This window comes from Momordica charantia (genome assembly GCF_013281855.1).
Source record: "Momordica charantia cultivar OHB3-1 chromosome 11 unlocalized genomic scaffold, Mcharantia_2.0 BLBB01000011.1, whole genome shotgun sequence".
Taxonomy (NCBI): domain Eukaryota; kingdom Viridiplantae; phylum Streptophyta; class Magnoliopsida; order Cucurbitales; family Cucurbitaceae; genus Momordica; species Momordica charantia.
The window spans coordinates 18,357,305-18,429,393 of NW_028275159.1; the positions used below are offsets into that span (position 1 = coordinate 18,357,305).

The 72,089-nt window shown below is 36.4% G+C and overlaps 3 protein-coding genes, 1 long non-coding RNA gene and 1 other non-coding gene across 6 annotated transcripts in view; 1 reads left to right on the top strand and 4 right to left on the bottom strand.

Annotated features, from left to right (window-relative positions):
• Nucleotides 1-24,030: 24,030 nt before the first annotated feature.
• Nucleotides 24,031-34,833, bottom strand: LOC111019619 (SEC12-like protein 2). Its single transcript, XM_022296013.2, has 10 exons — nucleotides 34,405-34,833; nucleotides 31,009-31,103; nucleotides 30,384-30,534; nucleotides 27,586-27,677; nucleotides 27,358-27,451; nucleotides 26,630-26,705; nucleotides 26,432-26,552; nucleotides 25,290-25,406; nucleotides 25,137-25,204; nucleotides 24,031-24,332 (listed from the first exon to the last, which is right to left on the bottom strand). Exons 1-10 carry the CDS (start codon nucleotides 34,696-34,698, stop codon nucleotides 24,223-24,225), a joined length of 1,218 nt encoding a protein of 405 aa, XP_022151705.1. The 5' UTR covers nucleotides 34,699-34,833; the 3' UTR covers nucleotides 24,031-24,222.
• A 1,163-nt stretch (nucleotides 34,834-35,996) lies between these two features.
• LOC111019640 (uncharacterized) lies at nucleotides 35,997-40,224 on the bottom strand. The gene is made up of 4 exons (XM_022296040.2): nucleotides 39,806-40,224; nucleotides 39,414-39,632; nucleotides 39,203-39,261; nucleotides 35,997-36,749 (listed from the first exon to the last, which is right to left on the bottom strand). The coding sequence occupies exons 1-4, from the start codon at nucleotides 39,906-39,908 to the stop codon at nucleotides 36,630-36,632; spliced, it is 501 nt and encodes a 166-aa protein (XP_022151732.1). The 5' UTR covers nucleotides 39,909-40,224; the 3' UTR covers nucleotides 35,997-36,629.
• Nucleotides 40,225-58,548: 18,324 nt separating this feature from the next.
• Nucleotides 58,549-58,621, bottom strand: TRNAE-CUC (transfer RNA glutamic acid (anticodon CUC)). Its single transcript has one exon. It is a non-coding gene; the product is annotated as a tRNA-Glu (tRNA).
• A 7,416-nt stretch (nucleotides 58,622-66,037) lies between these two features.
• On the top strand, nucleotides 66,038-68,006 carry LOC148208249 (uncharacterized). The gene is made up of 4 exons (XM_088120164.1): nucleotides 66,038-66,560; nucleotides 66,744-66,853; nucleotides 66,937-67,872; nucleotides 67,959-68,006. The coding sequence occupies exons 1-4, from the start codon at nucleotides 66,038-66,040 to the stop codon at nucleotides 68,004-68,006; spliced, it is 1,617 nt and encodes a 538-aa protein (XP_087976290.1).
• A 439-nt stretch (nucleotides 68,007-68,445) lies between these two features.
• The window catches only part of LOC111019620 (uncharacterized), a 15,382-nt gene continuing 11,738 nt past the window's right edge, over nucleotides 68,446-72,089 (bottom strand). For both annotated transcript variants that reach the window (XR_015788771.1, XR_015788770.1), the window contains 2 exons: nucleotides 68,929-69,231; nucleotides 68,446-68,823 (listed from right to left, as the gene is read on the bottom strand). This is a non-coding gene — a long non-coding RNA (uncharacterized LOC111019620). The remainder of the gene's footprint in view (nucleotides 68,824-68,928; nucleotides 69,232-72,089) is intronic.

Here is a 72,089-nt window from a genome sequence, read left to right on the forward strand (position 1 = left end):
AATTGGGCCAATTTATTAAAAAGTTTATATTTTGTTAATTAAACCCTATTCACCCTCCCCTCTAGGGTTGCCATACCGATCCAACATAAAGAACGTAAGAAGAACAGAATAAATGAAGAACAAAAGATAGAACTTGAATTAAAAGCAATACAGTAAGCAAAAGTATGAAAATACAAGGAAATAACAACTAAAACTTGAATCTAAAGCCTAAGAACGAGTTCTACAACGAAGGAGCAAGTATATGAAGCTGAAAACGAGCTTGGAATGGATGATTTGCTGTTGGAGAGATAGCTCTCTTATATAGGCACTTGGAGTTGTTGAACTTCCCACTTTTTTAGGTGGAAATGAGTTGAGATACACCTACCAACTTCAATTTGACTTAGACTCAGAGTTATACTTTGAATCAAACACATGAGAAATATCCTCCTTGCCCCTCATTAATCAAAACGCACGTTTTGGTAAAATTGTTCTCCAAAATTGCGCTAGGTGCAATTCCTGCAAAACAGAAAACTGTTATTTGCTTCCAACTTTGACCACATTTTTCTCATATTTTTCCTTAAGTACTATAGTTTGACTTTTATGCAGAAATGTTCTATGCAGTTTTACTTTAAGAATATGTGATCCTTTTTTGCAAATGATGGGAAAGAGATAAAAAAAAGGTGGTCAAACAAGGCTACCTACACATGTTTCTACAGTAAAAGGTCTTCCCTAACACACCCCCAAACTTAGCCATTTGCTTGTCCTTAAGGAAAAACAACAACAACCAATTGAAAACAATCAACATGCTGGAAATATGAATGAGCAACAATACCAAGATTCTAAGTAAATGAATCATATTTGTCTCAGGAAAGGCTCCATTAGCTAAACGTCCTAACTTTAATCTCAAGCCAACAAACCATAAAACATCCTTTGTTTTGAAAATAAAAATGATTCTAAACTCCTTCTATTCTAAAACACAAAACTTTTCAAAACCAAGGAAAATGCACACTTTTGTTTTGATTCAAAAAGGTTTTACATCAAAAAGACACATGGACCGACTACTAGCCCCTGATGTTTTCAACACACTAACATCGGTTTCAAACCACAACCACTCATAGAAACTTGTTAGGTAGCAACCTAGCATAAAATGATGTCGATAATGGTTTTCACGAATTCACCTTAATATGTAGGCTACTACCCCTCCAAGATGTTAACGTCATCCATTTAAAGAAAATGAATGTCTATAGTGGAGACTTGCGAAAAAGTAAATACATTTTTTTGCTACTCCATGTTTCTTACCACTCTTGTCTTTCTCTCACTTTTATTTTCTCTTCTTTCCCCCACTCTTATTTTCTCTCCAGACTCTTTCTTTTTTAACTTGAATTTTCTTCTTTTGAACTCTTCTTTCATACTCTTTTTTCGAAAAAAAATTGCTTGCATATGACTCTTTTTGCATAAGATTCTTTTATTGCTTGAATTTTCTTTTTGACTCTTGTTCGAAACATAAAAAGCATTTTCTTTCTAAAATAAAAAGACACAAACTGTCTCTCCCCCCCCAAACTTAAGGGAAACAATGTTCTCACTAGGGAAAGAAATTTTGAGAGATGCAAAATTTTTGCACAAAAAGGACAAGAACTTCCAAAGCAATGAAAAAGTTTAGGTTTTAAAATAAAAAGAAGCAAAACACAGTTTTATAACCAAAACAAAAAACGGAAAATGACTTATGGCTTGATCATAAAACTAGAAAATCTAACCTATTCATGCCCTTAATTATCCTCATCGATATGAAACAAAAACAAAGAACAAAGGAAAGCATTTCATTAAAAAGATGAACATGTTGAGAGTTTTGAAAAGATGCATTGAAGAAGTTAAGGACAAGCTAGTAGCTAGAACAAGGAAGCATGCAAGCTTGAACTTTAAACATATGCAAAAACACAACTTATAAACGTTTCTAACAGCACAAAATCCCAACAACTAACCTAAAACAAAAACTAAGCTTAACAACCCATCACGCAATCGAAAAGAACAAAAAGAACATACACAACCTAATATGCAAACTAATATAAACAACCTATACTAAACAACCTAACATACAAAATCATCCAAGTATCAAAGCAAAGAGAGGGAGATACTCCTCTAATCATCATCTGAAGATTCATCACCGATGGAATTGGTAGGAAGACGGAAGAAGATGGTAAGTCGACCGTAATCTCGTCGGGGAAAGAAGGTGCTTCATCACCGTATATCTTTTTGAGGAACTCACATGTGGCATGTTGAGTAGCCAAAAGAAGCTCGTACTTGTGCCTTAGCTCGTCATATTGCTCCTTAGTTACCACTCTTCGGGTCTCTAGATCCGCGACGGTAATGGGAGAGTCTTCCCTCGAACAATCGAATATCCCCGAACTCTCCTTAGGGATGTGACCGGATTCTTAGGCGTCACTACATTCGCATCATCGGCCTCCACTCCCGCCTACAAACATAACTCAGTTATTAGTCCAGGAAAAACAAGGGGACCTACCATTTTCTCCGAGCAACTCCAAATCTCATTTCTTATAAGTTCTCCACAATTGAACTCAAGGCCCTTCGTCAAGATGTACACCATCATCGCCCTGTTGCGCTTAATGAGGAATCGTGAGAAGTTGGGATCAACCGGTTTTTCACCACATATGACCAAACTGTTGCTTGTTCATTAATGTCAAGGGGCTTTAGGGAAAGCTTCCTCGTGGTTGAAATGGTCCATGTCCTGTGTGGTTTACAAATAAGTCTACGCGCCTCCTCCACTTTCTCGTCCGATGGATGGATCAAGAGTTCATTACCTATGGCATTAAACACATCCAAAAAACCATAGTGAGTATTAATAATGGAAGAGGAGAATTTTACCACTTTACCTCGTACTCTCACTACATCTCCTCGGTTCGGGTTGATTGTAACATAAAATTCTTTCACCAAGGCCTTGGATACAAGCGTTTTGGGGCAAACAACGTCTCCCAACCATTCTCTACAAGCCTCCTCCTAACATATTATGGGACGGGCTATTGTGCTTCATCAAAGCCCCTCTTAACTAGGATATCACGTGCTGTGAAGTCGGGCCTCTTTACCTCCAATCTCGCCTGTTTGACTCTTGATGGTGTTTGTTCGGTAGAATTGGGTTCCTCTTCATTGGCTTCCTCAAATGGCTCTTCTGCCCCTCTTTGTACCCTAGCCCTCTTTGCTTTTTTAGATGGACCAACTTCTGCTTCTTTTTGAACAGTTAAACGTGCTACAACGGCTCGTGTCCTCGATCTAAAAATTGCGACAGGTGCAATTTCTGCAACATTTTTCTTCTTTCGTACTTTCTTCACCACTTGGGTCAAGCACACTTCCTCCTCTGAGGTCTCTGCAGTAGCAACGGAGTTGGGGTAAAAAAAATTCAAACTTGATAAAGAAGGGGACTTACCTTTTGAGAAAGAAGACGAAGAGGATTCCTCCGTGGCCTCATTAAGGACATCCGTAGGACCGGATGTTCTTTCTTGCTCTTGTGCAAGGGGCTCCTCATCATCTTGCTGAGATTTGTGCACCGGAGTTCGTACTCTCACTTCATATTGAGAGATACCGTCATTTTTTTTCCTCCTCATACTCATCTCCATGCACTTCTTGGGGTAATTCTCCAATATCTTCATTTTCTCCCTCAACATCCAATCTTTCTTGTGCTGCCCCATTGTTCCATCATCCTCCAATGGATCTTCTCCCTTCGCTTCATTCAAAGCCACCAAAATTTCGGCAACTTTTGACGTTGTCCGTTCCTGCTCTGAATCATAAAAAACTAAGGGCTTTTAAGTCAAGATAGGATCTAGAAAAGATGGAGACAAAATCCCTTGTAGAGTGGTCGGTGGAGTCTCCTCCAAAATTGCGCCAGGCGCAATTTGGCAGTGTATTTCGACCGTCGCCGAATTTGAATGCTTCAAGGGCTCTGTGTCGTGTCCAGAGTCTCCACTAACATGTTCTTGACCTTCAACATTCATAGCAACAGTAGCGGAAATAAGGGGAGCGATAGATAATTCTAAAGATTGGAAACGGGGTTATCTTGAGAAGAATTCAACCCACGACGCATACTCATACTATTTAATTCAAGTTGAATCTCCTTGCTCACTCTCCTTGAGTTTTCCATAAATTCTTGCCATTTTATATTTAGTTCCGCAATCTTGGCACAAACTCTCTCATTCTCTTTATCTCTAATTTCTTTCTTTTTATTCACCATGTCCGCGCTCTCACTAAGCCTAGCTATTCTCTCATCTAAAACATCACCTTTCTCATCCAAGGATTGATTTTTTTGAAGATAGACTTTACCAAATTCCTCTAATTTGTTCTCACTATGGCCTTCTTTATTAACCCTAGCATCATGCGATTCTACATTGATTTTTTTTCAGAATTTGGACCACCTATGGATAGATTCCTTCTAGGGTTCATTCTTAAAGCTTCCTCAAATTTTCTTCTTTGTTCCCTAGGATAAAAAACTAGCTTTTCATGAGAAATCCTAGGAGGTTCAAGAGGAATCATATCCGGTTTAGTTGATGGCGGCAACAACACCTTCTTCTTCCCCTTCTCTTTGTCACAAGGCTTGGAGGAGGAAGAGCCTTCCACGGGTTCTTTAGCTTGCTTCACAATCAACAAAGAAAACCCCTCCAACAAACCCTAAGTGTGCCGAAAAAGAGAGAGAGGTGAGAGTCTTGAAGATTCTTGAGGATTTCTTGAGAGAAAATTTTAAAACAAAGTGACGGATTTAGGGTGGAAATCGCAAATGAGGGAGAATAACGTTTTAGGACTTTTTGTTTTATGTTTTAAAACATATTAAAAACATAATTGGGTTTAATGTTGGGCCTCTTTTTGATTTGAAAAACAACCCAAAGTCCATTTAAACATAACCCAACCCACGAAAGCCTTAATCCATAACTCAAAAATCTATTTTTTCTCTTAAATTACGCGTGGGGCAAACGTGGGTCAGATCTTGATCCTGCTAAATGCAAATGCAAAAAACAAAAATTAGCTTTGAAATCTTCACAAAAAAGCCTTATAGAAATTGTAAAAACTTTGCAAAAAGAAGACAAAAAATATTTTACATAAAAACTCCCTCAACACCGACCGAAGGACTATTTTTCGCTGTGTTTTCATGGATCTTTCAATATTATAGAGGTTTTGCCTCTGTCAATATGCTCACCAAAGTATTTCTTAACTCGATTCCCATTTACCTTAAAAATATTACCTTTCGAATCACTTAAATCCACAGCTCGATGTGGATAAACACGTTCAACTACAAATGGACCCCACCATCTAGACTTAAGCTTACATGGGAACAACCTTAATCTAGAATTGAACAACAAAACTGAGTCTTCAGGTTCCAAATTCTTATCCATTATTTTCTTATCATGCCACTTTTTGGTTTGTTCTTTGTACATCTTAGCATTCTCATAAGAAAACTGACGAAACTCATCCAACTCATGTAACTGTAGCAGCCTTACTTCACATGCAGCAACATAATCAAAATTTAGTTTCTGCGTAGCCCAAAATGCTCTATGTTCTAATTCTAACGGAAGATGACATGCTTTACCAAAAACAATGCGATAAGGGGACATGCGTAATAGAGTTTTATAAGCAGTTCTATACGCCCACAAAGCATCTTCAAGTTTAATAGCCCAGTCCTTCCTATTCACATTCATTGACTTCTCTAAAAATTGACTTTATTGCCCTATTTGATACCTCCGCTAATCCATTAGTTTGAGGGTGATATGCAGTAGCAATCTTATGATGAATGTTATACTTTTTTAATAAATTACTTACCGCTCTATTTAAAAACTACGTGCCCTCATCACTAATCAAGCATCTAGGTGTACCATATCTAGTGAAAATGAATTTTTGCAAGAAGAGAGAAACTACCTTGACATCGTTAGTCGGGGTGGCCAAGGCCTCAACCCATTTTGAAACATAGTCAACAGCCAAGAAAATGTAATTCTTACTGAATGAAGGTGGGAACGGACCTATGAAGTCTATGCCCCAAACATCGAATAACTCTACTTCCAATATTGGGTTTAAGGGCATCTCATGTTTCCTTGTCAAGTTACCTGATCTTTGACAGCAGTCACAACCTTGAGCAAATATGTGAGCATCTCGAAATAGGGATGGCCAAAAGAAACCTCTTTGGAGGACCTTTGCTGCAGTTTTACGTCCAGCAAAATGTCCATCATATGGTGATTTGTGGCACGCCTCCAGAATCTCCTTCTGTTCATGCTCAGCAACACACATGCGAAGAATATTGTCAGGTCCCAATTTAAACAAGAAAGGTTCATCACATCTATAAAACCTAACATCATGAAAGAGCTTCTTTATCTGGTGCTTACTTAAATCATTAGGAATTATGTTGCTGACCAGATAGTTTCGCATAATCAGTATACCAAGGAACTTCAGAAATAGCTAACATATGCTCATCAACAAAATGCTCTTTAATCTCACTACTATCATGCTGTAAAGAAGACTCTAGCCTTGATAAATGATCTTCTACTTGGTTTTCTGTTCCTTTTCTATCTTTTATCTCTAAATCCTCTTGTAGCAATAATATCCATCTAATTAACCTCGGCTTCGCTTCTTTCTTAGCAAACAAGTATTTTAATGCAGAATGATCTGTAAACACTATCACTTTAGTCCCAATCAAATATGAACGAAATTGATCAAATGTGAAAACAACACCCAAAAGTTCTTTCTCAGTCACAGTGTAGTTTAGCTTACTACTATTCAAGGTTTTACTTGCATAATAAAGAGGATGAAGAACTTTACCTTTTCGTTGACCCAACATCGCACCTACAACAAAATCACTTGCATCACACATTAGTTCAAATGGCAAGTTCCAATCTGGTCTAATTATGATATGTACTTAGCTAAGTGCATCTTTAAGTGTCTCAAAAGCTTTCAAACAATGTTTATAAAAAACAAAAGGTCAATCTACTTCCAACAACTGACATAAAGACTTAGAAATTTTAGCAAAATCTTTTATAAAACGACGGTATAACTCGCGTGTCCTAAGCACTTCTAACACCTTTTACAGTAGTGGGAGAGAGTAATTTGGCAATCAAGTCTATCGTGGCCCTATCGACCTCAATTCTTTTTCCTGAAATTCTGTGACCTAAGACTATACCTTCACATACCATGAAATAACACTTCTTCCAATTAAGAACAAGGTTAGTCTCTTCACACCTTTTTAAAACATTCTCTAGATTCTCTAAACAAACTTCAAATTACTCACCAAATACAGAAAAATCATCCATGAATATTTTTATCGTGCTTTCAACCATGTTAGAAAAAAATAGCGGTCATGCATCTCTAGAAGGTGGCGGGAGCGTTATAAAGACCGAACGACATCCTCCAGAATGCAAATGTCCCGTAGGGACACGTGAAAGTGGTCTTTTCTTGGTCCTCCAGAGCTATTGTAATTTGGTTGTAACCAGAATACCCGTCTAGAAAGCAATGGCACTCCTTCCCTTCAAGATGATCAAGCATCTAGTCAATAAAGGGAAGTGGAAAATGGTCTTTTCGAGTTGCCTTGTTTAGGCGACGGTAGTCCATACACACTCTCCAACCAGTCACTGTCTTTATCGGGATCAACTCGTTGTCATCGTTGGTAATCACCATCGTACCACCCTTTTTGGGAACGTATTGAACTGGGCTAACTCAGCTGCTATCTGAAATGAGGTAGATCACCCCGGCGTCTAACCATTTTATTATTTCCTTCTTGAGCATCTCTTTCATTTTGGGGTTGAGCCTCATTTGGCTCTCGATAGAATTGGTGGCTCCTTCTTCTAGGATGATTTTGTGCATGCAAAAAGTTGGGTAATTCCTCTTATGTCCGCTATGGTCCATCCAATAGCCCTCTTGTACTTAGATAAAACCTGCAAAAGTAAAGATTCATGTTCATTAGACAAATACGAAGAAACGATAACCGGCAAAGTATCGTTTAAACCCAAATAAGCATATTTTAAATGAGAGGGTAGGGTTTCTTTTCCAATTCTGAAGGTTCAATGATAGAAGGTTGCAAGGCTTTCAAATACGCTATTGTCGGCTGCAAAAGCTCAAAATGCTCAAATGATGGCAAAATTGCGCCAGGCGCAATTTTTGCTTCTTTTTCTGCGGCCTCTAAATCTGCTTCTAAGTCTTCCACAATCATCTCTTGGAGTTCCTCCATGATTGCCCCTATTGCAGAGCAGTCCTCGACTTCATCCGGGAGACGCATCGCATCAAGGACGTTGAAGGTGACTTGCTCATAATTGATCTTCATAGAGATCTCTCCTTTTCGAACGTTGAATATTGTGTCTCCAGTTGCTAAAAATGGCCTCCCAAGAATGATAAGCACCTCAAAATCTGCTTTACAATCCAAAATGATGAAATCAGCGGGAAAAATAAACTTATCAACCTTAACAAGCACATCTTCTATTTTCCCTTCTGGTTTCTTAATGGACCCTATCAGCTAGTTGCAAAGTGACATTAGTAGAACGAGCTTCTCCTATATTCAATTCTTTAAAGACTGAAAGAGGCATAAGGTTAATGTTTGCTCCTAAGTCACACAATGCTCTTCCTAAGTTCTTACCACTTATTGAGCAAGGGATAGTAAAACTACCTGGGTCCTTACATTTAACAGGCAATGGATTCCCTAAAGCATCATTATTGCACTTTGTTAAGGCTATCGTCTCATGTTCTCCTAACTTCTTACGCCTAGATATAATATCTTTAAAAAACTTAGTATAGTTAGGCATTTGCTCTAAGGCATCTATGAGAGGTATGTTTATATGCAACTGTTTTAGAATCTCAAAGAACTTCTTAAAATGACTATCCTGATTTTTCTTAACTAGTCTTTGGGGAAAATGTGGAGGGATCTTAATATTACCTATCTGCGGAGTAGTACAAGACACTACTTGCTTACCTTTATCCGCCTTCTTACCTTTCTCTTCTGAACTTACGGGTTCTGCTTTCTCTTCTAGTTGTGGAGTGGAGGTGGATGCAGGAACAGGTGTAGCCAAATTGGTTCCTTCATTTGGAAGTGAGGGTCCATCATAACTCAATCCACTTCTCTTGATGACCGTCTTACGCTGCTCCTTACCTTCATGATCTCGCTTCGATTCTCCACGTGTCCTGGCAATGTACCTTGTGGTCTAGATTTTAGGTCATCGTTATCTGCCCCACTTGCATCTCCAAGCTTCTCATCGCAACATCATTCATTGTCATGTATTCCTTCATCATGGCCTCCAAACTTGCATTGCTACCACATTACTGAGTGTTATTTTGAGCTATTTGTTGATTGTGTTATTGTGGCGGCAACGCAAGTTGAGTAGGAAAACCAGGAGGAGTGCGTTTTGCTTGTATTGTTCAGCAGGTACTTGTGCACTGCTACTAGCTACTCCTTGGTTACTCCAAGAAAAGTTTGGATGGTGCCTCCATCCAGGGTTGTAAGTGTTTGAATACAGATTGAAGTTCCGGTGGACACCTTGACCTACATAGAAAATATATACTGGATTAGCTGAACAATTCTCATATAAGTGGTTATCACCACAATAAACACAAGATATATCTGAAATTTGTAAAACAGGTGAAGGTTCAAGAATCGCTGAAGTGGCAAATTTGGTCTCCTTCTCCATTGTCAGTTGTTTCAACATCTAGTTCATAGCCGTCATTTGGGCTTGCATTGAGGCTACTGTGTCTAACTCAAAGACTCCGACTGATACTTTCTTCTTTGGCAATGACCATCCTGTCTCTCTTTGGTCATTAATTTATGTCATCTTATTCAAAATGTCAACAATCTCATCAACCGACTTTTCAAACAATGAGGCATTGGTTCAACATCATTCTCGATGAACTATCCAATCCTCTATAGAATTGTTCAATCTGCACACATGCGGGCAATCCATGGCTCAGGCATCTTCTAAGTAACTCCTTAAAACGCTCTCAAGCTTATTGAACTGCTTCATTCTCCTTTTGTCGAAAAGACACAATGTCTTCCCGAAGGTCTGCGTTCCTAATCAAAGTATGGTACTTTGCCAAAAATTTCCCCGTTAGTTCCGCCCACGTGGTGATAGAATTTGGTTCTAGCTCGTTTAGCCAAGTCCTTGCACCGTCTCTAAGAGAAAAATGAAACATTTTTAGTCTTAGTGCATCTTCAGAGACACCAGGAAGTTGAAATGCGTTAGCTATTTCAATAAAAGATTTGAGATGAGAGTAAGGATCTTCGTTAGTCAATCCTCTGAACTAGCCCATCGTCTGCAACATCTGGAACATGACTGGCTTAAGCTTGAACTATGCGGCTTGGGGTAAAGGATTACTTATCCCTGAATTTATGTTGTGGAACGCATGAGTGACATAGTTTCACATGGCTACATCTCGATCTGCTAGAAGGATCGGATTAGGCACTTCTTCTGCTTGGTTTGCTGCTCCTTCACCTGCCATATCTCCATTCATAGGTGGATATTGTGGAGGTGGAGGATCTTGTGGATTTCTATTAATCTTGATGGTCTCTTCTTCAACTTCTTTCTCTTTTTTATTTTCTCTTTCTTTTCTCAACCTCTGCTCAAGCCTTATCCTTTTAACGGTTCTTTCAATCTCTGGATCAAAGGCCAACCAACTAAACCCTGTGTTCATACACAACTTCCTTAAGGGTTAGATATAACAATTAAGTCCAATGACAGAGATATGCAATAATCACACATGAAACAATTCACTTAAAGAAAAGATATATGATTTGAAAACTTAAGTCCCCGCAATAGTGCCACAAACTTGTTGGAACTTTCTCTACCTTTAAAAAGATTAGAGACTCGTGCAAGTGCACACGGTCACAAGTAATACTTGCAAGTAATCCAAGGTCGAATCCTCAGGGACTTGTTGCTTTTCAAAATCAAGTAATGCCGTGAAATGATTCAAATATGCAATTGTGATTTATGAAGAAAAATGTGATGAAATGTTGTTCTTTGGGGTTTTAACTATCAAGCAATTTAATAAAACTCAATCTCTTTGCTTCTACCTTAGTTCTGATGTAAAACATGGAAAATACACGATGTTGGGAAAATGCACCAGGCGCAATCCTAGCTTTTCTTGGGAAATTGAGTTCTACTTTTTAACTATTGCTTTTAGTTGCTGCAGAGGCTAGGGTAACCTACAATCATATGCCTATGTGTGATTACAATCCTAGGGAATAATTATCAACTCACATGCATTATGGGTCAGAGGGCTTATGTCTAGGATCATATTTTATGTGCTTATGTCTAAGTCACATCCCATATTGGTTTCCTAATATTTTACCTAACTCACCCTTCTCAGGGTTGGGCAAGTTCCCACTGGCCAAATGGAAAAAGGACGTAAAGAGAAGTTTTTAGAAACCAACCCAAAAAAGTACTTGGTGCAATTTTGGGCAAATCCCGAGCGTGTTGAAAATCAAATCATTTTAACTAAGACATTCCACAAACAGGTTGATAACTAAATTAGAATATTTTTAAAAGAAATAAAATGCACGAAAACATAAAGGAAGTATTTTTCATTGAATTAAAATGAATAAACGAGTCGTACAATGAGTTCTAGCTTGACCCCATTCTCTCTCGAGCGTGAGGGGAGTGTGAACTCGCTAAAGAACGTAAGAAGAACAGAATAAATGAAGAACAAAAAATAGAACTTGAATTAAAAACAATACGATAAGCAAACGTATGAAAATACAAGGAAATAATAACTAAAACTTGAATATAAAGCCTAAGAACGAGTTATACAATGAAGGAGAAAGTAAATGAAGCTGAAAATGAGTTTGGAATGGATGATTTGTTGCTGAAGGGATGGCTATCTTATATAGGCTCTTGGAGTTGTTGAACTTCCTACCTTTTTAGGTGGAAATGAGTTGAGATACACCTAACAACTTCAATTTGACTTAGACTCACGGTTATAATTTGGTTCAAACACATGGGAAATATCCTTATTGCTCCTCATTAATCAAAACACATGTTTTGGCAAAATTGTTCTCCAAAATTGCGTCAGGCGCAATTCCTGCAAAATAGAAAACTGTTATTTTCTTCCAACTTTGAAACACATTTACCTCATATTTTTCCTAAAGTATCATAGTTTGACTTTTATGCATAAATATTCTATGCATGTTCTACTTTAAGAATATGTGATCATTTTTCGCAAATAATGATGGGAAAGGGGTAAAAAACGTGGTCAAGACTACCGACACATGTTTCTACAGTAAAAAGTCAACCCTAACAATATTTTACCAGTTGCTCCCCAAGGTTAACACAACATCCACCTCAGAAGTGTACTCGTCGGAGAGGATTGGAATCGAATTCGGAGCTCAGATATTTTTGTCACGAAAGTAGGAGAGGAAGAAGAAATTTTGTTTCTTTGTTTTGAAATGCAAGTAGCTAGGGGGCTTTATACGATCTGACAAACGTTTTAAATACCAAAACATTTAATGAAACAAACATTATAGAGTTTAACTTAATTTAAAAACAATTTAACATTAATTAATTTTAAAATGTTTTAACGTTATAACGCATAAAATTAATTTAAACCTTTTAACAATCTAATTAATTAAATAATAAAACAGTTTAACAAATTTACAAAAAAAAAAAAATAATAACTATTTTTTACATGTTATTGTTATTTTTCCGCAAGCTCGAGTTACTCGAACCCAAACCCACCCGTCTGACTTGACAGACAGCGATAGCGGCGTGTGTGTGGTAGAATGTCTTAGTCTTACCCACAAACATTCTTTACAAACCCACCTAAAGCCTTTCCCATATAAATTTTTTCCTCAAATAGAAAACTATCCATGTCAGACAAAGTTTGCTTTCAAAACCATTTTCCATTTTGCCATTCTCAACAACCCCCCACAAATGACAAATAGTAAAACAATATAAAGTTTTTTTGAGCAAAAGAAAAATAAACTTAAGTGTTAATATCTTTCGATTTGAATTAACGCCTGGTGAAGTAAGGCAACAACCTAAGTAGTGAAATTAAAGTGAGTTAACTCTTGAACTTCAAGTAATTATGGTTGAAACCCCCACAACACATTTTTATCCTTGATTTTGATTACACGAAAGATATCAAGTGCTATTAATTATCATGCACGTAAAAGCTCAGGTCATCATGAAAGCTTTAGAAAGAGACTCTTAACTCTTTCATAGAAAGCGGCCCACTTTCACAATCACGTTACTGATTCATTAAGTTTATTATAGATAAACCACTCAAAATTGAGCTATGAAGACTTTTTCAAATAATCCATCAAGTCCATGCACAGACCAATCAAAGAAACGGATATGGATTCACAGAATCCACAAATGTGAATTATTAGGGTTTTAGCCCCATACAAACTGAGGACTCAAGAATTACCCTCGTTATTTTGGTCAGAGGATCCACTAGGTTCCTCTCGGACCTTACATACTCTAAGGAGATAATTTCATCAAACAACAATTGATTCATAGCTTCATGCCTCAAGCGTATATGCCTTCTTTTGGCATTATATACACTACTTTTTACAATCCCTATGGCAGTCTGTGAATCACAGTGTAGGAACACTGGCACTGATTCATCCTGCAATGACATGTCTCCAAGAAGACTTATCAGCCATTCAGCCTCTTGTCCTGCTATTTAAAGTGCTATGAACTCGGATTCCATGGTGGAACATGCAATGCAGAACTACTTTGCTGATTTTCATGGAATAGCTCTTCCACCTGAAATAAACACATATCCACTAGTGGAGCTTACCTCATCATTATCTGTTACCTAGTTTGCATCACAATATCCTTTTAACACAGCAGAAAACTTATTAAAATGCAAACAGTAATCCATTTTACCTCTAAAATACCTCAATAAACAATGAAGAGCAGCCCAATGTTCTTTACTAAGATTACGTATATGTCTACTCAATCTACTCACAGCATATGCAATATCAGGTCTAGTATAGTTCATAAAAAATATAACATTACCTTTAATCTTTGCATATTTAGATTGAAATACATCATCATCGTTATTATTTTTAAGACTAATGCTAGCATCATAAGGTGATATTACAGGTGCAATATCAAAGCAATCAAATTTCTTTAACATCTTCTCAATATAGTGTGATTGACATAAAGAGAATCCATTATCATTTGTTTTTATATTAACACCAAGTATTACATCAGCCTCTCCTAAATATTTCACCTTAAAACGTGAAGAGAGCAATAACTTGGTATTATTAATGACATCTAAGTTTGTACAAAAATAAGCATGTCATTAACATATAAGCATATAATCACACAATCAGCTCCAAACAATTTTGAGTAATCACATGTATTGGAGCAATTTACTATATAGTCATTGTTTACTAAAGTACAATTAAATTTTTCATACCAATGTTTACGAGCTTGTTTAAGACCATAAATACATTTTTTTAAGCTTGCACACTTTGTTCTCTTGACCAACAACTAGAAAACCCTCAATTGCGCCATATAGATCTCCTCATCTAAATCTCCATTAAGGAAAACCATTTTTTACATTCATTTGGTGTATTAATAGGTCACAAATAACAGCAATAGTATTTAGAAATCGAATTGTAGCTATTTTGGTTATAGAGAGTATGTATCTAAATAATCAATTCCATATTTTTGTGTGTAACTCACATCTACTAATCTAACCTTGTATTATTCTATTGAACCATCTGGTCTAATTTTCTTTTTAAATATCCACTTGCTACTAATAAGTTTATTTCCTATATGTAAATTTACCAAATCTCACGTTTGATTCATAGTTATGGAGTCTAGTTCACTTTTAATAGCTTATTTCTATAAGATATAATCCATAGAGTTGATAGCCTCTTTGTAGTTCACTTTCTAAGCCTCAAGACAGCCATATAAGTATATTATACTCGTTCTACTTTGAGTTGCTTTTGATTTCACCTAAATTCTAACTTTGTACACCAGACACCCCTATCCCAAAAATACCCTTTGCTATAAGCCATCATTGTTTGTTACGAAGATTTTTGTGTGTGTTTTGAACAAAAATTGGATTTGTATATCTTTTAGAGTTAATTTTTATTTTCTCTTGCTTTCTTGCATATTCCTTGTTGTTCATAAGCTTGACTTCAATTTGAATATTGTTGTCATTCTTTTATCGAAAGCAGTAAGCTTAAGGTAATTTTGTTTCTTGTTTTCTTTCTTTGCTTGATATCCGCCGAGAGCATTAAACTCAAGGTATTCGTTTCTTTCTGTAATCAGTTAATATCATTTGGTATCATCTGGTGTCGGTCACCTAACTCTGTTTCTTACTTTACTCAAGAGTCAATTCGTACAACATTGTACATCTTTGATATCTTTTGGTGACATTTAATATTAAAAGGCCTTACCCCACACCTGAGAGAAAGTACAAGTGAGGGAGTAAAGTGAGGAATATATTTTCTTGTTTAATTAACTTTTATTTTGTAGCTATGGACACGAGAAGAAAGTCACAAGATTCCCAAAGAGAAAGAAAAAGGTCTTAAGTAAGCGATGAGAGACATAGATAACCCCAAATTAAAACTTTTGCAAGATTCACTCAAAGTCTAGAGAATATAATTGAATCTTTACAAAGGTTAAATACTCGTATTCAAAGACTTGAGAGACCACAAAGGGTGCCCCAAAGAAGACCGACCACTTCAAGAGAAGCATCCAATGATTCTCATGAGGAAGAGGTACTTTTAGGTGAATATTATCTAATCATAGTGCTTTTGATGTAGGTCATCTAAGAAGAGCACATAATGACCAAGGAATAGGAAGAGTCCAACCAATCCGAGAGAGACCAAGAAGAGATAACTACTTAGGAAGCATCAAGTTGAGATCCCAACCTTCCATGGAAAGTCCACGGCCGAGGAATATGAAATATTGGAGAAGGAGATTGAACTAGTTTTTGCACGCGACGATTATGAGGATGGAAATAAGGTAATTCTCACAATCACTCATTTTAAGGATTATGCACTAACTTGGTGGGATAAAGTGATGTTTCATAGGAGGAGAAACAATAAAGGACCCGTAGAGTTCTTGACTCGAATTCAAGGAGCTTGTAAAGAAGAGGTTCGCGCCACCCCACTACCATAGAGCAAACTCAAGAAAGCTAATTAAATAAGCTTTATCAAGGCACCAAATTAGTAGAGGACTACTACAAAGAGATGAACATGCTAAATTATTCGATTGCAACTAGAAGAAAATGAGGAGTCTACAATGGCTAGATTCTTTGAAGGACTTAACCTCGACCTAGTCGATAAAGTTGACTTGCAATCCTATAAAGACATGGAGGAACTTCTACACCTTGCCGTCAAAATAGAGGAGAAAAACCAAAGGAAGGCTAAGAGGTATGTAAAACCTAACTCTAAACTCATTAGTAGCAAAGTTGAGACCAAACTTCAGAGTCTAAACTGAGTTGTGTTTGAGAAGGGTGAGTCATCCAAGTCCAAGTCCCAACTCGAGATCCCTAAAATTAGGACTAGTGAAATAAAATGTTTTATGTCATGGAGTAGGTCATATAAGTCTAAATCGCTCAAATCAAAGAGCCATGATCCTTAGATAGGGAGACCTAGTCACATATGATAAGGGAGAAACTAGAGATGAGGTTGAGGAAAGAGAAGAAGAAAGTAGTCTAGGAGAAAAGAAATAGAGGAGGATTCCAAGGTTATGAACCTAAATGTGCAATTCAACGAGGAAATCTTAGATGCTCAAGAAGAGAACCTATTCCATACTATGCGCATAGTGAATTCCACCCCTTTGTAGTGTCATAATTGATAGTGGAAGTTGTACTAATGTTGCTAGTAAGGATATAGTGGATAGATTGGGATTATCCACCACAGCACACCCACGACCCTATAATGTGCAATGGTTAAATAATAGTGGTGATGTGAGAGTTCAAACTCAAACAAGTTCCTTTTGCAATAGGTAGGTACAAAGATGAAGTTCTCTTTGAAGGGATCGGATACCGCTGCGGAAATGCCCGAACGCGTATGCTTCGATCTTGTTTTAGAATTGCAACAAAGAAAAGACACATAAGCATGAATAACAAGAAGTTGATACATACTTTTGAAGACACCTCTTCAATGTAGATATCAACGCCACCACAAAGTCTTGCTTGCTATCCTCTGGATATTAAGAACTCAGTTTGTGGGAATCGTCTTATAATTGAAAGGAAAACTAAGAAATCGAGAGAGAGATTTTCTCGTTGGAGTTTCAAAAACTCAACCAATCGACGTTCGGGCGATCGAAAAGAAATGGGAGAACCTCCCTTTTATAGGAAAGGAGAAGTGAGGGGGAAATCACCACTTCCCCACTCACTTCCTCACTTCCCACCATTAAAGGTGGAAAGTGGGGAACCTTGGTTTTCTCCCTTTTTTTTCTTTTCTTTCTTTTATTTTAATTAAAATAGATTTAATTAAAATAATAATTAATTAAATCTAATTTAATTAATTACAAAAAAGAATGATTAATTTAATTAAATTAAGTCTAATTTAATTTAACCAAATTAATATATCATATTAATTTAATTAAATCACTTTTAATTAAATTAATCTTAAATTAATCAATTATATTAGAATCAAATTCTAATATTTATCTCTCTCATAATTTTGAATCGAAATCAAAATTAACTTTATATTATAATGTATCAACATACATTATATTAATTGCATCTCATACAATTAACATTAATTCCCTTTAACTAATTTGAACAATTCAAATTCTTTTCAAGACTAATTGTTCTTAACTATCCTTTACGAGATAGCAAGGGGACCTAATGAACCTACAGATCGGAAGCTCTAACGATACGAGATTAATTGATTAAACTCATTAACTATATTAATCAACATTCGTTAACTGTCGGTCACTCCACTAAAGACCCACAGTTTCACTCTTCTCACTGTAGAATATTTTGCGTCCATGGATTTTGACCATTAACGGGAAGTCAATCCTTCACGAGTGTTTGTAACCACAGTTGGGTCAAATTACCTTTTTACCTCTGTGTTACATCTTGTACCTTAAGCACCGTTGATCCTCTAATGAACAACCCGATTATGGTCCAACCAATAACCGAAAGTCCCTCTCGGGCCAGTGAGAGGGTGGAGCCCCTTGTTCAAGTCCCGGAGTCAACACTTAAAAGAACACTCATCTACCTACCCTAAAGTCGGGAAGGAGTGAATTCCATCTTCTGTAGTTATGTTCCCAACTCCTCATTCGGTCTCGTCCCAAAAATGGTAGGCATATTGAGTTGGCGACTCGAGCCACTCTCACCCATACAAATCAAAGGACGAGCCCTAACAGGCAGGACTCCATAACTCACTCAGGATTGAGATCAAGTTACTTGGTCATCCTATTGAAATATTAATCTATTAGCCAATGGTGTTATAGCTAAAGATTAATTATTTTGTGGTCTGGTCTTATACAAACTCATTGTATAGGATACCTCCACTCGCATGTCTCTACACGAACGACATGGATCAAGTCATTTGTAACTATTACAAAGTGGGTCGTATCCATAGTGTTATCAGGATAAGATACCCAACCTTATCGAACTACTATAAACCATTTAGGTTACTACTAGAACATTATCCACCTGTATATCGAATATATACTATATATATACACTGTATATCAAATATATATGATGTATATTAAATATATATTGTATATCTGAAATATACTGTTCCAGTTACATCACATAACCTAGGATGTTAGTTTATTGGATTTGGGTTAATGCAATTCTATCAATAACAACTTTATTGAATGAATATTTGTTTTATGTTTACAAACCACGAGTTTAGGGCATTAACACCGTTGTGATGTTATACATATGCATTCGAAAATACTTAACTCTTTACTGGTGAAGATCAAATCTTGTTCTTACCACCCTTGAAAAATTGATAACTCATTGTTTTTTTAAAAAAATCTTTGTTTGTGAATTTATCTCTCTCGGATGTAAAACATTCAATTTTGGTGAAGACAAAATTGGTCATTACTGATAAGAAGCCAAGTATTCTCCTTATGCATTCTAGTGAACAGGATCAAGAGAAGAGGCCCCCTAAAATGAGGAAACTCCATTGGACCCATTAGCATATTTTGATGATATTGAAGAACCAAGAAGGTCTAGTAAGATCCAAGATGAAGAGGGAGCTTGAAGACGAGCCACGGAAAATGACCAAGCCTAAAGGAAGCTACCGAAATTCCATGGCCTCCTAACCGTGCCCCAAGACTGGCCATTTACCTCAAAGCACGCCTCACGCATACGTCAACGAGCAGCCTCGCGCATGGCTCCTAGTGCACGCACACATGCGCACGCGCCCTGCCTTACCGTGTGCCCTACCTCTACCGTGCCCCTACCCTACCGCGCACCCATGCCATGCCGCTAGCGTCATCGCCCTCGTGTGCCCCTACTACCCTGTCGCGCGCCTACATACGTGCTCACACCTGCCTGCCTCCTGCCGCACCCCTAGCGCATGCCCTCGCTTACTCAATGCCATGCTCACGCCCGCCTAGTGCCACATACGGCCCGTCAGCCCTTGCCTGTGCGTGCACCATGCCTGCCGCAACCCTTTTGCTTGCCTCCCACCCTTAAACACTTGAAGGAATGTTTTTTATTGGTTTGAAGATTTTACCTTAGATTATTTGTTTTGGATTTAATCTTGTATTTTCTTTAAGAGATTTATTTCCTTGAACTTTTTAGCTTTTTACGCCAGAAATATCTTTTCAAAATTAGGAAGAATCTTTTGCATATTTAATTTTCCCTAGATTTTAGGTTTATTTTAATTGCAAAGTTCTTGTAAAGGTTAAGACCCTCGACCTATAAATAAGTTTTGAGTAATAGAATTTCGAATAGAGAGGTCTCTTTTCACCCTTGCCTTTGTGCAAACTTGGGTATTTGACGGCAAAGGTAATCCTTCTAACTCTTCTCTTTCAAGTTGAACCATCTATACCATTGGATTCAAGTGGCTAGAGGATTTTTAGTCCATACGTTTGGTTTGTCACGTATTAAAAAGTGTGAAATTAACAAAAAAAAAATTACTATTTTTATACTCCAAGTGGTCTCTAAACACCATAATCAAGCAGCAACCATAGCAAATGCAAGGCGAGAGAGATGATGACGGGATCAGAATCACAACAAGAGCGACGGTAGAATCATAGCAGGAGCAGCGGTGGAATCATGGCGAGAGATGATAAAGAGGGTTTTTGTTTGTTACAGTGGGACACATGTGGGGCAAATGGGTATGATTTAAAAACCGTAGAGCAGGTCGTTTGCGAGACAACCTAAACGAGGTGTCATGCAGCGGCTGTAAGAGACAACATATTTGCATATTAAAAAAAGAAAAAAAAAGATATTTGCAGCATGTCGTCTCTTGCTATTTAAAAAAAATAAAAATAAAAATAAAAACTAAGATGTGGCGCCTTCATTTAAGAGATGACCTACAATTGAGTTGGACTACGCATATCTTTCAACAGACAACCTAGTGGTATACCACTTTTTTTAGCATTATTTTATAAATAAGTTTGCTCTTAAGAATATTTTGAACAGACGTTTAAAAATTCATAATCGTCCAATTACAAGGCTGCAGGAACTTGTGGAATTCATTTAATCAAGGTATATTGAAGCCATGTTTGGGAGTAATTTTGGTATGGCTATAATCACTTTTACTCATTGATAACTCTCTAAAAAAGAGTTACTTGTGCAAGAACTTCATAGAAATTAGCTAAGGATAGCCACACTAACACCCATTCTACACTGATTTTGTGCAAATAATGCTTTACATTCATTAACATCTTTACCTTATTAGACAATGCTGAGAGTTATGAAAAATGACATAATTTTGAATGTTTTGTTGCAGCATTGTTGATGCCGTAACATCGGAATAAAAAATGCAGAAAAAAAAAGCTGACAGTGACAGGTTTTTACTCGAAAATTTACTACAATAAAATGCAGTTTCACCATTAAATTGGGTTGGGCCCCATTTTATCCATTTTGGTTGCCCTAAAATTGAGGAGTATAAATGTTTTCATTTCAAGGTTGCCTCCATTCATTCTCATCCTTGAAGAAAAAAAAAAACCTAGAGAGAACAAGACAAGAGAAGAAGGAAGACACTTGCCTACCTGCAAAAGCCGAATAGATCTGATTTTAAGGCTCCCCATTCAAATCAGCATCCTCCATCCTCCAAATCTGGTTGAAATTCCACAACTCCGTATGGGCTCGAAGCTGGTGCTCACGCAGAGCTTCTAGAACAGTCTCTACGTGTTTCAGATACTCCTCTCCCATGTCTTGCTATAACCCGTACCAACGTGTGCTTTTTTTTATTCTCCTATTTTTTACTATAGTCACATCCTCATAAATAGTTCTATGATCTCGGCTAATTTCAGTCTTTCAGTAGTGAAACACGATTTCAGTATTCAATTTATCCCCTTCGTTCTGGAGTTCAGGATTTATTTTATATGGTCTCTTTTCCTTAAGGAACCCGAAGAAAACAACAAAGGGAGTAAAGGGCTGCTGTTTTCCCCCTTTTCTTCTTCTTTTGTACTCTTTAGTACACGGGTTTTGTATTTTCTTTTTCCCTTTTCTTGTATGACATTCCGTAACTAAGTTTATTTGTAAGGGGGAAGATGTCGTGAACTTGTTCTTGAGCTATAAACTTTGCTTTGACTTGACGATGATATATATATACTAAGTTGAAGTTGTTCTTAACGTTTTATTTCCAATGTGCTTGGCCAACATATTGGAATATCTTCTTATTAACTCTTGAAAAATTGTAATAGGAAGTGTTTGGCTTCAACTCGTGCTATATTCTACTTTAGTTAGTGTGGGTACTAAGGAATAAGGCCCACCTAGCAAGGTTATAAATTGAGTATATATGCGGTCAAGTTTGTCTAAAAATATGAATAGCAAAAAATCTCGGAAATCTAGGAAGATTTCGTGTCTATTTGGCCAGTATATTACATCGTCGATGCTGTAGTATTGTTTGCTTATGTCCAGAAAAAGTCACATAAACTCTTCTCTTTACCCTTTTAAACATTAGTATTTAATCTCTTATTTGCGCACTTTCCTTTCATCAGTTTGGTTCTACTTGGTTCTTGTTTTTACTTAGCAAATCATCTGTGCACTATTTTGTTGGAGTTCATTTAGTTTTTTTTGTTCAAAATATATTTTGTTGATTTGTTTATTTTCTTAACTAATTGTCGAAGTATTTAGTTATCAATCTATGTGGAGACGATCTTTTTATCACTTTCTATAACGGTTGTGTACACTTGCACAAAGGATTCTAAACCATAAAAACACTTATTTCAAAATCACTTACATTTCAAAATAGAATGTTTGGCAAGAATTCATAAGTCATTTTGGAAAAATTCATAATCACTCTCGATCAATCACTTTTAAGGTGATTCTCCGATTGATTTTTGACGAAAAAATTAATAGAAAATTTTTTAAATAGTTATTGTTTTAATTTTAAAAATTGTCTTTCTATTCACCTTATTTACACCTTAAATTTCAAGACATTTTTTTCTCCTTTCTAAAATTTTTGCCACTCTCTAACTTTATTTGTCTTTAATTTTGTTTATTCTCATTTTTTCCCCTAAAATTTTTGTCTCTAACTCTCTAAAATTTTTGTTTCTCCCTTACAAATTTTAGTCAAATTCTCTCTTTAAATTTTAAATATTAATCATTCAAAATTATTTTTTCATAAAAAATTTATTTTTAATTACATAAAAATCACTAAATAATATATAAAAATCACTTTCACAAAATCAATAATCATTCCATCTTTTTGGTTAAAATCACTAAAAAAATCTTTCGGACAAAATTAATTCTAATACACTCAGAGGACTATAAAATATTCTTTATCCAGTAAAACTAGTTATGTTAATCAACATAGTTTTTTTTTTTTTTTTTTGAGTACGTTAATCAACATAGTTTGAACATGCATTTTTTCAGTGCATTGAATAGGTGTTACTTAGAGGTGCAAGTGGGAAAGTGGAATTCAGATTTTGGCTGAAACCAAACCCAACATACTGTCCCCAAAAACCAACCAAAGTATCTAAAATGACTACCAAGCTAACCAAAACCGAACCGATAAAACCGACAAAATCTAACCAAATTGAACTGACCAACTATTTTCCTACTTCGGGTTGCACCCATTCGTGTTACCAATCTAGAAGGTTGAAGGAATGCGACCGTTGCAACCGTTGATTCACTCATAATTTGTGGAAATACAATTGATTCGCTCTATTGGAAGAAGCGACACTGATCGTTTTTCTTGTTTTCTGAGCTGTTTTATGCATGGGTTTGAACTTGAGCAGACTAAAGTACCAAAGGAAATAGATAATAGAAACAAGCAAAGCTAACCACATTAGCAACTTGGACAAACTCATTCTGAATTTTATTCCTGTCTTCCATGCTTAATGCTTCATAATCTATTTTCTTGTATTTAGGCATCAAGTATGCTATTCATCGAAGCTAGTGTATAACACAGTCAGCTTTATGTGATTTTTTATTTATTATTATTTTCGAATATTATTACGCATAGAGATGAAGATTCAAACCTCTAAATTATGAGATAAGTTACTAATTATTGACCAACCCTTTAGATATCTCGAGCTAGAACGACAACTATCGTGGAATCTACAATCACACATGAGTATCTCACCTTCCAAAAAAAAATCGATCAAGGACTTTAGAGACAGCAATCAAATTTCGAAAAAAATAGGAATATAGGGCCCTAAAAACCACTTCGAGGACCTTCGTTCAAATCAAGGCAAAAAGCTCATTTACTCCCACTTTTCTGCATATTTGGTCTTTGCCTGTGAGTGCATGCCCCTTGGAGTTTTTGACCCACCTATACCATATAGAAGTGACTTGAGAAATTGATTATAGAATACAATATTTAGAAGGTAGCTACTCACTTTCTGGACAATCTTTATTGCAATCAACCATTTTTTTGACAATATATCCAACATACACATTCATTGAAATTTGAACGTATCATCCCATATTCTCGACTATACTTTAATGTTAGAGGGGAGAGATGAGGAATGGAAATAACTTACCAAGTAGATTCAAGAAGATTTCATTTCTAAACATGAACAAAAATGTGGGGACTTTAACTATATGATAGAATCAGAACACTGCTTATTTGAATTTGAATATAAAAAATACTGAGAATGGGAAAATCAATTCCAAGTCAAATTGTGATCTCTGATAAGTTCTTCGATAGTCCACGTTCGTTTAACCACTAGAAAAACTGGGAAGATCGAGATTAAGAAATTCAGCATTCTTGCTAAAATATGCGACTATAGCAATTAGCAAGACGAATATGATGATCCACAAGCTCATTCCTGCACGCAAATCAATTATGGTTTAGTGATATCCTCTAACATCTACGTAAATTTTTACTACAAAGTAACTAGCCATTGTGCAACATGAATAAATAAATATCGATTTTAAGTTAAAATAAAAGAATAAGGGAAGGATCCACCAAAATCAGAAGCAATTGGATAAACGCTATCCAATATGAAAATAAATGAGAGATTAACCCGCTCTCTTTATTACTTTATCTTGTGTGACCTATGCTTTTACTTTATTAGCCAAAAGCCTAAAACTGCAAAAGTGAATGTCAAAATCAGGGTTCATAGTGTCTTCACTAAATGCAGGGTACCTCAAGGTGCCCGTAGGAGGGGCTAACGACCCCAAATAGAGAAGGCGAGACGGTTCCACAAAGATGCACTAGAGGATCTAGCCATTTTTATTCCTCTTCTCAATCTCTCTTCTTTTTTCCTCTTTTTATTTTTCCTTTTGTCCTTTTCAGTTCAATGAGAGACCCTTAGTGGAAACAAGACATTCTTTTATAATATATTCAAGTAAAATTGTCTCATGTCTAGGCTGCATCAAGAACATCATGGCTTTCACCATTAACCATGACCAGCCAATCAACATAAAATCCTTCAACCAAAAGCCCAGAGTAAAATCATGCTGTTCCTAAACATAAGCCTGCTACTAATGATTGGTGCAGTGGGGTTAGATATCATTCTTTATCTTGTTCCTAAAGGTCAAGTACCATGAGGTGACAATTGACAAATGATGGTAACAAATTGATGATATATGTTTGAATTATCAAACAAGAAAAGCAAGGATACAAGTACCTTTTTTCTCCTCCTCCTCAATTACAGTCACCCTAGCACTCGAGTCCATTGATGCAGAAGCCAAAGCCCTGGATTAAAAAAAATGACATCTTTGATAATCGATATAATAATGGTGGTATCTTATCGTGTTAATTGGATACGTTAGATTGAAACCTTGAATCGTGAGAAAAGCTCAATGCAGTAACAAAACCAAGGTGTGCCTTTTTAACAATCTTTTGAACTCGCATGCTGGTTGAATTTATGATCAGAACATCTCCTTGAGTTGTACCACTATACCAATAATTAAGCAGAAACTCAGTCAAATATATAAAAAAGTTGAGAACTTTAAGACATAATAGTAATGCATATTCAAGAGTAGCCTAGCCACCAAGGTAACAGAAAGAATGTATCACTTTTTTATTGGGGATAGAATAATTACAACTGAAACATTAGCTTTAAAGGAGTATCAGAACCATTTTTTTAGTTTCACCTTAATCTTGTTCAAATAACCTTTTGGACTTCCATATGGGATAAACTGTTAAAGATAATTAACCTAAGAGGAAATAATTGAGTCAGGTTGAGCACTAACCTAAATGAAAGCCTAATAGATAAAAGGAACACAAATAAGCGAGGCTCATGAAACTGGAATTCAGTTCTAAGCTATAAGTATATTATTGTACATAATAACATTACCAAAAAAAAAAAAAAAAAAAAGCATCACTCCTATCTAGCCAAACTTCCCAAAGCATCTTTATGCATAAAGATAAACTTTTAAGGGCTTTAACGAGTTCCTCTAGCTACAACCCAGTTTCAATTGACAAGGATTCTCATCCATAAGACATGAAAATTTAAGAGCTCCAGTGATTTCCTCCCAGGTGACCAAATTCATTTTTCAACTATATATTTGTAAGGGGAATTGGCTGGAAAATAGTCTCGCCATATTTACAAATATAGCACAAATAATAAGATATTTCAAATATGGCAATTTTGTAGGGGGTGCTATCACTTAAAGACGTCTATCATATATGACTATCATTGGTAGAGCAGTAGATATTTGGCTTATTCTCTCGACAATTGAGTTAGGTGAAGTAACCAATGTCACATTGCAACCTATAAATGGCCCAAGTAAATCATGGGCAACACGACATATAAGCCTACAAGGTAAGAATACCTAGGAGAAAGTCGTTATTTCACCTCCCATTTTAATAGTATTTGAAGTTTCTAAACATGGGCATCATAATAGAAAGCACGATTACAATGTCCAAGTATCACAATAGCAGATCACTTTCAAGAGGAAAAAGTCCACTTTTTAGTACCAGGCAAGGAGCTTTCCATTAGCTGAAACATTGAATGCAGTAATATTATCACGAGTTATGAGCTTTGAGGCTACTCTCCTCCATGTGGTTGTATTCCAGGTTATAATGCTTCCACCTCTGCCTATACAATACATCCTCAACAAGATTAGATCAATAGTAGAATTATAGGGCAAACTCAATTCAAAGGAATCTCTTTACCAGTCACTGCAGCGATATATAAAACCATATTACTGTCGTTGGTCAAAGAAAATCTGCATGAGATAAAAACCTCATCCTGCAAACCACACCAAGTAACTAAATCATAATAACGATAAATACGAATTATAAATATTGTCATGGTGGTTGACGGCATGAGATCACATCTGGATGGAATGGTGGTGGTAAAAAAACCAGTGAGCGAAGAGCATAGAAAGCTTAAAGAAGAAATTTCTTCATGTAACTTGGAAGAAAGTGGTGGGGCATGCTTCTCTCTCTCATAGATTATTGGGCTACAGCTAGATACCACGATGATTAAAATTAATAAATAAACAAATTGTGTCACTTCTACCATGCATTGTCACTATGAACTATGAAGAGTCTTGGTCTTGGTCTTGGTCCCAAGAAAAGGTACTCTAAATCAAGCAGGTTTATTTTTACAAAATAAGAGAATGCATCGGAAGCATGAGTACAGAAGTCTCCAAAAGCACCCAGCGCAATCATACAACAATAAATCCCCACAAAGACCAAAATAATCCCACCCCACCCCAAACATATGACCTATAAGAAAGAATCATATACTAAGTCAATGTTAGTGGTCAATGACACACGCATGGGTTGAAATATCTAAGGGCATACCTTAAAGAGCTTCTTCAAATATAGATGCAAGTGCCTATAATACGACATTAAAATCACTATGTCTTCAAATAACAAAACAACTATTTGCTCACATTTTCTTTTGTAAGAGCAGTTAGAACTGTTGATGAAGTCACATCCCACACTCTACAAGGGCCACCTAATGAGACCAGATATTTACCATCAGGACTGCAAAAATATAAAGACACCCATCACCATAACTTCATCAAACAAAAGAAGTTTACATAAAAAAAAAAAACATACAAGTATTGCATATTATCTAACATATGCAGGAGCTATTGAGAAGTTAGAACATTGCAGACCTGAAATCCAAGTCCTTTACAGTAGAATGAGCATTGGGCTCATTGAGAATAATTTCCAAGCTACGCCACTTGAAGACCCTTAAATTACCGTCCTGTACTGCATTAAAATCAGAGAATTATAATGCAAGCTACTTCTAGATAATAATCAAACATCCAATAGCACTTTAATATATGCAAAAAATAATAATAATAATAATAATAATAATAATAAGCAAAACAACAAAATGACAGAACACAGTTGAAGCTTAAAAATTTTTAAAAAATAATAAAAAATAAATGAAAAGAAACTATCACTAATGAAGAAAGTATATAAATAGATGCAAGAAGTCGTCAAAAGACCCAACGGGACTACAAGAACACATTCCAGTTGACATAAATAACATTATGATTGGGTATTACAATGAAGAACTGCAAAAAGAGAGCTCCAGTGGAGCTGAAAAACAGCCCTATCCCAAAAAGTGCCATCAGAAACTTTGATTTCCTGAAAGATTTTCATTTCCATCTGACCCCAACTTCCGTCTTCACTGCATTACTCCATAAAATCTTCCCTGTTTTTAGCAATGTTCCACAAAAATGCTGCTCTAAAGCATCATCATGGATATCCCTTGGAAAGCACCAGTGAATTTTGACACTTTGGAGTAAAATCATGCCACCATTTAGGAGTAGTTTCATAGTAGATGAAGATGGTCAACAGTCTCAGCTACTATTTTGTGTAAGAGCCACCTGTTGGGTGATAGATATTAGGGCTCATCCTCTGTCCGTTGTGATTGGTGTCGGTTCCCTCCACCAGTCTGACAAAGGAAGAATTTAATCTTCTTGGGATTTTGCCACCCCAAATTTCTTTGCATAGCTTAGTAGGGAAGTACGCTACTGCTACCTTTAATTAGATTTTCTTCAGCTGATCTGTGGAGAAAATCCCTGATTTTCCAGCTTCCAACTTCTATCATCTTCGTCATTATTTAGTCGAACTCTTTCAAGGATGCTATTTTGGTGAACCCAATCCTCAATTTCAGCTTCCATGAGATTTCTTTTAAATTTCAATTTCCAGCTCAGACTTGGTTGGTCCCGCACCTCCTAGATTTCTATGCGTGTAGTTGGAATTGGGGGTCTTGCTACAAGGAATTCGGCCATCTTGGTGAAATGGGGTTGGTACTTTGTGACTGAGAAGAACGCCATTTTGAGGACTTTTAAAAGCCAGCAAATATCAGCTTTCCAACCAAGAATGGGTTCCTTCCCCAAATGTTATTTTAATTTTAGTTGTCTATTCTACTTTTTGTTTCTATTAGCTTTCCACATTCAGTGAATCACTATAAATCTTTTAGCTGTCTGTCTATTCTACTTTTGATTTATTTCTATCAAAATAAGGTCAATCCTTCCAATAATACAGAAAGGTCTGGCTTTCGTTTGGGCGGGTGGGTGGGTGGGAGAAGTATAAAATTATTATCAAAGGATCCAAAGAATAAAAAGGGGAGTATAAGTCATTCTTCATAACCAGAAAAAGGTGGAATGAAGATTAAAGGACCTTGGGTAAAGATCCTCTCCTCCCCTGTCAAATCGGGTGTTTGGTACAAGACAGGTTGGAAAAGGAGATAAAACTCGCTTCTGGGAAGATCAGTGGATACTAAATGAACCACTTCTCACCTCCTTTCCTAGGCTCTATAGGGTGGCAAACTCAAAATAGTTAATAATAGTTCAAGTTTGGGGTGAAGGCAGCTGGAATTTGAAGTTCTGTAGACATTTTATGGAGCTGGAGATGTCTGAATGGGCTGCATTATCTTCTCTGCTAAATGAGTATGCTCCGACCAATCGAGAAGACATAAAAGTTTAGACATTGGAGAGCACTAAAACCTTCTCCGTTAAGTCTTTTATTCCTGAGCTTATTACTTAATCATCAGCTGGTACAACACAGGAATGAAAGAATCATATGGCAGATGAAAATTCCTAAAAAATTAAGGTGTTTTCGTGGATATTTCTAAAACAAAGGCTCAAAACAGCTGACAGACTTCAGAAACTAATGCCCTCTTTGAACATAAGCACGAACTGACTGGTGTGTTCTCTCTTTTAGGTAATGAAAGTTTCGTCTCTTATAAAAAATATATATAAAAAAAAAGAAGAAAAAGGAGCTCATTCATTAAAAAAAAAAAAAAAAAGGAGGGGGGTTGGTAGCTCTCTAATTAGTTTATTTGTCAAAAGGAGAATAATGATAGAAAATGTTGGCCAAGAAGGCCAATCTAGAACTAGAACACAAAAAAATAGCCCAAGCTCAAACTCATGGTTAAAAATACAACCACCCTAAAGAATATGAAGATTTCTCCCTAGCTGCAACTCATAAGACATTGCACCACCTAAAATTTTCCACAAAACCTTTGGTTTAGTAAACAAACCAATGGAAAAAAAAAATGTGTATGATAAAATTATCAATAAGTGGGAGCATTATTGAAGGATGAAACTGTAAAAGAAATAATTCCAAACTGTTAAAAAAAATTGCAATCACAAATAAGTTGGTGGCTTTTGTTGGAATAGTTGCAAGAAATAAAATTATCAAAAAAATTGCAATCACTTGGAGAAATGCATAAGCTATTGACATTCTTTTTCTTTTTTCTTTTTTTTTATAAGAAAAAATTCATTGACGAAAAGCTATCGCATGCTAGGTCCAGAATTAGTGAATTTTGTAAGCTCCCTTGGGTTCTTTGGGAGAATCCCTTATCTTCCCCCCTCTCAAACTTTTAGTTGTGTGTAGCTCTGGAAAGTTGTTTCCTTTCCAAAAGAAAAATTAATCAAAATAGGGAAATTATTACCTCACCACCAGTAGCAAGCAAAGAACCTTCATTGTTAAATGCCAAAGCTAACTGCAGTCCAACATCTTCCAATTGGCTAAGCACCTCCTGGGAGAGTTTTAGCCCAAGCTTTTGAACTCCAGCATCCTTTTTGATATCCAATTTTAAAAAGCTGGATAAAAGAGAGCACAATATAAATTACAAATTGACAGTTCTCAAGTTACACCATGATATAATAGATGACTCAATCAAATTAACCGAAGGATATGACTCCACACTGCAGTTAAATACTCTTTGACAATAACTTCTCTTGAGGAAAACTCTGATTATATTTTGGGATGATAGACTGGGAAATTTATTTCAATTCTGAAAGTACTATACTTTGATATTATTGCTTAATTGACAACTTAGCCAATCATATACCCAAATTTATAAAAATAGTGCTTATTGAAGGACCTTGACATGAGAAATATGGATATAAAACAGCCAATCTTATTGTTTGTCATGCATAAAACATACCTAGCTAAAATAGTTATTAGTATATTGAGATTTAGACTGCCCATAGGTTTATCCGAGAAAGAACTAATGATCCACAATCTTTGGTTCATAGCAATTTGCAGTGGAGTTAACAAAGGAAATGGTATACCTGCAACTTTTTGGCAAAGAACAAATAATTCCATCTCCAGCTGGATGAACAGCCATTCTGTAAGGCAAATCGGAACCAGTTCCATATTTTTCAACCTGGAAGAATAGATTACTTTTTTTTTTTATAAGAAACTTAGAGAAGTGTATTAATCACAAAAGGGAGAACAACCTAAGGGCAAGGTGTAGAGGAAACCGCTCCCCAACACAAAACTATAGAAAATGTAACTGAGAAGCAGTTCTATGTGTATGATAGGAACTACTCCTGAATTATTGATAAAACAGAAAGAGAGCTACAGGACCAAGGGAGAAAAATGAGAGTTCCCTACCTCTCCAAAACCTTTCCCAGACTTAACCAAAAAGAAGTTTTCATTCATTTTCATTAATTCAATGAGAAGTTTGTTTCTTGTTCAAAAAAAAAAACTTAACCAAAAAGATACCCAACTCTCTCCCTCTGTACAGCCGTTATATACATCAAGTGAAATACCCAAAAAGCCCTACTAACTAACTTGGGCCCACCACTAACCCACCTCACCCACGCACAATTAATTACCATGTGCCCTCTTCTTTCTAACATACGCATGCTTAATAGGGGGCCTATCAGTGTATTGCAAAATGATAGGAAAAGAGAGTACAAAAGTATAGCTAACAACTTCCAAAGAGAAAACCATTCCACATGATCCTAATATATCTCAAAGATTCCAACAATACAATTCTCCCCTCCACGGCTTGGGTTAAGCATGTAGCATTTGATGGTAATAGCTAATAGAAAAATTGTCAGTTCCATTCATTTGCAAAAGAAGGTATGTATGAGTGGAAGAACAGAAGGAAACGACAAAGGAATTGATGTCAAATTAGATCTTGAGAAATCTGATAACATAGTTGATTGGCCGTTTTTGCATGCTATTCTCCCCAAAAAAGACATCAGCAGGTGACAGAGAAAGTAGATTATTGAATGAATTCTTAATGCAAACTTTTTGTGTTTTTTGAGATATGAAATTTTCGTAAAATGAAAGGGACTGGATTTTTTTTTTTTAAGAAGATATGAATCTTTCATTGATATTGATAAGGAACAAAGATTGTTGAATGATACAAACTAAAGCAAAAAAATAATATTAGGTAGGGAAAATAAAGACTCCCCAATTAGAACATATAAGAGGAGAGAAATTCACAAATAGTTTGAAAGAAAGCACCATTGTGAAGCTTTAAACTTAGCTACGCTGAAGCTTCAAATGAAGTTCTACTCTTGCCCTTAAAAATAATTTTTTTCAAACCAAAATTCTGGTAACAAAGCTTTGATGGCACTAACCCAAATAGGACGAACTTTGGGAGAGAAGACCGTTCCACAAAGCAACGAAGAGAGATTATCTAGAACCTCTGAAGCAAAGACCCAAGCAATATTAAACTGGTGGAAAAAGAGCTCCCAACAACACCTTGCATATGTGCAGTGATCTTGATCCAAATGAAAAGGACTTTTAATGCAAATTATTGTTCATAATGGCTTATCCTTTTTGTTTTGTTGGAAGATTTTTTGAGTCGGCTTCTAGATAGAGGAAAGAAGTTTGAAGTTGTTGAAGGTTTTCACATTTGCAGATCTTTTTTTTTAAGAAACATCTCTGTATTGATCAAAAAAGAGAGAGAAACAAACTAGAGGCTGGGGTAGAGGGAACCCCACCAGACAAACTAAACAACCGCTTCCCAATTGTTCATAAATATGGAGAGGTTGTAGTTACAAAAGAATTTACTATAAGTGATGCACCACCGAGAGGTCGTGTACTGTACATTCCTACAAAAAAAAACCAAAAGTAGTCGACTTATCTTCAAACATGCGAGAATTCCTTTCCTGCCATAGACTCCATAGGAGAGCCCTTGAAGCACACTTCCAAATAAACTTAGCCTTTTTAGGAAAAGTCCACTCGTGAATGTTTTCACATTGGCAGGTCACGAATGACAATTTACATTTCTCTTCAGGAAATCAAGACTTTGAGCCAATTTTTGGGAGAGATGATAGGTATTACTCATGCTATTCATGCTAGTTGAGGAATAGCCTTTGAGATGCCTCAATATGGTGCTAGATGGTAATTCGAAGACTAGGGATATCTAGAATTCCATGGAGAAGGTGATGAGCAATTTACAAAATGGGGAGTAGCCTTCAAAATGCCTCAATATGCTGCTAGATGGTAATTCGAAGATTAGTGATATCAAGAATCCCATGGAGAGGTGATGAGCAAGTTACAAAAATGGACGAAGGTATGCTTTTCCCAAGGAAGAGACTTCTTTGGTTCAAGCAATGCTAGTGAACATTCCTACCCTTTCCTTTCTATATTCCATACATATTAAAGTGGCAAAGGATCAAGGAGGTAGAAATTATGAGAGATTTCAAGTAAGCTTATGAAAGATGTTTTCTCAAGAGGTGCTGAGATAGAGGGGGAGTGACCTTCTTAGATGGAGCATTATGCCTATGCCTTAGGACTTAAGTGGCCTTGGATTAGGCAATATTGGTAGGAAGAATGAGGCTCTATAGGCTATTTAAGATGAAGTTCTTTGGCATAATATCATCGTGACCAAGAACGGTAAAACTATGACGTGCAATTTCCAAATGTTTTTGGATGGCCATTGTTAATAAAATGCAAGCCTAGAACACAATTCACTTAAGTTGGTATTAAGTTCTCCTTTGTTGCTCCACGAAGAGCCCATGAGTTGGTAACATTAAAATTGGTAATGTCAAATTGAACCTCCAACACTTCCACATACATAGCTAACTTGGCAGTTGGCAGACTCCATAGCAAACTTAAACATAACACGAGACCCAATAGGCAAAGCCATATGGGTATGCTTTCTCTTAATCTTATCAAGTATTAATACCTCCAGTACGTATAAGAGTCCACATTGAGAAATGATTTTTTCATGACACTTGGCTCCCAATCTTACATAAGTTTTTAGGAATAGCTTCATGATTTTCCAATATCAACAAAAGGGGATTGGCAAGTAAACATCTCATTTCCAGCCTCTACACCTAATAGTCTCATACTTGTCAAGGAAAAAGTTGTCGAGTCAACCAAATCCACAAGAGTGTAAGGGACAATTATGCCTCCGAATCATACTGAAATGGCGAAATCAATGTAATCAAGCGTCACCTTAGATTCTCGAAAGATTACCCAGTCCAAAATTCTATATATACGTGAAAGAAAATAACTGGGAAACACTTATCAAACAGGATCGTAGATCTAAAGACAGCATATAGCACCTATAGAGCAAGAGAATCAACCATAACTCGACTTCCATTTCTGCTTCACTTAATAACATAAAGCAAACGTAACATTTACCCGACAAGGAAAAAAAATGTCTAAAAATGAGAAAACGAGAAATAACTATAGAAGAATGGAGAGAGAGGGTTTACAGGCTGATCAGAGAGCGAGCGGGATTCAAAATCGAAATGAGCGAGGATGAGGGCATTGGAAATCCCACTCCGGCCTTCACCGCCACCGCCAGCGGCGGCTACGTAGTAATCAACTGCGGTGGTCTGGGGCGGTGGAAGAGATTTGTCATCATCACCGGATTGATTTGGATCATTTTCAGATGGTGGAGGTTCGTCCTCCGATTTCACAGAAGTGGGAGGAATCCACGCGGCTGCGTAGAAAGGGACGCCATACTTGCGAGAATTGGAAGGGTCGGGAGTGTCGTTGCTTCCCATTTGTGTGTCTCAAAGCTCGAAGCTCTGTCTATGGCCGTGTCTGATTTGGTACGAAACTGAGCGAGAATCTAGGCTATTCCTTCGGGGGCCTTTCTTCGCTTCTTCTTTCTCCCCAAAGTTTGATTTTGTAATTCTTACTCTTTAGACCTTTATATTCTTTTTTAATTATAAAAACTTTGGAGTAAAAATTCATCTTTGGTATTCATTGGCCATCTATTTTTATTATTTTTATTCTTGAATTTTAAAAATTAGGTCCAAATAAATAATTCTAAATGTTAAATTTTAAAAAAATGTCAATTTGCTCTCTAAGTTTTAGAAAATAATTCTAAATGGTCTATGAATCTTGAGATTATATAATACTTTGACCAGCGAAAAAAATAACGTCACATAAATGAATTGGTAAATTTTAAATGAGTTGGCAATATTAAATAATTTTATATTCTTTTTATCAATTTATTTCTTTTTCTTTTCTTTTTTTTCTCTTCCCCTCTCTCGCATCCCTTCTCTCCTCTCTCCCTCTCGTCTCCCTGCTTCTTCTCCAATTCTATTCCCCTCTATTCCGTCATTTTCTTCGCAACAACTTGGGAGACAAGTAAAAATAAAAAGAAGCAGCCAAAATAATAGTCTTAAGTCTGTGTTTTTAATTCAAAAACAACTCCTTTTGATATAATTTTCAATGAACTTCAAATTCAACCATACAAATCTATGTTCATAATCACAACTTTCAGCAACTTTTTCCTTCAATTTCTTTCACACAAATTTTTTCATCGTCCAAACAGAAAATCCACCGAAGAAATATCAGACAATCAATCTCAATAAATGAACATAAATCTGAGTAAAAAAGAAGCATCTTAATCTTAATATGCGTGCCCTCATCGGCAAATCCATTGGCGACCACCCAAAGCCCAAAAAAACAACCACAGATCACATCAACAAAGCCTTCCTCTCTATCTTCGCCACTGCCGACGACCTCTGGCAGGTTTCTGGGAGAGAGAACCGGCGAGATTGGATGGAACTTCGAGGTTAAGGTTGATATTTCGATGGGCGAGGAAACTGTTGAGTTACTCATAAATCAATTAAATTTATCCAACTTAAGCTTTTGAATTGAGTGATGGTTTATTCATCTTCAACATGATATCAAAGCGAGAGGTCATGTGTTCAAACTTCTATATTATTACTCATAAATGAAAGAATATCAAAACTTCGAGAAGAAGAAGATAAGAGAATTTGTCAACTCATTCATGTCACGTCATTTTTTCGTTAGTCAACTAACGGTCAAAATAACCTCAAACAGTCACTTTTCCAAATTTAGGGACTAAATATATATTTATTCTCAAACTCAAAGATTAAAAGTGTATTTTATCCAAAATAAGCTGTATACAAAATGACGATGTGTCCCTTTTTTAAGATGAACTAAACATTACATGGTAATTTCAAATTGTAAAATTCCTAAATATCCAAGTTAGTAATCATCTTCTTGCTTTTACCTTTCTCATAGAGTTTTGGCGTTTAGAGCTCGCCACCAAACAGCCTCCGTCGCCAACACTCGCAACAATAAGAACAGTAAAAAGATGTCTTCATTTCAGTTTCTCAAATTCCCTACCAACCTTCAGATCCACCACTTCCAGAAGCTTCCCCTGTATTTCTCTCACACGACCCGTATCGTATTTGGATCCGACCCAGGTTCATATTCTTTCGCGAGCCAGAAAACCCCAATTTCCCATTCAATTTCCCGTCTAGTAACAGATTGCTGGCCTTTACATCTCCCAACTGTTCGTACCCTTTATAATTTTGAACCTCTGTTTCTAATTTACAATCGTTTTTTGGTTGTCAAACAGGTAATTCGACCGAATTACCTATTTTCTGTAAACCGAGAAATTCGACCAAATTCTAATTTACAACCGAGTTTGCGACGTAAAAAGGCTAAACGATCAGCGGACAGAGGCTTTGTAAACAAATCTACGAGTTGCTGAGCAGTGGGCCTCACAAACAAAATGAAGATCAACTTCAATATGCTTCGTGCGGCCGTGAAACACAGGGTCATGAGCAAGCTGCAGGGCAGATTTATTGTCACAAAACAAAGTAGGAGTACCAACATAAATAAATAAATCCTTAAGCAGCTAAGAAACCCAAGAAATTTCAGCAGTAGTAGCAGTCAAAGCGCTATACTCAACTTCTGTCGAGCTGCGAGAAAACAATCGTCTGCTTCTTAGCAACCCAAGAGATGGGATTAGGACCCAAAAAAAATAATAGAACCAGTGGTGGAACGCCGATCCAAAAGGCTACTAGCCCAGTCAGAGTCAGAAAAAGTAGTGAGATCAAAGAACCAGTGCGAAAACGTTGCCACGAAGATACCTCAAAATTCTTTTAACAGCCACAAGTTGAATAATGGTAGGTGAGTGCATAAATTGTGAAACCCGACTGACAGCAAACGAAATATCAGGACGAGTGAATGTCAAATAATTCAGTGCACCTACCATACTCCGATAAGTAGTGGAATCAGGGGAACTACAAAGTGGTGAATCAACATGTAAAGGACTAGTTGAACACGACGCAGAACAAGGTTTGGCATCAACTATTCCAAACCGAGAGAGAAGATCCCTTGTATACACAAGATTAACAAAAATCTCAGAACTCTGTCGTTTGATCTCCAAACCAAGAAAATAAATTAGGCTGCTCAAGTCAGTCATATCAAAAGACTTCTTAAGTTGAAGCACCAATGAATCAACATAAAGAGAATCATTGTCGATAAGCATAACATCGTCACAAATAGGTGATAGAGCCACCAACATTCCAAACAAATGGTGATGGTTCAGATAAAGCGGCAACAAAGCCAAGAGACCAATTGAGATGTAAAACATTCAAACCATGCATGTGGAGCCTGCTTAAGGCCATAAAGAGACTTATGAAGCCTACAAACGTGGTTAGGATACTGAAGATGAACGAAGCCTTGAGGTTGTTGCATGTAAACTTCCTCCTGAAGCATACCATGCAAGAAAGCATTCTTGACATCAAACTGCCGAAGAGGCCAATCAAAATGAGCAGAAAGAGAAAGAACCACTCGAACAATCGGTTTCTTAACCACAATGACTAAAAGTCTCATAATAGTCAATCCCTTCTTCTTGATGGAACCACTACAAGAATTTCAATCTTTGGCGACGAAAATATTTGTCGCTAATGGGTCTAAATTCGTTGCTAAAAGCCTTTGGTGACGAAAATCATCCGTCACCAACTTCGTCTCTGTTGCCCCGTTGCGAGATGGTTTCGACGATGAAATTTGACTGTCGTCGTCGAAGAAACTTTTGGCGACGGCTCTAGTGACAAAACAAATGTCGAAAAGTTTCGTCGCGAAAAGCCTTTGACGACAAAAATCATCCGTCACCAACTTCGTCGTTGTTGCCCCGTCGCGAGATGGTTTTGACGACGACATTTGACTGTCGTCGCCGAAGAAACCTTTGGCGACGGCTTTAGCGACGAAACAAATGTCGAAAAGTTTCGTCGCCTAAAGCCTGCTTTGACGACGAAACAGAAGTCGTCGCCAAAGCAGGTTTAGGCAACGACTTCTACTTCGTCGCCAAAGCAGGCTTTAGGTGACGAAATCTATTTCGTCGCCTATATGCCTTTTTTTTCCCAATATTTATATTATTTTTTTCATTAATTGCATATAAAAATTTATTATATTAAACTAACATTGGTTTTACCATAGTACAAAAAGTCAATACAAAGTAATTTAACAACCTATATTCTATAAAGTTCCAAAATCAACAACTTAAACATGTTCTAAGAAATCTCATCTCATCAACTTCATGAAATTTTATAAAATTTCCAAAAGATTTTGATAGAGAAATCATACGAACCTGAAAAAACAAATAACAAATAAACTTATGTTAACAAAATAACAAACCACCTCAATTCAAAGTTAACAAACTTCCATTCTAACTCACTCCACATGTCATGAATTCAAACTAAGTATCCAAAGTTAACACATGACATAAACTCACCACTTCCATTCAATGTTAACAAACTTCCATTCTAACTGTGAACGAATTAAGCATTCAAACTTTCGTTTGTTATAACCCATTCAAACTAAATTAAATTTCAAAAATTAAAGTAAAAATATAACAGCACCACCTCCCCAAACACTTTCATTCAATGTCAATAAAAACTCATTAAAACAAACTTCAAATACACAAAACTTACTCTCACTAAGTCTTAACATGCACACAACACTCTATCAAATTCACTCCAAATTCAACAAAGTTTGTGTAAGACCACCCCCCTCCCAACACTTCCCTTCAAAGTTAACAAAAACCAACCAAACAAACTCTATCACTGATTCAAAAGAGAAATATGTGTAAGACCACCAAAATCATGTTAGGATGCCCTAAGCGAAAATGAGAACAACATTATTAGGATGCCCTAAGCGATCATGCCAAACAGGGTCACAAGATTTGATAGCTAAATAAGCATTAAAAGAAAGAGACTTATCAGGCGGCAGAGAGACCAATGGATAAAGTCCATTTATGCTAGGTCCATAGAAGAGGTTTGACCCGATAGTTTGTCCTGAATGGTAAAAGAATTATCATAAAAAGTGAAGACACAATTATTGTCAACACAGAATTGATGTACTGAAAGAAGATTAGCAAAAATATGAGGAACTCGAAGAAGATTGGAAATAACAAATGAAAAAGAACCAGTAGAGATGGAAGTTCAACCTGTATGAGTAATAGGCAATGGTTGGCCATTACCAACAGCAATTTGTGCTTCACCATTATATTCAGTGGACATGGTGAGATTGGCAAGAACAGATGTCAAGTGGGCGTTACAACTAGAATCAAATAGCCACACTTGAGAACCAAAAGTCGGTTGAGCAGAAACCAACGGAGCATTATGAGCTTTAAACGAATATGAAGCAGCAAGTGTAGCAAGATGTGCTGGAGGATGGCGGCCGCGAAAATCATGATTCATACGATGATAACAATCCAGAGCAATATGACCATATCGTTGACAGATTTGGCATATAACACAGTTTGAGTTCAAAGAATTAGTACGAGACGGCCGATTAAAGCCACTAGAATTAAGGTTAAAAGATTGACCAATCCAGTACCCGAATTAGGGCTAAAAGTAGTCGAATATGAAGAACCACAGCCACTGCCACCACCATAGCGACATCGACCACAACGACCTCGATTAGCAAAATTGGCCATCATAGCAAGTGCTGGAGTACACGAGGATAAATCATTAGCCTTAGATTGCTTTTCAATCACAATTTCTTTAGAATTCAGCAACACATGGAGATCTTTGAAAGAGAGGCTTTGCGATCGAATTGTAGATTGAAGAACTCACTGACGAGGAACTTTCAGATGCCATTAGGGCGCGAAAAAAGAAAACCCAAAATATAGCACGTGGAGGACGTGTGTCAAGTCTCCGCTGATACCATGATGATTTTATAAACTTAACTAATTTAACACCCTCGTCTTGTTAATGAAACTGAAAATAGGTATTTATACAAGATGATAACAGAATTACTTTGTAGAAAACAAGAAAATGATTGGAAAATTGATAAAAATGACTCAAAAAGTTTTTATTTTGCTCAAATGTCCTAACTTTTGAAAACACCTTCTCTAACCTAAATCAGTTTTGTGACACACCAACCGAAGTGAATTTACCATATTATCCCCAATTTTTCAAAAAGATGAGGTCGTAGAACTCGAGCGTGTTCAAAGAACCCTCGCTAGGTTTTTACAAATCCCCAAAAATACCCCGAAATGGTGTTCCATAGCCAGGGTTTTAAAAACTTTAGGCATTTAAAATACACGGACGGGGTTACAATTTCCTTGCCCGAGTAGAAGGCATAAAAGTCGCATTTAAAACTCACATTTATGCCACCACCAAACAAACCCTACACCCAGGCGAGTAACCACATAAACTCGTTTGGAGTATAATAAATTCCATAAATTTATTACTCACCAACTTCTGTACATGAAAGTATTAACTTTCTCCCACCAATTTGTGCTTACCATTATTAATTCTGAGAACAAAAAATGTTTAACGTAAACATTCTCTTGTATAGCTGCTTTGAATAAATTTTTTTTACCGGTCAAGGCAATCACATTTTTATCAATCTACAATTTCCTTAGAAAAAAATAGAAAAACCAGTTTGAACGAGGTAGGCTTTCTATTGTTTTACAATTTTTGTTTTTTAGTATTATGATTTTCTTTTTTGATTTCTGTTACGGAGTGATGAAATAAACCACCAAATTAAAATTCATAAAAATGTTGCTATAATGGTTTTTTAGAACAATTTTTGTATCTTCTATTTAAAATTGAGAGTTTCTTATTATTTTTGGTTGAGTTGCTTATAATTATAAGAAACTCGGGCAAGGTCACCATAGTTCTCGCCCGAGTTTTGTATGTTAACTTTTTCGATTCTAAAAGTAATAAGTTTTCCTTGATTTTTTTTTTCATGTTGAATGTCTCGCTCGTTTGTGAGTTATGGTGGTTAGTGAAATGAGGTACAAACTGTTTACTATGGTAGAGTTATAAAAGTTTTGGACGTTGATGAAAACACAACGTATATGGTGACCTTCTAAATGCAATGTTTAGGCTTACTCGAATAGATCCTGACCACTTCAACCTTGTCATATAATGTATGTATAAATTGGAGTTTCAGTACCAAGTACCTAATTATATTTATCTTTGATGATACTAGCCTTGAGATTTTTCTTGAGTGACCCTCCACATCTCTCTCAAGTGTCATTGTATGTATCAACAATACCAAAGGAAAGCCACGATAGTGGGTAGTGGTAGCAACTCACAAAATATACTCTTCTATCCCCAAAGCCAAACATTCCCTTCTTGTCCACACTACCTAAGATAAAATGTTTATTCTTCTATTCCATCGATTCCTAGTCATTCTTCGTTCCATGGTGTTTGTCCCTCATCTTTTGTCCTATTAATAACCCCATTGAGGGATAATGTGGTCCCATGCAATTTAGACTACGATGAACCACACTATTACGGTGAATGGTGTATAACTATATTGCTTTCCGAGGGGGCTGAGAAAAAGGGAAGGAGATATGGAGCCAGTGAGTGGCAACAGGTTCAGACGGTGCTATAAAAAACAGCATTTTATGTGTTATCAGAGCCACTCGTCCCTTCCCTCAATCTTCACTTTACGTGAGGATGAGGATGAATATATGATGGTTGACGACAATGATGATTCTGAGTATGAGGATGATGATGAAGTTGAGGATGAGATAGAGCCTGTTGTGAAGGTGTTCCATCGTCCGCACTTGCTGTTGAAATGCATTATGTAAGTAGAAATGCTCTATGTTCAATAGTTTAGGGAGTACCTTCATGCTCATAACAGATCATTACGACAAGTGATGAGCCTAATTCAATGGATGACATTGGAAATAAAAATTGTGGGATCCAATCCCTGTGGGTACTTGACTTGGTCGAGTCTGAAAATTCTTGGTTTGATCGGGGACGGGGGTCAAACCAAGAATCCTAATCGGGGTCCCTGACAGGAACGAGGCAAAAATGGGGGGAGGTCTCCCTATCCCATACCCACCTCGTTTAGTATTTTAATATTTTATATTATTATATCTAATAATATTAATATATATTAATTTTTATAATGGGCAAGTGCAAAAATGACCAAAATAAATAATGTGTTTTAGAAAATGATAAAACATATCAGATATTGCATAAATGACTAAATGTCATTTTTTTAATTCTGAATAAATATTTTAGATCAATATACTCATGTAACATATTATGTATATATATGCTTAATTTTAGGAATTTATTTGATAAAACAAATAACAAAAACAATTGACCTTAATCGTAGGAAATCAACTGCATCTAATAAAACAATGAATGAAAAATCGAATTTAAACCACTTAAATCTAATTTAAAAATTGATATTCTATATTTCAAAATCAAATTTTGAAAGTAGATTTTCATTGAAATGGAAAGGAAAGTACAAACTTAGATCAAATAGAAAAATAAACGAAAAATAATTTTAAAAACAATAAAGGAAGAACAAAACTTAGAAACTGGAATTAAAACTTAGAAGCTAAAGTTGACAAGAATTAGAAAGAAAAAAGCAAAACATGGAAAAATGAGATGCGTTCAAGTGATGCTTGGGAGCTCTCCTTTTATAGGTCATGGAGGTAACAAGATGTTGAGAAATGCATGGGAGATTGGAGCCAAATAAGGTTGTAGAGATTTTAGGAACTAATAACAAATCTTGGATCAATTACTTGGTCAAAAGTTGTTATTCCCGTTTTGACAATCTAGGCATCGAATGTGGCTGAAGCATTGTGAAGCTGGAACTTTCAAAGTAACTTGGCTGGCTCATTCCTCTAGTAAGCTAGAAATTGTGGTCCTGCAATGTGCCTAACGCATTTTGATCATCAATCTTCACTTTTCCTTACAAAATAAGCATATTTACACAAATTAGCCTTCATTTATCTATAATTGAATTCCAAAGTCCCTAATCACAAATTACGCACATTTTCCCTAAAATATATGCTTAAACATACATTTTTCATCATAATTAACTCCCAACTAAGCATGTAAACCTACTCTTTTTAGCCTTTAATCAAGTCTCATCAAACATCGCCCACCGCCTCATTCTACCTCACCCAAACAAGATCTACCGTCTGTTCTGCCTTATCCAAACAAGATCTATCGCTCGTTCCGCCTCACCCAAACCAGATCTGCCATTCCATTCACATGCTGCATGTCGTCCCATTCTTGTCCGGAGTCCTATCGATCGTTGCTCGCTGCTAGCAGTGTTGATATGCTGCTCCCGATCCAGATCCACCACTCACTGTCCAAGATTCGTAAGTCCTCCAATTTTGACCCAATCTGCCACCCACCGCCTCGATACACCACTCACCACCCATGAACTGTCGACCGACAGTCGTTGTCCACTACTCCAGCCGCCTCTTCAATAGTTGTTTAAGGAAGGTAAGTCCAACAGTCTTTTTGTCCTGATTTTGGGACTTTGATTGATGGAAAACGAACAAAAGTTAAGTTTAAAAACTTGTTTTTTGTCGCCCCGTATTTTAGGGATATTTTAAAAATTAAAAATAGATGTGTGACCAACCACATGAATGCGTCGTTTAGAATCAAATCTAAGGGGTATATCTACTTAAGTCCAACTACTTTCTATATTTTAATAGATTAAAATCTAGATAAAATCAGTAGATATGGTCAAGGTTAGAGAAGGAACATCTCGACTAGGGATGTTCATGGGATGGGACGGGGACGCAGAAGTTTTTCCCTTTCCCGTCCCCGCCCCCTTTTAAGTCCCCATGAAATTTTACAGGGATTGGGGTGAGGATTCTGGAGAATTCGTGGGGATCGGGTTCTCCATGGATAATTTTTTCCCGTTTCTTTTTTATTTTCTAAATTATTTTTCAATAAATATTTTTTTCTTAAAGAAATTTTTATTTAATTGCTAATTTTTAAGGTTCAATTCTCTCAAATATATATATTAAGTGGATGGGTAGATAAGAATACATGATTTTTTTAGTACATGTATATATAAAGAGGACAATATAATTATTTTAGTGTGTGTGTGTATATATATAAATATTACAAAAATGACAGGGGGGCGGGGAACGGGGAATGGGGACGGGGTGCATATTCCCCTTGATTTAGGTGGTGGTGGGGAAAATTTTCCCCATTCCCGCCCCCCATTGGGTGATGAAAAATATACATACATGCGCAGCGGAAGCGAGCAAGGATCAAAATAACAATTTAGATGCATATTACAACCTACGATTGAACATGCATGATCATACATTATGATGCTTAGAGGAACGTAAAGAAAATGACATCCATTTGTAGTTTTTCAAATTTCTTCAAATAGCTCCAATGAGGACCACCAAGAGGTCTTCCTAGCTATTCTCAAGACTTGGAATAGAGTGGTGAGACTTTTTTTAGAGAAGGAAATTTTGAGAGAAATATGGAGCTAAAAGAAGTTATGTAAGCTTTTTGAAAAACATCAAATGGCCAAAGGTTTCAAGAGTTTTTAATGTTTGAACAAATGTCTTCTTAAATAGGCAAAATACATGCAACTTTTGCATGTCTAAGTTCACCAAAAGCTCACAACACATACATGGCATGACTAAGTGTCAAAATGCATGTTTAAGTTCACCAAAAGCTTACAACACACGCTCCACTCATGCATGCCATGGTTAAGTGTCAAAAAGTGGATTTTTTTAGATTATTTAAATGTTCGTTAGTGGAATTTTCCACCAACTTGGTTAAAAACATTATTTTAATATTCTTAGTCAAACTTTGACTTTCTCGGGTCAAAGTCAACTATTTTACTTTTTTCAAAATCCGACTGTTTGACTAAATCCATGCCTCCAATTATGAATCTGCATTCATAATTTTAATATTTAAATCCTATTTAAATAGTTTGACCAAATTTCTCAATTGATATCATATATCAACTACTTAATCATATCTCATATGATTAACCTAATTCGAAAGATTCGAATTATTCCTTCAAATTATTTCAAGTTTTTTCCTATATGAACTAGCTAGGGGACTTATGAACCTACAAATCATGAGCTCCAACGATCCAAGATTAAGCAGTTAAACTCTTTAACCTAGTTAACCAACATTCGTTAACTATCGGGTCACTCCACTAAAGCCCGTAGTTGCACTCTCCTCATTGTAGATATATTATGTCCATTTGATATAACCATGATCGGTAAGTCGACCCTTTACAGGTTGTTCGTAATTACAGCTGGGTCAAAATACCGTTTTACCTCTGTAATTACCTTTTGTTTCTCAAATTCCACTGATCCTCTAATGAACAATGATTTGTATTCCAACTATCAAATCAAAAAATCCTCTCAAACCTTTTGATGAGGGTGGCGCCAATTGTTCAAGACCTGGATTCAGCCCTTAAGAGAATAACCTCTCTACTATCCCAGAATTGGGTAGGAGTGAATTTATTCTTGCACCCCATGTCCCTAACTATCTACCTGGTCTTACCCTGAAATGGGAGGCTTATTGAGCCAGCGCTGTTAAGATGCTCTCACCCATGTAGATCTAAGGATAATCCCGAGTAAACAGAAGTTCATAGTTAGCTCTGGATTAAGATCGAGTTACCTACGCCATCAAAGTCGAGATAGTTAGTTTCAGACAGTAAACGGTGTTATAAAGTAAAAGTGACTATATGATGGTCCGGTCTTATGCAAACTCTTTCCACGGGACGCCCCCACTCGCATGTCTTCACATGAACGAATTAGAATCACATCGTTTGTACTAGCTACAAAGTAGGCCGCATCCATAGTGTCCCCAGAATAAGACGTCCAACCTTATTTCTATACTATAGACCATTTAGACTGTTAACTCAAACTTGATCCATATTTATGTCTCATTTAGCAGTCTAGAATCCTTAGTTTATTGGATTTAGATCTAGTAAGAACATTTTATTGGATCAATAACTACTTATTGCTTAAAACCTTCAATAACAACTTTATTGAATGATAAAAGTATATCTGGCATTTAAAAACTATGAGTTTTAGGACATAAAATCCAACATCAGGAATTTAAACCGTGCTCTAAGTACACAATTGAGACCTTTGCCAAGTCGAAGTCATCCTCAAACCGTGCTCTAAGTACTATCTTCTCCAAATCACTCAACAAGAGTTAAGGGTTATCATTGAAGTACAAGCTCCTAAGCCTTACACAAAAATGTGTCTTTCCTAACTAGATTCCTTGCATATTTTAGGCCATTAATGATGTCAAATTCTCTCTGACCAAAAGATACCTTATTCCCAAAAAGGTTTAAGCTAATTGTGTTTGGTTTACTCTCTTCAATCTTCCTAAGTAGTAGGTTGTGTATCAATGTCCCATTAAATATGATGTCCATATCAAGGAGATGTTCCATCTATAGAGCCTAAAGCTTAAACCATGGCATGACAGTAAGCTGTAAGTGGGTCTAGTCTTTGCCTAGTCTTCGCCTTCTTCAGTGGCCAAGTTGAAGCATTCAACATTGGCCTACCACCTTTCTTTTTCAAGGTTTAACTTCTTAAATTAAAAAAGGTAGTGTCTTTTTCCTATTCTTATTAGTAAACAATGTCTGGAAGCAAAGGCATTATAGAACGAAAGAGATATCGGGTCGGTCAATTGCATTAGGTAGGAGATACAGGGACCTGTCTTAACCGCAAATGCATTCGCTATTCAATTCCATCCTTGATCCCACCCTATTAAACTTCTAAACTTTGTCTCTCTTTTTTACTTTTAAGTGAAGGGGGGGGGGTGGGTGGGTGATAATCGGTTGACTTTCTTATCTATGTCGTCGTCTCATCAATGAGGAGTTCATGACACGACGATCTATATGGAAAGATAGTTTTGTTGATGCATTTCTTTTGACCGAAGCTAGTTTTCCTAAATGTGTTAAGCTGTCCGGGGATGAGATTTTCTTAATAACATTGGTTGTCTTTGCTATGTGAAATAGACAAGTCAAGTTGGAAAAGGCGTAGGTAGTGGAAGGGATCTTATGTACCATTTACATCTTACAAAACCTGAAAATGAATAAAGATAAAATTCGTAGGCATAATAAAAAAAACAACAAATATACAAGTAGGAATAATACTGAGGTAGGTTTTCTATACTATTTAAGGGTACCGTTAAAATTCTCGGTTCAAACTTCGAGTGGGATCATGAGGGGAATTTTACAAAATACGAAACTCGAGTGAAGTTCCTCATCTTTATGAACTTCGCTCGAGTTTTGTGCATTCTATCAAATTCCTCGGTATTAAACTTGGGCGTGATTGAGCTCGAAGAATTCAATAAATTGAACAAAACTCGAGCGAAGTTCCTTAGGTACCAAACTCGAGGGAAGTTCATAAAAGTAAGGAACTTCGATCGAGTTTGGTACCTACTCTTGAATTCCTCGGTACAATCCTCAGATGAGATTGTTCCTAGGGAATTCGATCTATTGTACAAAACTTGAGAGAAGTTCCTAAAAGTGAGGAACTTCGCTCGAGTTTAGTACCTACTGTTAAATTTCTCGATACAATTCTTGAGCGCAATCGTGCCTTGGGAATTCAACCGATTGAACAAAAACTCAAGTGAAGTTCAAACTCAAGTGAAGTTCCTAAAAGTGAGGAACTTGCTCGAGTCTGGTACTTACTGTTAAATTCCTCGGTACAAACTTCGGGTGAGTTCGTTACCAGAGATTCTAATAGATTGTACAAAAATCAAGCGAAGTTCATAAAAATGAGAAACTTTGCTTAAGTTTGGTACCTAGTATTCAATTTCTTAGTCCAAACTTCAAGTGGGTTCAATATTGGCGGAATCTTACAGAATCAAAAACCACTTCGCCTGGTCCAAACTGCATCCCACTTCGCCCGAGTTCAATAAAATCATTTCACCTTCTTTAACCTCCCACCACCTCAAACCAGAACAATCAGATAGCAATCACAAAACAAATAGAAAATAGGCTATAAGAAAAAGCTATAAAATGTTATATTTCTTGTTAGGAAAACCATTTCACCTTCTTCAACCTTCCACCACCTCAAACTTGAACAACCAAATAGCAACCACAAAACAAATAAATCGACGCAGAACAGTTTCAAAATAGTAACCTTTATTAATCAAATTTTCAGAAATGCAATCGACGTGAAACAAACCCTAAAACCATGATATGTTCATCTATACACCGAAAAAATGGAATCGATGCAAAAAAGAACCATCGACGCAAACCCCAACCCTTCAATTGCCAGAAAATCAAAACTCTAACCTTAAAATCGACTCAAACAGTATAAACTAAAAGAAATCAAACTTACCTCCAAGTTTCAAACTTCAAAAAATGTTGTCCCTTAGAGTTGGTGTAGGTTTAATTTTGACCGAACCACTTAAATCATGTGTGCATTGCTTCTTCTCTTAATTCTTCTCTCTTCAATTGATCTTTTCATGCGGAGGAAAGTCCCTAAGACCCCTAACAAGATTGGTAACATAGTAGGATGATTTATTTTTTACCAGAAACAATATTCCAGTCATGGTTGAATACCAGATTTGAAATAGAGAAATTCAATGGAAGGTTGTTTACAGCACATAGTTGTTCTTGGACAACAGAAGGCTTCAAAAGCCATTCTTGATCCTGAAACTCTACTCAAGTCAATCGTAGCTGAAGAGAAAGAGACAATAGAAGAAATCACATATTGAACAATTATCTTGAAACTCGAGCGCTAATGTCATGAGGCAGGTAATTGATCTTGTGATGTAACTATTAGTTCCTAGAATATAACCGTTGGTTAAACAACTAAGGCTATTTATTATTTGTAGTTGTTAAAGATTAGTTAGTTGGTAGTTAGTTGGCTTGATAGCTTATAAAAGGCCAAGTTGTCATTCTGATCCAATATAAAGAAATTCCTAGTTTTCATTCAAATTGGTTTTACACCAAATTTGGTATCAGAGCCCTATAACCGAAATTGAGGATCTGATAATGGGGAAGAACACAGAGGCTTCCGGGAAGGGGCTTGCGGGAAATCCTTTGACAGAGCGAGTCCTATCACCCAAGACAACCACTAATCACTTGCTGTTAGTGGAAGATTCGTTGGGGGAGGTACGAGAGAATGTGCGTAACATCCATGACCTTCTAGAAAATGTTGGTAGCCAGCTGGAGCTAATCACTATTGAACAAGAACGACTGCGACTGGATTTGAGGAACCACGGCAACGCAAATCGAGGAAGACGGCTTCAAGAAAGACCAAGAAACCGGTCACCAACTGGTGTAAACAAAGGATCTTGGAACATACCAATGTTGTTTCGCGGAAGATCAGGTGCTGGATCAGTTTACTGCCGATTGCCCCGAGGGAAATAGAGGGGTTCTTGAAGAGGGAAGGGTTCTTGATGTATTCTTGGAGCTGGTTGCCTTTCTTCTGCACCAATCTTTATTCCTTTTTCGTGGCCCTCTCTTGCAGAATCACTTCTTGGACAATCTTGGTTAAGTTGAAGAGAATCTAGCTTATCCACTATTGTAAACAAAATATGACGAATCTCAACCACATTCCTTTGAAGGCTTTCGACCGCCCCTTCAACCATCACTAAACAGGTGGTCGTGGTTCGTGGAGAGAGGACGGAGTTGTCTTCCGTCTCTTTGCCGATTGTAGAAGAATCCCCAACCGCTGGAATCATCTTCTTACCAGCCATTTCCTAACTGAGCCCAAAATCTTGATGCTCTGATACCAATTTGGTGTAAACCAATTGAGAGAGAATTTTATTAAAATTGAAGTCTGTCTCTAAAGAACAGAAGAACTCCTATTTATAGGTAGGAGCCTTAGTACACTAGATAAAAGAACTTAATCCGTTGGAGGCTAACTACCTAACCTGCCTAATAATAAGAACTAACTAAATAACCCTTTTAACAGCTACATCACCAACCCCTGTTCGTGCGAGAGAAATGGAAGGAAATGGTAGGAGGGATCAAGAATTCCAGCTAAAGGCCCAAGATTCCGATTCTTCAGGTGAGGAGTAGGAATTTTTTCTTGCAAACCCCCGTTTTAATCGAGATGGCAACCAAAACAGGGGTGGTATTCGTACTGATTTTAGCATGAAAATTGACTTACCTACATTCAATGGAAAGATGAATGTGGAGGCATTCTTGGATTGTGTCAAGAATGTCAAAAACTTAATGACTATACAAACACACCTGAAGATAAGAAAGTCAAGCTCGTCGCTTTTCGATTGCAATCTGGTGCGTCGGCTTGGTGGGATCAATTAGAGATCAACCGCCGCAACCTTGGCAAACGACCAATTTGGAGTTGGCCCCGAATGTTGTGCCTAATGCGTGAGCGTTTTCTCCCGACCAACTTTGAGCAACTACTCTATCAACAATATCAACTATGTCGCCAAGGCAGTAAGTCGATTGCTGATTACACTGAGGAATTCCACCGCCTGGGGGCTCGAACCAATTTAGTCGAAACAGAGGATTACAAGATCGCCCGCTTTGTTGATGGTTTGAGTAAGGATATCCAAGATCAAATGGACACACAACTCATCGGGTTACTCACTGATGCCATCTCTACGGCCACCAAGATTGAAGCTAAGATCGAAAAGAAACAGGCAAAGGCATCCTTCCGTCACACTCTTTGGGACAAGCAGACTCTGTCTAAATTTTCTAGTGCTGATTCAGGTAAAACTTTACCTCTAGGTGGTCTTTTAACATTGAATACTAACAAGGGTGATGATGTTACTAAAGCTTTGCCACCTGCCAAACCTACTGACACTACGACCAGACTCAATACACTAGACCTACTCTTGGGAAATGTTTCCGATACGGGCAGGTTGGCCACCTATCAAATGAATGTCCTCAACGACGGGCCTTGGCCTTGATTGATCACTAAGATCAAGAAGATCAAGAAACAGAGCTTCTTGATGACGATGATACTGCTTATGTTGAACCAGATGATGAAGAGCTAATTAACTGTGTCCTTAAAAAAGTTCTCCTTGCTCCAAAGGTGGAGACTTCTAATCAAAGACATTCCCTTTTTCGAACTCGTTGCATGGTTAACGGAAAAATTTGCAACGTTATAAGTGACAGTGGCAGCTGTGAAAATATGGTCTCTCAAAGATTGGTAACAACATTGAATCTCAAGGTTGATCCTCACACTAACCCTTATAAGGTTTCTTGGATATGCAAAAGGGGTGAGGTTCAAATACAATATGTGCACCATACTCCTATCCATCGGCAATCAGTACAAAGATCTAGTTATTTGTGATGTATTGGATATGAATGCTTGCCACATTTTATTAGGGCACCCATGGCAATTCGACCTCCGAGCATTACATATAGAGGTCGTGACAATACCTATGAGTTTACTTGGATGGGCAAGAAAATCGTTCTTCTTCCTTCCAACATGGATGTTAAATCCAAAAAAGATACATTTACTGTTTCTCAGCAACTATTCTCCATCATCAATGCCAAGTCCTTTTTGGAAAAAGGGGACACTATGGTGTGGGCTTAGGTGGTTAAAGGGAATTCCTCTTCACCTCCACCTATCACTCACCATTCCAAAATTCAAAACCTACTACACGAATTTGTTGATATCACTAAAGACCCTACGGGCTTACCACCCTTATGGGATATTCAGCATTGCATAGACTTTCATCCTGGTTCTTCTTTACCTCATTTGCCTCATTATAGAATGAGCCCCAAGGAGTACCAAATTCGGCATGATCTGTTACTCAAAGGACATATTCGGCCTAGTCTTAGTCCCTGCGTTGTACCTGTCCTATTAGCTCCCAAAAAGACGGATCATGGCGAATGTGCGTGGACAGTCGTGCCATCAATAAAATTACAATCAAATATCGATTTCTTATTCCCTGTTTATCTGACCTACTGGACCAACTTAGCGGTGCTCACTTATTTTCTAAGATGGACCTCAAAAGTGGATACCACCAAATACGCATACGCCCAGGAGATGAATGGAAAATAGCCTTCAAAACAAATGAAGGCCTTTTTGAATGGCTGGTTATGCCATTTGGATTGTCCAACGCACCCAGCACGTTTATGCGCTTGATGAACCAAGTACTTCGTCCTTATCTTAACAATTTTATGGTAGTTTACTTTGATGACATATTAGTATATAGTAAATCTGAAGTAGAACATCTTAGGACACTTTTTTTCACATTACAGGAACATCAACTGCATATTAATCTAGTTAAATGCTCCTTCATGACAACTGAAATAGCCTTCTTTGGACTCTATATTACAAAATTTGACATTTCTATTGACCCCTCTAAAGTTTTAGCTATCCAACAATGGCCCATACCAACTTCAGTTAGGGATATCCAATGTTTTTTTAGGATTAGCTTCTTTCTATAGGAAATTCATTAAGCACTTTAGTTCTATTGTTGCACCCCTCACAGATTGTCTCAAAAAGGGAAAATTCTTTTGAGATGAAGAACAGACTAATAGTTTCGAGACACTAAAAGCAAAACTGAGCTCCACACCTGTCCTAACCCTTCCAGATTTTCCCACCCTTTTGAAGTAGTCGTTGACGCATCAGGCATAGGTATAGGCGCTGTATTATCCCAAAAAAGGCCACCCAATTGAGTACTTTATTGAAAAACTCACCCACCTAGGCAAAAATGGTGCACTTGCGAACAAGAACTCTATACATTGATAAGAGCCTTAAAACAATGGGAGCACTATCTCATTGGCAAGGATTTTATACTCTTCATAGATCACTTCTCCCTCAAATATTTACAAACTCAAAAAATAATAAATAGAATGCATGCTTGTTGGATTGCCTTTATGCATAAATTTTATTTTGTAATAAAACACAAGACTGGTACAACTAATAAGATGGCAGATGTACTCAGTAGAAAAACCAGCCTCTTAACTCTTCTGTCGGGGCAAGTTATTGCCTTTGATCACTTACCTTCTACTTACGAAAATGATAGTGATTTTAGTGACATTTGGAAACAGTGTATCACTCATGTTAATTCCAATGATTTTCACATCCTTGATGGCTTTCTCTTTAAAGGAGATCGATTATGTATACCACACACATCCTTACGGGAAACCTTGATTAAAGATTCACAGTGGTGGCTTGGCAGGCCACCTTGGCCGTGATAAAACCTATGATCTTGTGGCCTCACGATTCTTTTGGCCTCAAGTACGACGGGATGTAAACAATTTTGTAAATCAATGTATTATCTGTCAGTCCTCCAAAGGACAATCCCAAAATATTGGGCTTTCACCCTCCCTCCAATTCCTCAATCAATATGGGAGGACTTGTCAATGGATTTTATCCTCGGTCTCCCTAAAACACAACGAGGACATGACTCGGTTCTTGTAGTGGTGGATCGATTTAGCAAGATGTCTCATTCCTTACCATGTAAAAAAATATCGGATGCTATTTACATTGCTAATCTCTTCTTTCGGGAGATAGTAAGACTACATGGTATCCCAAAAATAATTGTTTCAGACCGAGATGTAAAATTTTTGAGCCACTTTTGGAAAACGCTTTGGAAGAAATTTGATCCAAGTTTGAAATTTAGCACCACAAGTCACCCTCAGACAGATGGCCAAACAGAGATCACAAACAGAACTTTGGGCAACCTTATACGATGTCTAGGAGGGACTAAACCAAAGCAATGGGATCTTACATTGGCACAAGCTGAATTTGCATACAATCATATGCGGAACCGATCCACAGGGAAGTCCCCGTTTGACATTGTTTACACAAAACTCTCTAGGCTTACTGTGGACCTTGTTAACTTACCATCTTCTATTGATATTAACCAGGAGGCAGAACTTATGGCTGAAAGAATAGTAGATTTACACAAGAAAGTCATGGACAACCTTACCAAAGCGGCAACCTCTTACAAAAATGCGGCCGATGCACATTGACGAAAGAAAACATTTGAAGTTGGGGACTTGGTCATGGTGTATTTGAAGAAATCACGCTTTCCTAAAGGAACTTACAACAAATTAAGCAACAAGAAGATCGGTCCATTTGAGATACTTCAAAAATATGGTGATAATGCGTACAAAGTTAATCTACCCAACGAACTTCGCATAACACCAGTATTAAATGTTGCTGATATCTATGATTACCAAGCTCCGGATGCGTTTAATATAGCTAACTAAACTCGAGGACGAGTTTTCCTTTTGGACGGAGGGAATATGATGTAACTGTTAGTTACTAGAATATAGCCGTTGATTAAACAGCTAAGGCCATTTATTATTTGTAGTTGTTAAAGATTAGTTAGTTGGTAGTTAGTTGGCTTGGCAGCTTATAAAAGGTCAAGTTGTCATTCTGATCCAATAAAAGAAATTCCTAGTTTTCATTCAAATTGGTTTTACACCATCTTGACAAGCCTACAAAGTTCGGAAGAAGCAAGACTCTATATTTCTCTCGAGTTCACTTATTATTAAACTATATAGGTTTATACATAAAAGAAACTTACCCAACCTCTAATATACTTTAGAAACCTACTATCAAGTTGCTCTCTCTTTCATATTAAATAATAAATCAATAAGATGACTCAAGTAGTGTAAAAATAATCGCCAAGAGTCTGTTAAGTAATATTCTCGTTTCTTGTTTCTCGTTCTTTTTTTTTTGAAAAACTTATGTATCTGATAAGTGTTTCTGTTTTTTGTTTCTCATTTTTAAGAAACGTTTCCAAAATTACAAACAAAAGCAAGTTTGTTGTTTTTTTTCATATTCTCATTTTTTCCCAAAACATAGATAAAAATATTATTTTATCATCTTTTTATTTTTAAAATGTATAATAAATATTAACATAATAAATATAACATAAAATTTGAATATTGAATTTGAAAAATTAAATTTAGTGTAAAACTTTTAATTCTTTTAATCTAAAATTTTGGAGAACAAGAAACAAGAACATAGTTACCAAACATAGTTCTATTTTTTCTTGATTGAAAAGAAAAAACGAGAAACACAATATATAAGAAATGAAAAACGAGAAACAAGAAACATGAATGTTACCAAACAGACCCTAAAACAATATTTAAATATTGTCTTAATTAATGTATTATCCAACATTCAATTTGGACATATTCTAGAAAGACTGGATGTTAAGTAAGCTCCTAATTCACATCAACAATCCCAATAACCAGGGAGAAGCCATGGCACTCAAAAAAAGATATCATTCTTGTAAATGTAACCAAACAACAATTAAAAAAAAGAAAAAGAAAAAACCATCCTTGCTACCAAACATGTAAACTCATGTCATTTTTGTTAAAATTAAAACATGTAAACTATAATATATTATAAATTATACAACATTATAAAATAATAATTATACAAAATTTATAATAAAATATTATTAATCAATTAATTAATATTATTTTGATTAAACTAAATATTTAGTTGGTAACTGCTACTAGTTTACAAATATATCTAAACACACATTGGATAATTTTTGAAATTGATATTCAATTTTAAAATCTGCTACCAAAAACATACATATCTGAAAATAAAGAATACAACTCTATTTTTCTCTAACGTCCTTGAAGATTGACCGAACAAAATCATATGCAAATTAAGAAATTAAGACAAATACTAGCTATGATCTCTCAAAAATAAATAAACATTGAATTACACTGATACGAAATGAAGAAGGGCCTTAACTTTAAGAAAATATTAGTTTAGATATAATTAACCTACCAAAAAAAAAAGGCATATAATTAATTCATGAATTTGAAACAAACAACGACAAATTCTATTTATGAATTACGAGCTGTGTCAAGAAACATATGCATAAATGTTTAGGCTAAATTACAAGAAATGCCTATGAAGTTTGAACTATGCCTTTTAATTTAAAAATACCCATATCTAAAAGTTTTATTACTAATCTTGATCGCTGTTTCAAAAAATATTTAAACATCTATTAAAATTTTAAAATTTAATAGAAAACAGAAAGCGTTGCTACCATATATTACTATTATTTGAAACCAAATCATGGAAAACAAGAAATTTGGATAAGAAGAAATTTCCTCAAAAAAAAAAAAACTTTCCAATGTTCCGAGTTTATAAAAAAAATAAATAAATAAGAAAGATTCCGATCCCGGGATTTGAACCTAGGTCTCTCGGGTGAGAGACAAGTATCCTAACCAACTAGACTACAATTGGCAGATCTAGAGCCACACGGAGTGGGTAGGCAAATTGTGTTGATTGAGTTGGGTGATTCCTTAAGCGAGGCTCATCCCTCATTCTTCTCTCACCCTCTCCGATCCAAAGTTTTTTCTCTCTCTAACTTGCAAGTCTGTTGCCATCGCATAAATTTTTTTTCTTTCCTTTCTATAATTGGAATCGACTGATTTTCTACATATTATTGGTAGTCTTATGCATTTGGACCTATTAGATTTGAGGAAGCATCTCGGACACTGCAAGAAAGTGTTAGAAGAGGGAAGGATATCTAAGCAATAGAGTTGAGGAAGTTACCCGAAGGAGCTGATTGGGCTTCGGTATTTGAGAGCTCGTCGAAGACTTTGTCTAGACCACACTCGATCAGAGCTGCATCAGTAAGCAGAAGCTTGGCCGTGCGCTTGTTGGTGTTGATCTGTTGTATAGCAGTCAAGTACGACCTCGTCAAGTCAGTAATCTTAGGCAGAGGCTTCGGGGTCACTGCACCAGAACACAAAAATAAGAATACATGCTAAGTACCTCAGAGCGAGCTTCAGGTCGGAGCTCTTACCTAAGTTACCAAAGCCACAGGCCATCGCGTGGAAGGGCTCTCCATACTCATCAGTCACCAACCACTCACCGTACACGTAAAACCATTGACCCTTCCAGTCATTTATCGAGGAAGGACCTTTCACCACCACCCTGTTCCCAGGTCGAGTACAGAAATAGTGCTTAGACTATACTTTGGGCTCACTCTTCAGAATGTGTGCCTAGCATTTGGTCAACAGTGATAAGCTCAGTGGGTGGTCGGCCCTCGTGCTCTCGTCGCTCAGTCTCCTTCCACCACAGATAGTAGTAGCCTTATAGCGTCCCCCATCTATTAGGAGCGAGCTGAGCTGGTGCCAAGTTCACCTCATTTAAAAACTCCTGAGCGAAGGCAGGCAAATGAAGGCGAACACCGAACTCAAACATCCTCAGGTAGAACCCGACGTGCCCAGCAGGTGGCTCTTCCAATGTTTCACCTCGCTCAGGATACTTAATTCCTATGCAGTCCGAGATCTCGTACTTAGCCTTAATAAAATCCAGCCAGCCCCTACCGAGCTTAGATGGACAGCCAGCACTCCTAACGATTCTCCCCTCACCCTCTAGGATAATTGCCTAGTCTAATCTAGAATAGCTTGATGACGAGCTGCTATGCCTACCGCTCCCAGAGCTACGCTTACTGCTATCTACTCTAGACATTTCTAAAACAACAATGAAGGAAAAAGAAAAGACACTAACCTTTAAGGGACGAGAAGTGATCTGCTACTCAGCTCGGCACAAGCGTAAAAAATCCGAAAGATGTGATAAATGAAGATCTCAGGAGACACCCTATATATAGGAAACAGAAAGTGATCAACGAGCGGCCCAGATCCTACCTCGAAGCACGGAAAATGCATGCACGCGTGAGACCTGTCAGAATGGTTTCTTCAAGTTTGTCAGAATTTCCAAAGGGTTCAACTCAGCTCGCACATCGACAGGTCACTTCGTAAAAAACGTTTAAATTCGATTATATAACTTTTCTTCTCTTCTCTGCCAAAACCGCAACTCGGTAATGCCAGAGAGAGGACTAATGTTGGTGGTCAAAAATCAAATCGACACGTGTCAACATATGCTTAGCTCGGAACAATGCAGACGACAGACTACCAGATGACGTTCACCACCGAGCTGAGGTGAGGAAATAAACCTGGCCGACCTGAAGACTCCAACCTTAGGCCGACCACCGACCTGGGGGGTCCGACAGTCATAACCGTGTGTCGTAACAAACTAACAGCGTTGTCTCCTCCCAGCTCCCAACCTGCATATAAAAGGGACCCTCCACCCACGAACCAGGTATGCAACTCTCTCTGAGAACGACCTAAACTTCTAAGCTCATATTGACTTGGACATTGGAGTGTTTTGTTCCTTTTGCAGGTTCACTTGTGAGCACTTCGGCATCGTCCACGTTAGCTCGTCATCGCATGCGAGTTCGGTCGGAGAACAACATCAACAAATATATAACTATTATTTGAAACCAAATCATAGAAACAAAGGAATTTTAATGTGAAGAAATTTCCTATAATAAAAAAAAAGAATGAAAAAGAAAAGTTTTCTAATGTTCTGAAGTTCGAGATACATAATTTATAAAAAGATTAGAAAAAATATAAAAATAAAGAAAAGATTCCGTTGCCGGGATTTGAACCCGGGTCTCTCGGGTGAGAGCCGAGTATCCTGACCAACTAGACTACAACGGAATTTGAGAATGAATGGCAAATAATAAAGTACAATAATTAAACTAATTTTTCTTTTTCCCTCTTTTTCCTCTATATTATAATTTCTCAATGTTGGACTTTTCCAAATATATTATATTTAAAATTTATGATTACGGTAGTTCTGAAACTAATTCCTCAAGTGGATAAATCGAATATGTCATTTAAAGGAGACGTGGCTCCAATTGACAGATCTAAAGTCACGTGGAGTAGGTAGGTGAATTGTGTTAATCGAGTTAGATGATTACTTAGGTGAGCTCATCCCTCATTCTTCTCTCACCCTCCCCTCCTATTTAAAGGTTTTTCTGTCTCTAACTTGCAAGTCTGCTGGCACCGCTGTAAACATTTTTTTTTTTTCATTTGGACCTATTAGATTTATTTTTTTTGTTTTTTTAATAGTATTATTTTAAACTGATTATGAAGTATATTTGGTCTATTTTATAGTAGTTATTTATTTATTGTTTTGGACAATTTTTTTTTCAGATTTTGAATTCATTTGGACATTGTCGTAGGTATTGTATTAGTTATTTTTATATGTTTTTGGACTAATTGAAATAGCTTTGTACTCATTTGAACTCTTTTGTATGTTTTTTTTTACATGATTTGGAGAGTTTCAATTGTTTTGGATTATTATCAATTATTTATAATTAAATTCAAACTTATAATTTAACGTTTGATTATTGCGAAATAAAATAATTAATATAATGTTCTACTATTATATTATATTGGAGAGTGTACCTAGGATCACCTATTTAGTAGAAACGACTCCTTTACTGTGGGTAAATAATTATTAATTTATTTTATTGTAATATTTTTTAAAAAGTTTTGTACAGTTGTAGGGTTAAAGATGAAGACCATTAAATCAAGTTGGTTAAATATGTCATTATTCTAAGATGAACTTGTAGTATGTGCGGAGATAATGATATAGAAATAAAAGTTCTATAGAAGGAAGGAACAATACAATTGATACATTTAGAAACTACACAGAAGGAAATAACAAAGCAATAATATACCCTCTTACACTGGGACAAGTAATCTCACGGGGGTGTGATATTTTTGAACAAGAGTACAGATGGAGGGTCGGAAACAATTATTCCATTTCAATCTACTCAAACCCTTGGATGCTGAGGAAAAGCAATTTTAAACCCATGTTCTCTCGTAGTTCAGTCCAAATTCAATCGGTTGTGTCTCTTATGAGCTCTAGGGGTAACTCGAATGAGGAAAAGATCCTAGCTAATTTTATCGGGTCAAAGCCAGATCTCATTTTGCATATTCCTTTACCTAGAGATAATTATGACGATGAGATTATCTGGGGATGGACAAAAAAGGAAAAATTTCTGTAAAAAGTGCCACCACTGGGAATAGCTCCCCAAAACCAGAAGGAGATCGATGAGAAATTGGGACCTTGACCCATTCTTTAATTCAATTTGGATCTTTTTACCCCATTTCGAAAAAACTCCTCCCCATTGGAATTGAGGCTCTTTCAACTTTTTGGTGATTATGCCATTACGAAAATACCTTTTAAGTTCAAATTGGATTGACTCACAATCTCCTGACGTTTCCCTCTCCATTCAACTTTTAATGTATCTTCTTATCCTTCCTTCGATCATCCAAAATTATGCAACAGCAAGAGGAAGAGGAACATCAAATTGGGTCATCCATTAACCTTAAGCCACACCAAGACTACTGTGAAGAAGAAGATAGTAAACAGCGCCGCCCATGAGGAAGGAGAAAAAGAAACGGGTTACTGTGATGACTAAACAAGTCCAAGCCACCCATTGTGATCACCAAACACAGCCCCAACGCCCTCCAAAGCCACGTCCTCGAGATCACTACTGGCACCGACATAGCCCGTTCCATCTTCGTCTTGGCCCACCGCCGCCGCCCCGGAGTCTCCATCCTCAACGGTAGAGGCGCCATCACTGACATCACCCTCCGGCAGCCGGCCGCACCCAATAGGGTTATAACCTTTCGCGAATGACTACGTAATTTTGGGATGATTGAAGGAAGGAGAAGAAGAAACAGTCTCAACTCTCAAGACTTCATTCCTAGAAGAAACAATCACAATCACAATCCCGGACCGAAATCCTGCTATCTCGGGTCGGTATAGCATAAAAATGCAATCCTCGTCTTGGATTATGCAATCCTGATACGAGATTGTGCTATCCGGGCCAGGATTCATGTAATTTCAAGTTTTTTCTTAATTATCTTGACATTTATGAAAAATTGGCTCTCTTTTAAAACTAAATTTCGGACGTTTATGCAATCTTGGCCTGGGATTCATGGAATTTTGACTTTCTTTTGAATAAAATCCGGGCATTTATGAAATCTTGGGCCGAAATTATGAAAATTTGATTAAATATTTAATAATTCAATTATTTAATGTGAACCAAAAATTTTTTATAGATTTTTTTCCCATAATTGATTCTTCAACTTTAAAATTGAGTTTTTTTTTTCAATTTGTAATTGATTCTTCAAATGAAAAAAAATATATTTTTACGTTCGTAATTGAGATAAATTTTTAAGTTCGTAATTGATTTTTCAAAATAAAAAGTTGAGATTTTTTTCCAATTCGTAATTTATTCTTCAAATTAAAAAGTTAGGTTTTCTATAAGTTGTACTCTGGGTTCGATTTTGCGTCCGAGATAGGGGAGGGGAGGGGAAACATCCGAGATAGGAGGGAGGATTGTGAGTCAAACCAATTTGAACTTTAAGGATACTTTCGTAATCACATATTCACTAAAAAGTTGAAAGAGGTCAAAATTTCAATGGAAAAGTCACAAATTAGAGTTTTTTTTTTATTTTTAAATGGGGTAAAAAACCCAATTTCCGAGATCGATGCTTCTAACTTGGACCTTCAATATAGTAGATGAAAGTGATTCTGGAAGGGTAATGTCTCCCAAAAACAGGAATTTATTGCTGGAAAATAGTGAAAAACATTCTCCCTACCAAATCTAATTTATGTTTGAAAAAAGTTGCTACTAATGTGTTATGTGTTTTGGGCAGGAAAAATGAGGAGACATGGAAACATCCTTTTTGGAAATGCAAGGTAACAGAACACCTGTGAAAGTCTTTCCTAAGGCTTAATCTAGGGTTTTTCTTTAATTAAAGGAAAGTGTGGGAAATTTCACACTATTAGGACTACAATGTTAAAGAGGAAGACTTAAATAATAAGGGATAAGTAGAAAAGTAGTCTATTTAAGAGACCCAGTTTCAAGAATGTCCAATTTTATTAAAAATTTGAGAATTTTAGATAGGTGGCTAAATTTTGGCACCAATTTTAAAAAATGTAAATTTGTTTTTAATTTTGCAAAAATGATTAAAAGATATTTTAGTAATTTTACAAAATATAGTGATTTTTCCACGATGTCTCCTCATGTTGGAAGTTCCTTATATTTAACATCATAACAAACTTGGTTTTTAATTTAAATTGTGTTTCCTACATTGATTTTAAGTTAATTATTTTGATTCTTTTGTTTTGAATTTCGGTTAATTTAAATGATTTGCCAATTGTTCTACGATCTCCCATCTCATCCATTGTTTTACTTCATCTTCTTCTTCTAAGCTCCCTCCTCTCTCTTTCCAACAATGGATTGTGTATTAAGCACAATTCTATATGGTGGTACGTGAGATGAAAAAAATGTGTACAACAATTTTAACATCTCTCAGATGTTAGTCTGGAAGAACTCTACATTGTCCCACTTTATTAAACGCATTAGGGAGAACATTCAGACTAGCTGAAGATGGGATGTCACATGATTTTTAACTGTGCTGTCGAATGAGTTGGGAAGAGAGTACTGCATTGTCGTTGATACTGTGGATACTCATATTGACGCCATAGGTGGGAGTAGGACACCATTCTGGACTAATGTAAATATCAACATTTACCGTAGCTATGAGAGTGCGACATAAGTGCAGTCTACACTAGATAACATTGGTGTAGATACTCCCATTGATCTCATGAATGGAAGTGGGACATCTGTACACATCACATCTCACGGTAAACATAAGGAACTAATTCTGTCGTTCGCATCAAAGTTGATTGAGAAAAGTCCAGGTAATATATATATATTTATTGATACTGTAGTTTTGCTGTATATTGTATATTTACCAAACATTATCATGCAGGAACGTAAGTGTAATTTTCTGAACTTGATCATTACCATACATTTTTTTTTATTCATTCTTCAATTTGGTTGTATATGCGTATATTTACTAATAATTATCATGTAATATACAACCCATGAGGTCAACTCGAGAGGCAGATTCAAATACCTTTTTTTTAATAGTTTAGATGGGATGGTGTGGGGGCACGTGAAGTAAAGAAGATGAAGATGCTCCTAAACCCTAATTTTTTTAATTAAATGAAAGGCAAGATTTAAATTTTCTAATTTACCTAGTAATAATCATATTTACCTTTTTATTTAGAAATTTAAGATTTCAAAGGGATAAATTTCAAAATCTACATCAACACATTTATAACAATTTTTTCTTAAATCTACTTTCTGATTATCAATTTTAAATTAGTTTTAAGTTAATTATTTTAATTTCATTAATTTTTTATTAGATATAGTTGATTCCTTTAAGTATCGTTGTTTTTGCTTCGTTAAAAATCATAAATCCCTAAAATTATGTATGAACTGGTTACAAGGGTATATTTGTCTAAAAATTATTTCATTATTTAAAAAAACAATTAGCCATTATTGCAATATTTCATAGATTTGGTCATTTTTTAAAACACGATATTAATTTTAGTCATTTATGTCGTTGCCCCTTGATTTTTTTGTGTTGTTTGGCCATACTTGTTTTGTTTTCTTCCATTTATTTTTCATTTGTATTAGGTTTTTTTTTTCCATTTGTTTTTTCACGTTCTTTTAATTTTTCTTCTCATAAGCTTTGGAAATTAGAGGAGATTTCATGAAGTGGAGAAGATGAATGCTTTCTATATTAGGTTTATATTTACTTTGTAGTCAAAAGTTACCTTCTATTGTATTTGATTTTCTATACTAGACCGACCGTAAAAATTACATTTTGTTTAATATAAATCGAAGTTAATATGATAATTTTGAATGCGTGTTTATGAGGTTCGATTTAAATTTTTTTAAAGAAATATTTAATGACAAGGTTTAAGGGGAAAAAAGAGGAAGAAACAAAAATAAAAAAAAATAAAAGAAAGAAAAAAGGCGTGCAGAAATTGTTAAATCTGTTATCTATGGCGACAAAATTCATTTTTTTCGTCGCAAAATGTCTTTTACGACGAATTTCAAATTTTGTGGTCATACGCGCCTTTTGCAACGAAATTGATTTCGTCGCGATAGACTTTTGGCGATGAAAATAATTTCGTCGCCAAATTCGTCACAAAAGACCTTTGGCGACGCAATATGAGATTTCATCGCTAAAGGTCTATCGCGACGGGGTTATGCCGACGAACTTGGCGACAAAAAAAATCATCGGCAAAGAGTTTTGTCGACGAAATATTGACCTTTGACGACGATTTTATGCGTCGGAAAAAATCGAATTTCTTGTGGTGTATGGTAGTGCAAACATCCCTATATTTCACTTTCGTCTTGGATACCCAAGTTCAATCCCACAATAAACATTTTTGTAATGTTTTCTTCAACAAAAGATATATTTCCTACTTATTAAATATTTTAAAATTTTATTATTTATTTAAGTTGTTTTATTTTCTTAAACAAAAATATATTTTGATTTTATAAATTTAAAATATTTTGAAAATTTATTCTTTATTTATTGTTAATAATTTATACTTGGTTAAAAAACATATTTGGTCCCTGTACTTTCATTAAAGTTACGATTTGGTCCCTGAACTTTCAAAAGTAACCATTTAGTCCATCTACTTTAAAATTGGTTACAATTTAGTCCTTGCCGTTAAAAATTAGGTTAAGATTTAACGGAATGCTGACGTGGCTGCCATTTAGGATTGATGTGTACAAATTAAAATCCATCTAGCGAGTTGGTTCAACATCGATTCAGTTCGGTTCACATTTAAAACGGTTTAGGACTTTAAAAATAGAAAAATGAGACCTTTAATTTGAAACATCTCCAATCGCTTCCCACACTTCCCTTCCCCTCTGGACCTGTGGCAAGATTTCGCTTTCCGTTCCTCAATCTCCGGCGCCTTCCCGGACCTCGCTTGGGGAGGCGGCTCCATCAACACACGTCTCGACTGAACGGAGACGCCGCATGCTCACATCCTCAGGGCCGCCCTCCCTGCCTTTGACGGAGAAGATGTTCTCTCTCACCCACGATTTATGCCTCTCTCACGCACGAACATCTTTTTCGGTTCTTCAGAAGTCTTCGCTTGATAAGCTACGTGGTATGTACTGTGTTTTCTTATATGCACCTCCAGTTATCCTCAATGAGAAATTAAAATTACCTTTGGTTTGATTAGTGAGATTTTGACTTCATGGTAATGAATGAGAAATTTTTATTTTAGCAAAGAGAGATTTTGACTTCGCTCCTTTTTTCAAGTTCATCCCATCTCAATTTTTATTTTCTATTTTAGCGTGTAATGGTGCTCCTTGAAATCGTTGTTGCCCCTTCATTCCGCTGAATTGTTAACAAATTTTACGTGTAGCCATTTTCCTTACTAATTAACTATATCATTTAATATAAGTGCATAGCTATTTTTTTACAAAACTGCAGCATGAATACGTGTAGCTATTTTCCTTACTACAAAAGTTGGTGCTAAGCTATGAATTTCAAAAGTTCTATTTTGCACTTTTTTTTTACAACGAATATTTATATTTTATTCTATATGCAGAGATGACAACTTTTGTAGTAGAAGTGCATCACACTGGATATTTTATCCATGAGCCGTATATTAAATACATAAGTGGTAAGGTGGATCGCTATACAAATTTTGATCCAGATTACTGGTCTTTCTTTGAGGTAATTGGTGTTGTTGAACAGTTGGGGTATTATAGCTATCTAAAATTGTGGGGTAGGGATCCAACAAAAGAAGTTGGTGGTTATCGACTAATAGAATCTGATAAAGATGTCATGGAGTTAGCTAGTCTTTTAAGTGATGGAATGACATTTGAGATATATGTAGAACATGAATGTGAGGATGAAGCGATACTCTTAGACAATGATAGTGATGCATTACCTTATATTAGTGGTTGTGAATCTGAATTTGAAGATGATGATGATTTGTTATCTAATATATATATTGATAAGGATGTGGAGGGTACTGCTTCAAAACCATCAGAAATCATAGGAATAGATGATAATGTTGAGAATAATGATGGCGGAAGTGATATTGACTCTAGTGAGCTACTCTCATTAAAAGATTCGTCTGATTCTGAAGTTGATGTTAGAATAAAATATCCTGTTTATAGAGAAACAACAGGTGATGAGAAACCATAATTTGAATTAGGCATGTCATTTAACTCATTGAGAGAGTTCAAGAATGTTGTGGATGATTATGCTGTTAAGGGAGGATGGCAAATACGATTTGTGAAAAATGATAAGACTAGAGTTAGAGCCAAATGTGTGGATGGCTGTAAATGGTTGGCTTATGTTGCCAAGGTACAAGGAGAAATGACTTATCAGTTGAAGACCTTTGTTGGTGAACACTCGTGTAGTAGGTCCTTCAGCAATCCACGCCTAACATCTAGATGGCTAAATAGACAAATTGTAAATGATGTGAAGGAGCAACCAGATATAAGATTGAGAGCCATCCAAGAGAAGGTACAACGTAAGTACATTTCACAAATTAACAAAGTGAAAGCTTTTAGAGCAAAGAAATTGGCTTTAGATATAGTGCATGGATCACACAAAGAGCAAGATAGTCGATTATGGGAGTATTGTGCGGAGATACATAGATCCAATCCTGGTAGCAGTGCTCTTTTGAACTTGGATGTGCGACAGGAACAAGAAGAGGTTGATGGTCAACCAATTGGTAGAATTATAACAATCAACACTTTTCAACGGTTGTATATATGTCTTGATGGATGTTGACGAGGTTTCATTGCTGGTTGTAGGCCATTTATTGGTTTAGATGGTTGTCATTTAAAAGGCCCTTATGGAGGATAATTACTAGCAGCAATTGGAAGAGATCCTAATGACCAATACTTTCCCTTAGCCTTTGCAGTAGTTGAGGCAGAGACCAAAGACTCGTGGACATGGTTTTTGACTAAATTACTTGTGGATATTGGAAGTAAAAAAGTTACATTTATATCTGATCAACAAAAGGTATTCTCATTAATTTTTTTAATTACAATTATTTTTAGTTTCCTTACATATTCATGACATGTTTATTTTAATTATATTTTCAGGGTTTAGTGCCAACCTTTAGTGAATTAATTCCAGAATCAGAACATCGCTTTTGTGTGAGACACATCTATAGCAACATGAGAAAGAGGTTTCTTGGAATGCAGTTGAGAAAGCTTTTTTGGCGAGCAGCCAACGCAACTTATTATCAGCAATGGGAGAGGGAGATGCAAGAAATAAAAAAGGTAGATGAAGGTGCATACAAGTGGGTGTTGGCCTTACCTCATGAGAAATGGAGTAAGCATGCCTTTAGTTGCGGGTCTAAGTGTGATTCTGTGGTTAATAATCTATGCGAGGTATTTAATACTACTATACTTGAAGCTAGAGACCAACCAATTATTTCTTCATGTGAATGGATTAGAACTTATCTAATGAGAAGATTTCAAAAAAATAGACAGATGATTGAAAAGTTTGATGGGGAGGTGTGTCCCAAAATTAAAAAGAAGATTGAGGAAGAGAAACTTCATAGTAGGAATTGGTTACCTATATGGGCCGGTGACTTGAAATTTGAGGTTAGGAATGGTTGTGACAAGTTCGTTGTAGACCTTGATTCAAAAACTTGTAGTTGTAGGAAATGGGACCTCACTGGGTTGCCATGTCAACATGTCATTAGTTGTATTTTCTATAAAGGGCATAATGTTGAGACATGTGTTGAAGATTGCTATAAAAAGAAGGCTTACATTGCATGTTACGAGCCTCTTGTTTACCCAACCAACGGTCCAAACTTATGGCCAAGTACAAATTTCAATGTCATTAGTCCACCACATATTAGAAGAGCTCCCGGTAGGCCAAAGAAATTAAGAAGGAGAGAGTCCGATGAACCAAGAAAAGGTAGCACAGTTGGTAGGAGACACTTATCTATGAAATGTAGTAAATGTAAACAATATGGACACAACAAAAGGAGTTGCAAAGGGCCCATCGATAAAGAAAAACATTCACAGGTTAGTACTGCAAAAAACTTCAATATATTTGTTGTAAGTTTATTACTATTATTATTATTATTCTTTACTTTTTGAACACATTGCAGGAAAGTTCATCTTCTCAAGTAGTTGAAGTGAATAGGCGGTCCAAGTAATCTATCAAAGTTAGAAGGACATAGACTTGTAAATGAGATTTTATGGTTGTAACAGCTGTTTATAGATTTCTAACTGTGAAATGTATGAGAAACATATGAGAAACTGATTTGTTTTGTGATGGTATTAAGATTTTGTAAATGAGTACTTTTGTAATGACGGGTATGGAGATTTTTTATTTTGTAAGGACAGATGTGAATTTTTTTGTGTCGCATTATTTGAACCTTTTAAGTTTTAAAAGTCTTGGTTCATGCAAATAAGCTAGTTTTGTTATATCATTCACACCACATTTCAATTTTAAAAGTCCTGTCCGCACAAAAAATAATGAATTATTCACTCTCAAAGATTACAAAAAGTCTTAAAAGGAAAGTTTGAAATACAATTCAAATGCGTACAAAGATTTATCATTCAATTTGACAGCTTTTAATGAACTACAACAAATTCAACACACAATACTTGAATAATTCATGAAGAATGGAAGCTTTCAATTTCATCATGGAATCCGATGCAAACAATTTCATTGCTCAACGTCTATATCTTTACATTTAATTTACAAGAATATGCAAAAAAAATTGGAGTTTTTTCTGGGGGTGGTGTGGAAGAATGAAAGTGGTTAACTTCTGTTTAACCAAATCAATCAACTCCCAGAATTTCGTAATGCTTCTTCACTGCAGCTGTCGCCATCTTCGTTTCCTCCTCTTCTTCCTCTTCAATCAGATGACTCTTTAGATTTCCTCCTTTTCTTGGTGTTTTGTGAAGTTTTAGCAGCCTTTGGAGTTTGCTTGACAGCCGAAACTTTACTTTCCACTACTGCATTCTCTGCATGAAGAATAAAAATCACAAAAGTCCTGCGAATTACCATTATAATCGAATTGGAAAATAAAGAGAATTCAAGCTATGGAAAAGTGAAGAAGGTGTTCATGCCTGGAAGTTTCTCATCAAGTGGAATGGAAGGTTTAAAAGGTATTGGTATGGGAATGACTGAGGGGAGGTTTAAAAGGTTTAAAAAAACATAAGGGTCGCCTGAAAAACCGACAGTGGAAAAACCATAAGGCAAATAAGACAGAATAGAGGAACTAGTGAGAAGAAACAAATGAAGGCATTAAAGCCTTCGCATGAGCTTTATCTAACTCCATCATCTTTGCTCGTGCACGTAGCACATTTGCAGCTATTTCTTCGGATAGATCGACCCAAGCAGGAGGCAGACCCACGGTATGAGCACCCTTACTGCATTAATAAACAAAGAATTAACTCATAAGCCAAGAACATAATGATATGGGCGGGATTTTAGCAAAATAACAATTATAAGTTTAGTCATTGAACTTAGAACTTAAATGTATGTGTCTATTTATATATACAAACTTTACAAGATTTCAATTGCTGCCTTGAATTTTGAACTCATAATCCATTCAATTTCTGCCATAACACTGTTAACTAATTTTATCCTTCTATTTTTGTCCACATGTTCACTTCCTTTTGGTTATTTGTCAATCGTCTCATGCTAAACCAATCAATATTTGTGCATAGACACAACACATAATTCCAGTCATAATCTTAAGACATAATGCCAATTTCTAAAATTTCAAGCATTAGACATACACAACTAGAGATGAAATTTGTAATAATAACCAAAATAGAAACCAGGCATTCTTCAAATTTCTATGCATTCCTTCTATACTTAATGGTCCCCTTAGTTCCCTCGGTTATTCCACCATAATTGTGCAAAATGCGTCCTCTGATTCTGTAATGGCGATTTCACACTTCAAACGTTAATCACCTACGAATCCAATTTTCTCATCCCCTTCTTCCATGAAAGTGGTAACTGCTAACGGGCACTAAATCTCAATTTAGACAAGATCTTACCATAGCAAAACCATCACAAACCACATTTCACTTTCCACCATTAAATTCTCAAGATTTAGACCGAAAAAAGAGATTTGGATGAAATTCACATATACCGGCACACATCATGCACATATGTATATAGACAAAGATAGACCTTGAATTACCCGATCCTCAGTACTCAAGGGAGCATAAGTCCGATTCGGATTCAGCAACAACGAGCTCACCAATTCAATCACCGGACCACCACCGCCAGAACTAGTCGGTGGCGATGCTGAAATTGGCGAAGAGCTGGTAGGAGCCCTCACACTTCTCAAGGCGTCCCTGTATTTCCTAAAAAGCAAAGTCCGATTCCTCGACGCCATGGATGGGGAGGGGGAAGAGCTCGAATTCTCGCTGCAAAGAATTCCAAAACTCTTCAAACTCAACGTCCAAGGATTTGTTAAAGCCGGAGATTGAGGAAAGGAAAGCGAAATCTTGGGAGACGTTTCAAACTAAAGATCTCATTTTTCTATTTTTAAAGCCCTAAACCGTTTTAAAGGTGAACCGAACCGAACCGAACCGATGTTGAACCAACTCGATAGATGGATTTTAATTTGTACACATCAATCCTAAATGGCAGCCACGTCAACATTCTGTTAAATCTTAACCTAATTTTTAACGGCAAGGACTAAATCGTAACCAATTTTAAAGTACAGGGACTAAATCGTTACTTTTGAAAGTTCAGGGACCAAATCGTAACTTTAATGAAAGTACAGGGACCAAATGTGTTTTTTAACCTTTATACTTTTGTATTTGTTGGGATTGGTGGAGCCACATCAACGTCGAAATGAGTTGATGTGAAATGAGTCAGGACGAAGCATGAATGAAGAAAGGAAGAAGCGAGGCGTTACAAGCCATTTTTGGTTGAGGAAGCAGCGCTGCAGTGCTGTCGCGAAGGTGAGTGTGGGCGTTTTCCGTTCGTAGCGCCATGGCGCTGTAGTGATGTTATAAAAGTAGCAGTTTTGCGTTTAAGGGTTTTTAAAGCTAAAATTTCAAAGGATTTTGTGGCATTTTAGAGGCGACAGCTCGAGGGTGTTGGCAGTAGAGGGTCATACCAAGATCGACATTATTTTGGGTATAGTTAAACTTTATTCTATTGTGAGTTTTTCATTCCTATATCTAAGCATAGTGTCTTAGAATACTTAAAAGTTAGAGAGCTTTTGTTGAAACTTCTAGAGTGTGAATATCTATGAGAGATATTTCGAGTGCTTGTACCAATTATCATATAGTGGAACCCACATTTGAGCAAAAGTCTTGATGTAGCCACTGTTGGGTGAATTAGTATAAATTATGTGTCGTTATTGTTTTTTCTCTTTAATCTCTAATTGTGTGTGATTGGCTTTGTTTTACTAGATATAACTGTGAAAGGGAAATTGTGTAGACCTTAATTTGTATCAAAGCTAAGGTTACAGTATTATGACATCCAATCAAAAGTCACATCACTACTTCGACGGGGTTTTGAGATTTCATGGGGAAAACTTTGTGTTTTGGAAGATGCAAGTGACAAATCTTCTTACATACAATAAGATACACAAAACCTTAAAGGAATGAGAGATTGGGATAACCAATAAAGAATGGACATAGATGGATGAGCAAGTGGTAGCAATGCGAAAAAGTTGTTCAACAGGCTGTCAGTTTCTTGCCCCTGTTGTTAGACGGTTTGACGAGATGATGAAGTTACATATGCAAAAAAGTGCATTTAAGGAGAAGACTACAATGGGTATTGAAGTAAAGAGCGAAGTCTCTAGGGTGGCAATAGACTTGGGTGGGAGTGCCAAGTCATTAGAGGGGAAATTTTTCTTCATAGGTCATTGGGTTCGATGGAGGAAGGATGCATCGGGTACCACTTAGATTAAGTAGAAGCACGTGGCTGTGTCTCTAACGTTTGGGAGACAAAACCACGTAGAATTGCTCAGTCTCAGGGTAAATGGGCTGAGTTGATGAGAATCAATTGTTGATGGTGTAATAAGAACTGAGCCTTCATAGGGTAACCAATATTAGTGACACTGCTTTGTTGCAGTGGGAGGTGAGATCGTCGCTTTATCTCCAAGTTGGAGATTTTATGGATTGGTGGAGCCATATCCACGTTGGAATGAGTTAGGATAAAGCTGGAATAAAGCAAGAATAAAGAAAGGAAGAAGTTAGAGGGGTTTTGTTGGGACCTCTAGAGAATGAATATATGTGAGAGATATTTTGAGTGC

Bases quoted from the DNA above. Each gene is read 5' to 3' on its own strand.
- LOC111019619 (XM_022296013.2), bottom strand. From the start codon at position 34,698: ATGGGAAGCAACGACACTCCCGACCCTTCCAATTCTCGCAAGTATGGC. The intron at 27,452-27,585 runs GTCTGCAATGTT...ATATTTTTGCAG, and splicing joins GTAAAGGACTTGGATTTCAG to TCCTGATGGTAAATATCTGG. The intron at 25,205-25,289 runs GTTTCAATCTAA...TTTTTAATCCAG, and splicing joins AGCTTTTCTCACGATTCAAG to GGCTTTGGCTTCTGCATCAA.
- LOC111019640 (XM_022296040.2), bottom strand. From the start codon at position 39,908: ATGATGGCCAATTTTGCTAATCGAGGTCGTTGTGGTCGATGTCGCTAT. The intron at 39,633-39,805 runs GTACTGGATTGG...GCCATCCTCCAG, and splicing joins TACTTTTAGCCCTAATTCGG to CACATCTTGCTACACTTGCT. The intron at 39,262-39,413 runs GTTGAACTTCCA...TTTACCATTCAG, and splicing joins ATTGCCTATTACTCATACAG to GACAAACTATCGGGTCAAAC.
- LOC148208249 (XM_088120164.1), top strand. From the start codon at position 66,038: ATGTCATTTAACTCATTGAGAGAGTTCAAGAATGTTGTGGATGATTAT. The intron at 66,561-66,743 runs GTAGAATTATAA...ACTTTCCCTTAG, and splicing joins GGTTGATGGTCAACCAATTG to CCTTTGCAGTAGTTGAGGCA. The intron at 67,873-67,958 runs GTTAGTACTGCA...AACACATTGCAG, and splicing joins ATAAAGAAAAACATTCACAG to GAAAGTTCATCTTCTCAAGT.